This window comes from Borostomias antarcticus (assembly GCF_949987555.1).
Source record: "Borostomias antarcticus genome assembly, chromosome: 1".
Taxonomy (NCBI): domain Eukaryota; kingdom Metazoa; phylum Chordata; class Actinopteri; order Stomiiformes; family Stomiidae; genus Borostomias; species Borostomias antarcticus.
In genome coordinates this window covers 29411362-29478861 of record NC_140234.1, presented here as the reverse complement: position 1 = coordinate 29478861, position 67500 = coordinate 29411362, and the positions used below count along the sequence as shown (strand labels likewise).

The window sequence follows — 67500 nt, the reverse complement described above, 5'->3', positions numbered from 1 at the left end:
GGTGAGGTTGTTCCTTGATAGCTTACTCATCTTCAGGCTTGAGTTTCTCCCACTGAAGAAATGGGAGAGTAGGCTAAACTGATCCCAGACCAGCACCTCGTGCCCCCCCCCCAACACACACACAGTGAAGCATCGGGAGGTTGTGAATATAGCCTACTTTAGAACACTTTGTCATACAATATTCAAGATCAGTTTATATGGTTCCCACATACTAGCAATTGAGCTGGGGTAATGGCATATGTTGATGAAGACAACATAGGACAGGGTGCAGGACAGGACAGAAACCCCTTTTATCATATTATACCTGTGAATGAGCTAGCCATAGCTACTCGATTACTCGATTTAGTAAAATCAATGCAACATGAACATAAAATACTTACAATACATCTTACAATTAAAATAGCATATAATAATAAGATTAAAACGAGAAGGCCACCATGCAGCCAGTAGGCTATTAGCGGCTACACTATCCTCGTGAGGCGCGCGCGCTTCTATTGAGCGTTATTACTTCAACAGAACACCTGTTACAAATCAATCTGTGTCTCGTGCCTGCGCTCGTGCCCGCTCCCTCCCAGGTGCCAAGCAGAGTCGTCTTCCTCCTGGTTGGCAGTCAGCAGGGTGTTCGCCCGGACATGTACCTGCGCGGGGATTCCCCTCTTGGCACGAGGGCGTTCCCAATCTGCTCTGATGAGGGACTGGGGCGGGGGGGGGGCTGCTGTCATTTCCATCCGATTAGGCACCGCATTAGGCATTCGCAACAAAACCGCATAGCCTACCTCCCAGAGCGCGAGCCTCGCAGCTGAGGTGGGGGGACAATGGTCGCGCGGTCTGTCACATGTCTGTGAGGTTAAAGGACGAGACGAGGGGATTTCCATCTGGAGATGGGGGATGGGACTATACAAACAAGGCCACCAAATATCTCCATAAACCACATAGGCCTACATCTAGAACTTCTTCTTTAAAAAAAAATATCTTTACATGCTCTCTATCAGAGTAGGCTATATTTGAAGTCCATTCTAATCCATTATCAACAAACCGAGCTGGTTAAAATTACCCAGATTATAGGAGATTTGTCATAACTGGATTTCAGTGTTTGACTAAACATAGGCCTATTCTAATCCCAGATTTAAAATGTTCTCATGTTTTCCTGCTCATTTAATGTTTTGATGGTAGGTTGATCCACTCAAATGGGGTTTAACCACGAGTAAGTTATTGAAAATACATGCCACTTGTTTGTCAACAAATTTACTTACAAAGATCTTGAATTTCAGTGTTGCAAATGTTATTCCCATATAGGCATAGTCTACTGCAGTTGTAAATGGTGTGGTAATGCCGAAGATGAAGACGATTTATTAGTCACATTCGTTGTGCCATCAGTTACGGTCAATCTATGCCTCAATCAATCAATAAATCAATAGGCTCAATCAATAAATCAATAGGCTCAATCAATAAATCAATAGGCTCAATCAAGCAATCAATCAATATTGACAACACAATGTGCTTCACAACAAAATGGAAATAATAAGACAAGACATAAAAAATAAAACAGGCTACATAGCCTAAATAAAAAGTGAGCATAATGCAAACGAAACATGCACCAATGGCGGCAGCTGCCAGCAAGTTGCAGTAATTTGGGGTTCAGTGTCTCGCCTTAGTAAGAACACTTGGACATGTCGCCTGGAGTAGCCGGGAATCGAACCGCCGACCCTGCGATAATTGAACGACAGGCTCTTCCTCCTGCAGCTGCAGCCGCCCCTTGGTTAACATCGGAGCATCCGAGAGAGATACTAAGGTGTGTTTTAAGAGCTTAAGCCTAAATAAAATCAAGTTTCGTCCTGTTCAAACTCCCTGGCAGGCTGGCAGAGCATGGGGGCATAACAACTATAAGTGGGCCTTGGTATAGTTAAAAGGCCAGTAGCCTACCAGAGGACTCTACAGGGCACATACCAAAAGCATGTCTGACATAGCCTAGACTAGGCTATAATGCAGTGCACAGTCATTCAATTTAAAATCAATTCTCAAACAGGTAGTGTTGTGTATTTAGTTTGAATTATCCTTAAAATGTATTAGAATAAACTATATTCACTCTGTGTATGCCTCAGTGTGTAGCTAATGCTAAATGGTTCAACATGAGAGAAAGCAGGCCCGTGTATGGAAAACAGGCCTCGGCTGTCATAACTGTCTTGATAAGGCTAAAATCAATAGTAGGCCTAAACCTATGCTTAGAAAAAAAAACGAAGCTATCGGACGAAACCGCTTGGTACTTTAATAAGCTGAACCATAAATCTGAAAGCCACCTGTGACAACGGAAGATAACAGGGTATAAGATCTTGTTTGTGAAAGACACGCCGTCTGCAGAATTGACTCTGAGGCTGTGTATTTGCACTTGTGGAAATAAACAGCTTTTGTTGATTATATTATGGACTGCGTTTCTTTATTACGGAGTTTGATTGAATCGACAGTGTTCTATGCAGGGGAACACTAAAATAAGTCGACAGTAGCCCTAAAACTAAAAGTAGCCTAGTCGAGTGCAAAGACAACCTCACAGCTACTTGTCTATAACAGCCCTAACACCAGAGATTTGTTTACCAAAAAGCAGCTGCAACAGATGTGGCACCCGGACGCACAAGAAGGTGAATAGGTCGGGGCGAGAGGGGAGGTGTTTTGTTGGTTTCTGCAAAGTCTTGTGAAGAGAAGGGGTCCGTGCCCGGCACGGTGAGGCTACAGTAGCCGCTTGCATCAGCAGCAAGTCGAGACTTGTTGTCAAGCGCCTCGGAGAGGGCGTGGCGAAAGAGGAGCGATCGCAGGAGTGAAAGCAGAGAGGAGGCAGGCTCTACCACTATGAACCGACCACCGCTGGAGACAGCATACAGGACCACGGCTCCGTGACAACTTGTCGGATAAACATCGATTTCAATGGAATAAGACGCCGGCGAGTGTGTGAATGGGCAGATCGTTCAGAAGACAATCACACCGGGAAAAGTGGTAGATTAGGCCTATATGTCAGATAGCAATTTCGAGTGGACTTTCCTCATCATCCAAGCCACGAATCAAACAGCTTGTTGGACACGATTTCTGATGTCAACAAGCCACCTACACACAGTGCCCAGACTACGGACAGATACACATTAACCACGGATCATCAGACAAAACACGTCGTAAGTGTGAAATGTCATAACGTCAACTTTGTTTGCTAATGTTGGGGACTGGGGTCGCGATGGTGCAGAACTTGTCCGAACAGCTATGAATCAGCTGCTGGCTGGTAGCTAGCATCACCTCTTCGCTAGCGTGGGCTAGCCTAAAATAATTAACGTTAGGCTATTGCATAGCCTACATTTGAACTCCGCTGGCAGTGTCTATTAATTTACGATTTTAATAGAAAAAAATATGTCATTTTCAAAATATAATCGATCTAATAGTCGAACTCGTGGCATTGGGTATCAGCGTCCTAAACCCTAACCCTGACCCTAACCTGACCGGGACCTCGATCGTTCCTCGGGTGGCGTGATCAGCCCACCTGACCGGGACCTCGTTATCCTCAGGTGGGGTGAACCCCCCTAACCGGGACCTTGTTAGCCTCCGGTGGGGTGACAACCGGTCGTGTCTAGAAGGGGTAAGCTACACAGCTATACGTTCGGTGTAGAAGGACGGTAAATACTAGTTCCCATAAACGCAGAGGCCATTTAGGGTTAAGGTTAGGGTTAAGTTAAGGTTAGGCTTAAGGTTAGGTTTAGGGTTAAGTTTACAGGTTAGGTTTAGGGTTAAGGTTATGGTTAGGTTTCGGGTTAGGGTGAGGATCAGACCGGTATCTGCATCTATGGGAACTAGCCTTCTACACTGGCTGTAGCTTTACCCCATCTAGCCACAACCGTGAAAACCCCACCTTACCGGGACGTCCCGCTTGCAGTGTTCGATGTGTCGGTCAGGGTTGTGTGCCGATAGAACAGCAGGCAAGCTGACTTTTCTCCGCGGACAGCTGCCTGCACAGCGGGTGGGTGACACTTTTCACAGCTCAGAAGTTCAGACGTAGTTATGTAGAAATGCTATTTTCATCTCTCGTAATACCTCATAGTAGGCTAATCAGTTTATCTGCTGATCTGCCAGTCAGAAAGTCTCCACCACAAACTGTGCGCGAGACATGTCTCGTGCTGCAACTGAATTTGTTCCCCTGGGCAGTTTTTAGATTATGTTTTTTTTCCATGATGTTGACTGTGTTCGAAATCATCGTGTAATGTTTTATGTTTAGTTTGAGTCGGATTAGAATGATACGATCTTGTCTGTTGCAATAGGGAGATTTCATTTTCCTAGAGCAAACACTTTTTTTTTTTTTTAGCTTACATTCAGAATCTCATCACTCGCGTGAGGGGGTGACGCGCTACACATTACTTCACTTGTGTTTTACTACTGACAGGATTTGGCGCGCGCCTCGGTGTGAATGCGCGCGTGTCGTGCGTGCTTGTTTATAAACACAACCAGCCTCGTACTCACGAGGGCACCGATGCCTCCATCTAGTGGCGACATGAGGGATTATAGGTTGGTAGGTCAAGCAGTCGAGGAGACGGAGGGGGAAAAAACTATGTTTAGGAATGCAACCTTGTACTAATGTTTGGATATTTAATACAATATTTTTGACAAGTTATCTACAGATGCAGTTATGGGACTGCCCTATTGGCGATATATTGCTGATTCTTTTTATTATAGGTTTTATTGTCAGTGAATTAAAAGCAACAACAGCATGTAGTAGTAGTACTTTATCCCCAGGGGAGAAATTGCACAAAGAGAGTGTGCTGTATTTTCTCTCCCTGCGAGCCTGAATCGTCTGAACATCTTTCCCCCCCTGCCTCCCTCCTCTTCCTCCAGGCTGCCTCAGCTATGGCCCGGGCAGAGACGATGAGCGCACTGGACCGCCCCGGCCAGCGGGGGCGCCACCACGGCTGCCGTATGGAGGCTCCGCAGCCGTACGCCTGGCCCGGTAGCACCGGCACCGGCCAGCAGCAGCCCAGCACACCGCCCTGTGCCCAGAGAGAGGAGACAGCGCCGCCCCCTCCCGGTGCCCACCCACGGGACACCTCCATGGCGGAGAGCACAGGTGGGACGCAGATACCTCTCTGTCCCTTAACTGTAGAGAATGTGAAGTCGGTTTGACTGCAGTACTGTCAGGACCCTGAACAGCAGGGGTTATGGGGACAGTTATGAGGAAAATACTGGGAGCAGATAATGCCAGACTGGTGAGGTGGTCCAAGGAATCTAAAATGAAGGAAGAGACTTTACGTTTCACGTCGGCCATCAATGAAGTGAAAGGGTTCGCTATCAGATCATAATCCTGGATGGCAGAATCATGGGTAATTTGTTGCCTTGTTAACTAGCTAATGCTTGATTTCCCGAGATAGCTTGCGTAGTGGATATCAAATAGCTGTTGATGTAATAAATGGGCTCATTGGTCAGGATGTGATTTGGTGAGCTAGCTGGCAGCCCAAACAGACATCATACCGCTTAGCTAAATGTTTTCAGGGAAACCAATCTATAAATTGTTAGCTAGTTAACAAAACAAAAAAATTACAGATGATTCTGCCATCCGGGGTCATAACCTGCTAAAACGAGTAGTAAACGAGTAGATGACATCGACGAGACGAGCGCAACATAGCTGAACATAGCCTTTATCAAATCAAATCAAACTTTATTTGTATAGCGCATTTCATACACAGAGGCATAGGCACAGGGAAGAAAAAAAACAAAACAGTTTCACCCGGGGGCCAGAAAAGTAAGCTGTAAAAATTCTTCCCTGACCTCTCTCAACGAGACGATCGAGCAAGCTCCTGGAAAATGTTTGTCTATTGGCTAAGAACATTTACAGAGCAGTAAACATGGGCTAGATACTTCATAAGAGAGACATGACTAACAGGAGAGTGCACAAATAGTTACAGAGATGTTGCCTACATGGTACGACATTATGTGTTAGCTACCCCTGTAGTTTCTAATATGATATTTAAGTGAATCATATAGCAAAGCACAGTAAGCACTCAGCAGAACAGGCTCATAGAGAATGCCGTAGACCTGTAGACCTCCCGCCCTTGTGTGGTCATGTAGATGGGTGGGTCATTATTACATGTAGATGAGTGGGTCATTATAAGCGCGGTGACCGCCACGGGTCACAGAAAGGACTTGGCCAGTCAAACATCCGAATCACCAATGAGATCTGTGGCCGTGTGGTAGGGAGCCAATGAGATGAGAGGTGGACTTGAATGCATGATGATGCCAGCGGTTCTGACGGTGGCAGGTCGGGTCGGGTCGGGTGTCTGGGACCTCGGGCTGAGCGGTGGTAACGCAACCGGTAGACCTAGGCTATCCTCTCTCTCTCTCTCTCTCACACACACACACACACATACTCTCTCTATCCCTCTCTCTCTCTCTCTATCCCTCTCTCTCTCTCTCTCTCTATCCCTCTCTCTCTCTCTCTCTATCCCTCTCTCTCTATCTCTATCCCTCTCTCTCTCTCTCTCTCTCTTTTTCTCTCTCTCCCTCTCTATCCCTCTCTCTCTCTCTATCTCTATCCCTCTCTCTATCGCTATCCCTCTCTCTCTCTCTCTCTCTCTCTCTCTCTCCCTCAGCGAGTCAGGCTGTGTCTGGGCATGTTGAGACATGTCCCAGCTCTGTGGCTTCCTATAGAGAGCAGCCTGCCTGCCTGCCTGTCTGTCTTCTGCACTTCCTCCTCCAGCGCGGGTCTAGCAGCTCTCTGAGCCCGGGCCAGTCAACAGACCACTGACATCCCCATCCTGTTGTTGTCAACACCCTGGGCTTGGTCACACACACACACACACACACACACACACACACACACACACACACACACACACACACACACACACACACACACACACACACTCCCTTTTGTATCCTTCCGTTCTGAGCACCATTTCTGCTTCCTCTTTTATTCCTCCGGTCCCCCTCTCCGCTCTTTCTCACACCCTCCTCGGTGGGCTGGGGTCTCCTCGATCTCAGGTCCCTCCCACCCGGCCCGTCCAGCCTATCACAGCCCTGGCCCTCCATCTGCCCACCAATGGCTTGGCATCACCTCTGGGAGCCCCGTCTTATAGTTACCCTGGCAACAAGCCAGAGTTCCTTCTCTCTCTCTCTCTCTTTCTCTCTGTCTCTCTTTCTATCTCTCTCTCCCTCCCTCTCTTTCTTTCTGTCTCTCTCTCCCTCTCCCTCTCTCTCTCTCTCTCTCTGTCTCTCTCTCTGTCAAGTCTCCTGCATCTTAAGGATCAGCTTATCCAGGATAGTGACACCGTTGCCAGGGGCTCTCATTACCGTGGCAGCAACAGGGTCGTCCTTGACAACAGAGCCGGTCTGGAGGGTGATGGGCAGAGCCGTTAGTCAACCTCTGTGAAGTGGCTTCCTTCATAATACCTAGAATGCCTTTTCGTCGGTCAAACTCCATCTGTTGACTCCACCTTGGCTGTGTGATGCATGTATTACAGTTTATAGATTGATGTGAGTTGTACTGCTATCCGATTGGACCACCTCCAAATAATGATATGTTGATAATATATGTTGAGTAGTGATTGGATGATAGTTTGATATGAATGAGTCGTGATTGGTTGATATGTGCATATGAATGAGTAGTGATTGGTTGTTGCTCCGCATACCTGCATCTGGTTGTTTGAGGACAACCCCCCCCCCCCCCCCCCCCCCCTCTTGGTCTGTGCAGACAGGAAGTGAATCCCTCCAAAAACATCCCAGACACACACACACATACACACACAAACACACCTCTCCAGTCTTCTAAACTCACAAACACAATTATTCTAGACGTATTAAGCAGATTAAGAGATTAAATACAAACTTTGAAGGGAAATGTGGTCTGCATGGAGGAATCCTCCAGTTTGAAACATTCTATTGAAGATCTGTTTAGGAGGGTGGGAATGGAAGTGGGGATGCCTTTATTTTGGGGGGGGGGCATGTTTACCCCAGTAAACAATGGGGGTGTGTTGCTAGGCAGGCTACAGCTTAGCAGTCGTGTGTGTGTGTGTGTAGTGTGCAGACCAGACAGATATGCATGTCTCTAGACACCTTTAAGAGTCTTATTGACAGAGGTGAGGATAGGTGGATTGGGGGGGGGGGGGGGGCTTTGAGAGAGAACGTTTAAAGTATTGTTTACAGTATGCTTTTTCTCTGTATCAACTCTGTTAGCGTTCTCTGTATCAACTCTGTTAGCTTTCTCTGTTATCAACTCTGTTAGCTTTCTCTGTATCAACTCTGTTAGCTTTCTCTGTTATCAACTCTGTTAGCTTTCTCTGTATCAACTCTGTTAGCTCTCTCTGTTATCAACTCTGTTAGCTTTCTCTGTTATCAACTCTGTTAGCTTTCTCTGTATCAACTCTGTTAGCTTTCTCTGTTATCAACTGTTAGCTTTCTCTGTTATCAACTCTGTTAGCTTTCTCTGTTATCAACTCTGTTAGCTTTCTCTGTATCAACTGTTAGCTCTCTCTGTTATCAACTCTGTTAGCTTTCTCTGTTATCAACTCTGTTAGCTCTCTCTGTTATCAACTCTGTTAGCTTTCTCTGTTATAAACTCTGTTAGCTCTCTCTGTTATCAACTCTGTAAACTTTTTGGAATGAACCGTTATTTCTGTTCTGTCCAGCAGACTCGGACAGAGAGGACCAGCAGAGCCGGAGGAGGGGGGCCGCCCTGCCCGACCTGCTGACAGAGAGAGAGCCCCCTCTCCAGGCCTCGCAGAGCCACAGAGCCCCCGGCGGCGGCGGCCGAGAGGCTCCACAGGTGGAGGAAGAGGTGCTCAGAGTGGCCACTCAGCTCAGGATGATCGCAGACAACATGAACGCCACCATTCTGCGGAGAGCGGTAAGGGGCGGAGCCTGGTGTGGGAAGTATGCTTGTGGATGAGGTGTTGGGAGAAACCTAACCAGATGTGTTTGTGTGACTTGGTCATTTCCCGGGGCTGCGTGTGCAGGTGTTTTGAATTTGAAGTCAGAATGTGTGAGTGAACTATGCGTGTGTGTGTGTGTGTGGGGGGGGGGGTGAACATGAGTGTGTGAGCCAGTGGTGTCGAGGGATCAATATGATATCCATGAGCTGTGAGAGAGTGTTGTGACTGGAGTTGTGTTTCCAGCTGTGTGAACTTGCTCTCCCCCCTCCCTGCCTCTCCCTCCACCTCCCTCTCTCAGCCTGCCCTCTCTCTCTCTCTCTCGTCCCTCTCTCTCTCTCTCTCTCTCTCTTGTCCCTCTCTCTCTCCCCCCCCTCTCTCTCTCTCTCTCTCCCCCCCCCCCCTCTCTCTCTCTCCCTCTCTCTCGCTCTCTCTCCCTCTCTATCCTCTTCCTCCCCTCCTCTTTTCCTCTCTCTATACTCTCTCTCAATTTCAGTTCAATTTCAGTTTAAAGGGGCTTTATTGGTATGGGAAACATATTTATCATTGTTTCATTTCATTATACATTGCCAAAGCAAGTGTGAAATCTCTCTCTCCCTTCCCCCCTCCCTTCTCTGTACTGTATTGCGTGAGGGGAGTCTGGCAGTCAGTAAACACAAGCTAATCCCCCTCCCATCATCTGCCTGCCCCCGCCCTCACATACCCGCCTCCAAACTCCCCCAACCCCCCCCCCCCCCTCCTCCTCACTCCCCCAACCCCCCCGCCCTCACACACCCGCCTCCAAACTCCCCCAACCCCCCCCCCCTCCTCCTCACTCCCCCAACCCCCCGCCCTCACACACCCGCCTACAAACTCCTCCAACCCCCCCCCTCCTCCTCACTCCCCCAACCCCCCGCCCTCACACACCCGCCTACAAACTCCCCCAACCCCCCCTCCTCCTCACTCCCCCAACCCCCCGCCCTCACACACCCGCCTACAAACTCCCCCAACCCCCCCTCCTCCTCACTCCCCCAACCCCCCGCCCTCACACACCCGCCTACAAACTCCCCCAACCCCCCCTCCTCCTCACTCCCCCAACCCCCCCCCTCCTCACTCCCCCAACCCCCCCCCCCCCTCCTCACTCCCCCAACCCCCCCCTCCTCCTCACTCCCCCAACCCCCCCACCTCCAAACTCCCCCAACCCCCCCAACCCCTCCTCCTCACTCCCCCAACTCCCCCCACCCTGCCACAGACAAACACACATGACGTCATCTACTTCAGCCTTCACATGCACACAGCTACACAGGCACCCTCTGTCTTTCTCTCTCTCTTTCTCTGTCTCTCTCCCTCTCTCTCTCACTCACACATGCACACACACACACACACACGTTGGAGCAGGTTGGTGATCTGGTTTAACTTCCACCAACCCTTCCTGCCTGTGTGCATGTGTGTGCATGCGTGTGTGTGTGTGTGTGTGCAGGCGTGCATGTGTGCCCACACACACACACACACACACACACACACACACACCCTACAACTCAGATTGAGATCTTTATTTGTCACGTGTAAACATACAGTGTAGAATCAGAGTGAAATGTTGCTGCCCGTTCTGTAGTGTTCTCAATTACAGATAAGTTACACAATTTAGATTGTTTGATAAGGTACTGGTTTGGATGAATTATGTGCTACAAGTATGGAAATTAATTAATTAATAACGGGGGGCATGGTTTCTGTCTCTCTCTCCTTCTCTCTCTCCCTCTGCCCCCCCCTCTCTCTCTTTGCCTCTGTTTTTTAATTTATTGTGACCGTTGTTCTCGCTACAGTACTTCTCATTACTTCACACCTTGACAGACTCAAAGTCTGACACACCCATCTTTCCATCTGTCTCTCACCCTGTCTGTTTCTCCTTCCATCTCTCTGTCTGTCTCTCTCTGTCTGTCTCTCACCCTGTCTGTTTCTCCTTCCATCTCTCTGTCTGTCTCTCTCTGTCTGTCTCTCTGTCTGTCTGTCTCTCATCCTGTCTGTTTCTCCTTCCATCTCTCTGTATGTCTCTCTCTGTCCCTCATCCTGTCTGTCTCTCTGTCTGTCTCTCTCTGTCTCTCATCCTGTCTGTTTCTCCTTCCATCTCTCTCTCCTTCATTCACTCTACATCATTCAGAGTTGTAGGGTTATTTTTAGAGAGAGACACTGCAGCTGTTGATAGGTGAAGTGGTGTCTGTCTCTCTCTCTCTCTCTCTCGGTCTCTCTCTCTATATATATTTTTCTCTCACACGTGATGAACACATTCACCTGTTCAGCCAGACAGTTGTAAACGCCCAGGAGCTGAGTATCATCAGACAGAACAAATATAAGGTGTGCCAGCTGCTCATAAACCAGTGTGTCAGTGTAGGTAGAACCGCCAAGCAGAGGACAGGCCGTAGAACCGCCAAGCAGAGGACAGGATGTAGAACCGCCAAGCAGAGGACAGGATGTAGAACCGCCAAGCAGAGGACAGGATGTAGAACCGCCAAGCAGAGGACAGGCTGCTCATCACCCAGCCTCACTCCCAAAACAAATACTACATTAGATCCGCTGCTTTTGAACAGATTCCGTATTTTCAAGTTCATCATAAGCGTGATGTTATAAACCCTCATGCCAGTTGTAGATGTCGAACACTGTTTTCTAGCGTTAGTCTAGTCGCGTACGGACTGTGTGTGGTGTCTTTTAAAAACGCCTGTCATTTTGTCATCAAAATGTGCATCTATAGTCACTTTCATTACTGAGAGCATACCATGTGACGGATAAATCGGAGAGGTCACACGAACATAAAGAGTCAGTTGTGTCAAAGATGCACGTGTCTTTAGTTGTAGTTTTTGTGTGGCTGTACACTAAACCCCCACCCCCTCCCTCCACATGTTTCAGCAGGGTGCCCCCCTGTGGCAGGACTGGAGAGGTGTGTGTCGAGGACTGTTCACCTTCATTTCCGACACGCTCAGCGTTCTCTACAGACTCACATAGACGGGCATTGGCGGACCGCGGTCAGAGTGACTACGGTGGACAGACCGTGGTCCAGACTTGTGACAAGACTGTGAGAGACTGTGGTCAAGGTTTGGAGCTGGAGGTGCTGGCGCCCCCTGTAGGACGAGCTGGACGTTGCCCTGTGAAGTGGACCCAGATATTTTTTGTTTTGCTCCTTCTCCGTTTTTTCATTGGGTACATTTTTTTTTCTATATATGTTTAGGGACAGCTCCTGATGTAGAATTGTGTCCCAGGTGTGTGTATGTGTGTCCCAGTATGGACTGGCATATGTGTGTGTGTGTGTCTGGAGTGGTCCTATCCTAAACTGTGAAGTCCTGTCACCAGGAGAGGTCTAAGGGAACAGTGAGGGGCCAGTTCTCTGTGTTACATGGCTGCTGTGTTTGTGTCCTGAGGGAGATCATGGTGTAAGGAGACCTTCTGCTCCCCCAGCGGAACTCTGCCACATCAGGGAGGATAGGGGGACGAGATAAGAGGCCTTAGGGAGACTCCATGTCAATCACACTATACGGACTCTGAACCACAGTATAAGTTAGCGCAATGCTAATGACAAAGTTAGCGCCATGCTAACAACAAAGTTAGAGCTATGCTAATAACAAAGTTAGCATCATGCTAACTTTGTTTTACATGGGACCTGCTGGAACAAGCTACACAATCACCACTAGCACTTTTATGGGGGCTAGTTCACCCCAAACACAAATTAAGCCCTAGTCTCAGACTACAGACTATGCTAAATTTTGGGGCCATAATTTGAGACCTATAGTCCAAAACACGGGCCAGTGGTTGTGTAATATATTTTCTTATGTGATTCTTCCCTTCAAATCTAAATACATTTCCTGGTCACTGCTGTGCCTTCGTTATGGATCCCTTTGTTTGTCGCCTGCTGTCATCACGACAATCAGTGAATGATTGGTGTTTGTACGAGGCCCTATTGATCACACATACACACAGAAATAACACATACAGTCAGAATTAGGACAGGGTCCTGAGGCGTTGGTAAGGGGCTGTTATAACTGTCTCATAAATGTGTTATAGGCCCCTCTCGTATGGCCAGTGTTAATAGTTCATTGTATATATTTTTGTGTGATGATAAATGATAAGGAGGCTCATGATGAACTTGTGAGACTTATGATGAATTTCAAGTACTTATGATGCGAGTTCTACTGTTGTACAGTTTGTTTTGTCTTTGGACCAACAGTTTGGATGAATTTAAATCCAGTGGATTTGAGATGGTATTTCTGGATAAAAGGTGATTTTCGTGTTTTGATTAAGATGCTGATCAAATTGCCCCTTAATTGTACGATACGTGTATTGTAGTTTGGGAAACATTGAAGACTCATCAAGAGCATATATTTAGAAAGTAGCCACTCTTTGTAGCATTTTGATAATTAAGTTATTTTCTTTTTTGAATTCCTGATTAAAACAGGCTTTTTGAGTTTAAAATCTCTTTGATAGTTTTTTGATAACTGTTTTTTTTAGATTAAAATGCATCTGAAAGTCAAGATTTGAGATTAGGATCATGGAAATAGCGAACTGGACCAAAGCTCCTAAAGCATTAACTTCTCATTTCAAACATACAAGCTTTTAAGGAAGATAAAAGCCACCTGTTAAACCCCTTTAAATTCAAATTCTTCCAAAGCACTAAAAAGGGGAACAAAGTGTTTATAAGGTTCAACATGAGAAAGTGGTGCCACTTGTTGAGATATGTTTGGATGTCAAATAGGAGAAACTGGACTGTCACTGTGGAAGACAACAACATCTATGGTACTAATTAGAGAGCTCACAAACTAAGTAGAGTCTCTTATTCCTAAAACTACATGTATGTGACGTTCTGTGTGTAGCCATACTGTACCCGTCACATGATCTTAAACAATACTGCAATTTGATTACTTTGTTTACAGTACAGGGCTTTTTTTCTGTGATGTCCTTCTCTAAAAGAACCTGTGACAATTTCCTGTAACCACTGTCCCCGTCGCGGTGGACCATGGAGTGTTCCCAACACATGCTCTCCCCTTCCTGTGACAGCCTCATGACTTCCTGTGGCCACTCCTGTGACTTCCTGTGATTGGCTTGCTCCTGTGAGGGAGGGTTGGAAATGCTTCCCAGCTGCAAACATCTCTGTCTCCAGTCATGTGGCTCTCATGCAGTGTGCTGTACATGCGTGTGTAAATTTGCTGTTTTTTTTGCTGACTTTTTCTATTTTGAACTTTCTACATGCATTTTTGTACAGATTTTCCTTCTTTCTTTTTTTTACAATAAAGATAATGCATCTGTCCCTCGCGCCCTGTCGTGTTTAGCACATAACAGATTAGCAGATGACGGCCATGTGGTCAGAATAAAGAGTCCTCAGTTCACACATGTAGGCTACTGTGTGTCTAATCAGTCAGTAATCTCTGGCTGAGAGTGAGAGGTCATGTTGGAACAAGGCTGTTGGGTCTCATGTTTTTTGTGTGATCTAGAAGTAGTGAGGATGTGTTTGTCGCCACAAACAAGCAGAAGAAAGGCACCTACTTATAGAGAATGAGTAGTCATGAGGAGGCACACAACCACACACACACTGCAACAAACAGACAACATCTGGACAAGAAGTCCTCACCTGCACTGGGATACAAAGGAGCCAATCACATCACACCACGTCAGAAGTCACAAATCTAATTGGTGGATGAAACGGGTTTCGGATCTGTGCTGCTTTGTGGGGATCTGTGGAGATAAACTGACCAGAGAGTGTGTGTGTGTGCACATGTGATAAGAAAGAGAGTGTGTGTGTGTGGGTGTCTGCATTGAGAGTGTTGGGGGAGATAAGAGATGAGGATTAATTAAAAGGATGGTGTGGGATTAAAGCGTCAGATGTAATTAATCAGTTTTCCTAATCCGTGGAAAAGAGCAGTGAAACCTTCTGGAGTTGGACGCTGTAATCACTCATGGTTTCACTTGTTTTTTACCCATGATGCATTGTGTTTTTCCTTTTCCCTAGTCCTCTGCCGCCAGGCAAAACCCTAAGTTAGGCTGCCACCTAGAATGAAAACACTCTTCTTCTGATCTCTCTTTCTCCTCCCTCTCTCAAACAAATGCAGCGATATGTGCAAATCCTACAGAGAATGTGCGATCTCTCTCTGCGTGCTAGTTGATTGTTGTGTTGATTGAGCTTGTGAGGACAGTGATATCCTTTGAATACTGGATATTCATCACCCACTACTACTCTTCAGGGTTGGCATTGTAGCCATGGAGTAAAGCCTCTTCTCTGCCACCCCAAGGGGACCAGGACCGTAGGGACAGTGGGTAGTAAAGCCTCTTCTCTGCCCCTCCAGGGGGACCAGGACCGTAGAGGGACAGTGGGTAGTAAAGCCTCTTCTCTGCCACCCCAAGGGGACCAGGACCGTAGGGACAGTGGGTAGTAAAGCCTCTTCTCTGCCACCCCAAGGGGACCAGGACCGTAGGGACAGTGGGTAGTAAAGCCTCTTCTCTGCCACCCCAAGGGGACCAGGACCGTAGGGACAGTGGGTAGTAAAGCCTCTTCTCTGCCACCCCAAGGGGACCAGGACCGTAGGGACAGTGGGTAGTAAAGCCTCTTCTCTGCCACCCCAAGGGGACCAGGACCGTAGGGACAGTGGGTAGTAAAGCCTCTTCTCTGCCCCTCCAGGGGGACCAGGACCGTAGAGGGACAGTGGGAAGAGCGCCTGCTCCGCCTCATCTGTTCACAGCTGTTCTACACATTAACTGTGCCAGCAAGGAGGTTATACCAGGGGCAATAAATCCGTTTGTGTTTATCTTGGCTCGGCCAGTTGGGATGACGGGGTAGAGTACCGATCACAGACGAGGCCCGCTCCCAGATAAAAACCCGTCAGACCAGTTCTACAGGTTGACCCACCCGGGGGTTCCAGGGGCAGCGTGAGGAGCCGGTAGGAATGTGTTCAGTTCGTTTGCGGGAGGGAACACAGGTACTGGTGTTTACCTTACCTAAGGCGCCGGCTGGCTAGCAGCTACTGCACTCTCACCACACCGTGACATCACTCACACACGCCAATCAGAAGGGGTTCTACCGCTCGCGACAGCAGACTGCTGATCCGCCCAGGGCAACGGTGTGTCATCATAATCCACAGAGACTTGCTCAGCGTTTACGGTACGCTGTGATGTTGCGGATGGCGTCCTGTATCAGGTGTGTTGTGTGTGTGTATGTGTGTGCGCTTCCGTGATCACATTCTTCATCTTAACCAGGCTACTCACAGTCTCTACCAGAACATTAAAGGCATTTCATTCATCTTTTTAGTAACGATTATTCTTTTCGCTTTTTTTTTTTACTTATTTTTTATTATTACAAAACGTAAAAATCCCAGTGTGTGCTTGAAACATAATGGACACACCGACAACAGATAAGTCAAGAAATAGACATTCTGGAGGTTATCTAGCGTGAAAAAAACCCCTGACAAGTAGAAGACATAGCTTTAAACAAGACTGATTTAAACAAAATGGCAAAACGTAGTGGAACTTGAAACCTTAAATGGGTAGGGGGAAATAATTATGATTTTTTGAATGTTTTGTTGTGAGTGAGTGTGGTGGGTTATACTGTACAGTATCAAGTTGGTTGTGTGTGTGTGGGCCTGTGTGAGTGTGTGTGTGTGTGTGTGGGCGTGTATGTATGTGTGTGTGTGTGTGTACTGTCCCACGCAGACCTGACCTCCTCTGAGGACGGCTCATTTGGGGCCGAAGTAGTCGACCACCCCGCTGCCCCTCCGGCCGTCGAAGAAGAAGAAGTTCTTGTGCGGCGCGTCTCTCTGGGAGATGGCCTGCACACACACACACACAGGGAGGGGGAGTTAGGACCAGCAGAGAACAGGACAGACGGATGAACACGAACACGAACACGAACACACACACACACACACACACACACACACACACACACACACACACACACACACACACACAAACACAAACACACACACAAAATCCAAGGCCAGAGTAGATAAGCCTGATATTCCCTTGGGAGTTTTCAGTAACGCTCCCAAGGTACGGTATATGTGGTGTGGGTGTGGGTGTGTGTATGTGTGTGGGTGTGTATGTGTGTGGGTGAGTGTGGGTGTGTGTGTATGTGTGTGGGTGTGTATGTGTGTGGGTGAGTGTGGGTGTGTGTGTATGTGTGTGGGTGAGTGTGGGTGTGTGTGTATGTGTGTGGGTGAGTGTGGGTGTGTATGTGTGTGGGTGAGTGTGGGTGTGTGTGTATGTGTGTGGGTGTGTGTGTATGTGTGTGTGGTGTGCATGGGTTTCAGCCAGTTTCATCATGGTCGCCGTGGAGACATCCTGGCCTTGTGCCACTCCCACACAGGGACGAGGGTCTGGCCTTGACTCTAACTCCCATAACCCCCCTCTCTCCTCTACCTCCCATAACCCCCTTCTCCTATACCTCCCATAATCCCCTTCTCCTCTATAGCCTTATTTCCACTGTCGTGCAGAACCGTTCTGAGCACGCAGGGTAACCGTTCTGATGGTGTTTCCACATGGGACCGGTTGGGCCCAGAACCGTTCCCATGGCACGGTTGTCTAACCGTACTGAGTGAAGCAGAAACGTTTAGTAGAAATGTGAAGAGACAAAACAAACTACCATGGCAACCGACAATAACAACATTCTGTGGAACGCAACAGCCCGAGAGGTGGAAACAGACAGTGTAACCGTTCCCACGGGTCCGGAGCGGCGCGGTTTGAACACGGAATCGGTTCGGCACGACAGTGGAAATAAGGCTCATCTCCCATTACCCCCCTCTCTCCTCTACCTCCCATAACCCCCCTCTCTCCTCTACCTTCACGTCCAGTTTGAATCCACCTTAAAGTGAAATGCGATTGCTAAGCAGTTCAGCTCGCAAATTCAAAACACGCCTCATTGCTTTCCTCCCCTGACCCGGCCCAGTAATCCGTGATGAAACCCAGTTCACTTCAGGCCAAGCACTGAGGAGGTCAACTGGGACTGACCCTCCAAATCTGCTTTACTTCTCGACCAATACGCTTCCTGACCCGGCGGCGCCACCCGGCTCAGGAACACAGTGTCTAGCGGACACGGCCGCCGCGCGCGCTGGACTTGACCCAGAAACTGGCCGGGCGGCCAGCTGTCGAGCGCTCGGCCCCCGCTCCCTGGGCGGAGAGTCCAGCTGGCGGCGGCGCCCTCGGTTGCCCTCGCCGAGGCGTGGGGCGGAGTGCTGGTGGCGCCGGTGCAGCTCTGACAGAACCATGGAGACCTGGTGGTGTCTGGCTATGATGACAGCGCCACTATGGGGACCTGGCGATGGGTCTGTGACCGCGTAAACTCTGGAGTCTGTGACCACGTAGACTCTGGAGTCAGTCTCTAAACGCTGAGCTCAACAACATTCGGAGGCGGAGATCTCGAAAGCCCGGCACCACGATATTAATGATAGTGTAACTATGGAAACCTAGCGATGTGGCTATGGTAACGGAACTATGGAAACCTAGCGATGTGGCTATGGTAGCGTAACTATGGAAACTTAATGATGCGGCTGTGGTAACATTACCATGGAAACCTAGTGATGCGGCTATGGTAATGTAACCATGGAAACATAGCGATTTGACTATGGTAACGTGGAACCACGGCAACCTAGGGTTGTGGCAATGACGACCGTAGAGGGAGAGTAGGGTCAGGGTGCAGGTCGTAGGTCGGTTCCCCACGTGGAGTTAGTTAGTTCCGTTTCCTGGTCTCTAGTTCTGTTTCTGCAGAAGAATCCTGGTCTCTGTTGCAGATCTCTGCCTCTGGAAGTCTGCTGGTTTTGCTCCAGCACAGCCCCACCGACACACCTGGTAACGGGTAAGAAGTCTCACCTTGACGACCTCCTGGCCCAGGACTCCGCCCACCACGGCGCACACCGGGGCCATCTCAGAGAAGCAGTAGCTGGAGAGGAACAACGCAGCGGTCAAGAAACACGCGGAGGTTGTTTTCTTCCTGGAGGTTGTTTTTTTGGGCTGGAAATTTCACTGTGCATTAGTAGCCTAAAACAATTAATAAACACTCAATATATTGTGTGAAATGTATTATTTTCTTCTTAGATAAGTGGGCATATGAGTTAAGTTATGCGCGCAGATTCGAAGAAAAAGAAGCACCGGTTAGTTTAAGCCCTACTACAGCAGTGGATCAGAGGCAAACATGTACTGCATAGTGTGCAGTGTCACTGTCTCACATAGGCTAATAATAATAATAATAATGTAGGCTAGCCTATTATAATTGCTGTAGCATATTAACCATGATCTAATAATGAAATTACAACAATAATAGCGTACCAATAGCCTGCTTATGAATACAGGTTAATGATAGTGGGTTATATAGCCTATTCTAGGTATCTCCACAACCCGGTGATAACCTAGTCAATCCTCCAGTTCTATGCTACTGAAGACGCCACTCAGTCTGTTCGAGCGACTTTTTGTTGCCACTGAGGAGCCTTCCCAAGTCCAACCACCACCAGATCATGGAACGGAATCAACCGAACAGAGTCAAACCACCCTGAGCCTGCAGGCTGAACTGCAGCAAACAATCGATGCATGCATGAAAGGTCCCGAGCCAAAGGAGAAGTGTGGAAATTATCTAGCTGCAGAATATCCTGTCAAAGGAATATGCGCTCTTCTTCGAGGCAACACAAGTTGCCCCAAAAATCTGCAGCTGCTCTACGTGGCTCTTGGCACTATTCAGCCAACGTCTGTAGAAGCCGAGCGAGCCTTCTCAGTGTGCGGACAGTTCGTCACTAAGCTTAGAAACCGGCTGAGCGACCGCTCCATCAATGCTCTTTGCTTCCTCAAGTCCCACTTTATCAAACAGAGGAAAGTGAAATAGCCTAATCGAGATGGGATAGGAATTTGGTTCATTTAAATGTTTAGGCTTAGGCCTAGTGTAGCCTACAATGTAAGCGCAAGGGATTTTTCTTCTCCATATACTAAGCCTTGTGGTGGTTTACATAATTCACCTACGGTACTTGAGTGAGGTTAATTGGTTCCGCACGATCTCTTATCTTAGGCGGACTTCCGGATGTTTATCTCGCTCTGCGAGTTGTTAGACGGGTTAATGAAACGTTCTGTTGATGTCTCACAATAAAGTGAAGTTAGCTCCATTGTTCGACACTCCGCCTCCGACTCCAATTCTTCGGCACTACAGCCTACTTTTAAATTGCGAATTTGAGCTCTTTTTCATTTTCACATGTTGATTTTTATAAATAAAACGTTTAATGTGATACATTATTATACAATATCACTATTATGTTGCATTCATAGGCGATTTTACCCTCTGAGAGTAGGGGGGGTACATTTTGACGTGAGAAAAAAAACTAAACTGTTCTGCCGTCTCGTCCCATCTATTTACAAAGAATACCAGTTGTGAACAGTATGTTAATGAGAAATCCGTATGACAATTCAATATGCACAACGCATCAAACTTCATCTAGACACTACGAGCATGTCAATATGACTTTATGACCGAGCGCTAGGCCATACCCAACATCACAACATCAAACTGCAACTGCCTGCTGGTGCTAGCTTCCTCGCCGATGGTGATGTTGCTAGTGCTAGTGCTAGTGCTAGTGCTAGTGCTAGTGCTAGTGCTAGTGCTAGTGCTAGTGCTAGTGCTAGTGCTAGTGCTAGTGCTAGTGCTAGTGCTAGTGCTAGTGCTAGTGCTAGTGCTAGCTTTGATAGCCTCTGGAGCACTTCTGCATTCGATTGCACCTGCTGCGCTGTCATTTCGAGTGGTAGCTTCTTCATTAGCATTGCCAGATTTTATTTTATTTCATGAAGTGGTAAATTGTTTTTATAGCTCTTTTTGCCATTATGAGCAGGTTGGCTAGTTGTAGCTTGTTGAGCACTGAGCAGTACAGTCAGATCTCATTTTTTTCGAAGGACGAGTTGTGCCATTAGTGGATTATGAATATATATATATTTTTAAAGGTAGCCTAGTTTAAGTAATAAATACACTTTTAAAATTAATGATGATCTAACACAAACTGGTACAAACCACAATTATGTATTTAATAATTGTGTTAATTAGTAAAAAAAAAAGAAAAAGAAAAAGTGTTTTTTTTGTTTTGTTTTTTTAAAGAATCTGAGCAGAGTTGGGCTGTCCAATCAGGGGGGGCACTTGCCCCCCCTGCCCCCCCTATTAAATCGCCAATGGTTGCATTTATTTGTCTACATAGCATAAATCCAATTTTAAAAAGCACTTTTTTTTCTACGGGAAGAGGTCAGAAAATACCCGGGAATTAAAATTGGCTAAATTCGGGAAAATCTGAAGCACTAGTAGGGATGAAACAGTTACTGTCTGGCTTCACGGTAAACAATGGTAAAAAAAATCCTGGAGGTTAGTATCACCGTTTCAAAATTAATTATAATTAAAATCATGTTTGATTAGCACACTTTGAAACCACGGTAAATACTGTCCAAGTCAACGTGGATTCGTTGTTGTTTTGTGAGTATGATTTGTTGTTGATTTGTTGTTGTTTTGCGAGTATGATTTGTTGTTGATTTGTTGTTTTTTTGCGAGTATGATTTGTTGTTTTCGAGTCTGGCGGAAGGCAGAGCTGCAGGAGATTTTTCCACCTTCTTAGAGAATTAAGTCTGAACTTAACTTTCATGTGGAGACCTGAGAATGGATGGAAATGTCATGGTTTGTCTAACTTGCCAATAGCTTGTGTCAATAATGTAAACTGAAGCGTTCAGTGTAACCTACTCTTGTAAAACGCATGTTGCTCTGCTGCTGTAGTCTAGTTTGAGTTTCACTTTAGCTTTTGTATTGAAAGAAGAGGCACAATGGAGGAAAAAGTTGTTCAGCATATTTGAACAATACCGTGATAATAGGCCTACTGACAACCGTGGTGATTGCGGTTCGCTATAATGGTTACGTGACATCTTTCTCCCACCTGACGAAGTCGTGCGTCAGCAGCTCGCTGCTCAAGCCCATGGCCTCCAGGACGTCATCGCGGATCTGACGCAGGAGCTGGGAGTCCTCCTCGAACGTCTCCGGGCAGGGGTCGCGACCCTTGTCTGTGCGGAACTTCAGGAGTACTGTATGAAGAGGAGAAGGGGAGAGGAGGAGGAGGAGGAGAAGGGGAGAGGAGGAGAGGTTGAAACAGTTGCAGAACTCAGATCAGATCTGAACCGAATACTAACAGACAGCTCACCCTAATCCCTCACCCTAACCCGGGTCCGTACCCTTTTCCTACCCCTACCCTACCCCCGACCCCTGCCTCTATCTGGGCCCAGGTACACTCACGCACACACAGACACACACCAGTATTTGCCATGTCTCTTCTATGATGTTTTTAGCCCTTCTTACTCTGAAAATGTAATTTAATGTAACTTATTGCTTTATAAATGTTCTTAGCCGTTAGACAAACATACTCCAGGAGCTTGCTTGATCGTCTTGTTGAGAGGGGTCAGGGAAGAATTTTTACATCTCACTTTTCTGGCCCCCGGGTGATTACTGTTTTTTTGCTTCCCTCTGGAATATGTAGAGGTGGGACCTATGCCCACCTCCCTTGTTCTCTGTAAAGCGCATTGTGTAGCCTCTGTGTATGAAATGCGCTATACAAATAAAGCTTTGATTGATTGATTGATTGAGACAGAGCGGTATCAGTTTTCAGGGGCTGTGATTCCATCAGCAGCTCCGCTGTGTGTCTCTGCGAGCGCAGACGCTCTAACAGACAGTGATTTCCAAATCAACATGACTGTTTTGGTATGGAAAGAGATTTCTAGGTGCGTTTTCTTATCCTGGTCTAGAGGTGGGCCAGGCAGCAGAGGTGTGGGCGCAGCCTTGAGTACTTCATCACCAACCACATCTGCCAATACCAGGATGTGGTTTGGGGTATGAAAGTCGTGACATTATTAAAAAGAAGAACGAATGAACGAACGAACTAACACACACACACACACACACACTCTCTTTCACACGTTGTCTCTTGATCCCCTGGCACCTCTCCCCCTCACTTCCTCCCAGTCTGTCCATCAACCACTTCATAACGGCCCAGTCCACCCACTGCTGTTTCCACCAGCTAGACACACACACACACACTGACTCTCGCTTCACGCACGCACGCACACGCGCACACACACACAACACATGTGTACACACACACACACACACACACACACACACACACACACACACACACACACACACACACACACACACACACACACACACACACACACACACACACACACACACACACACATACACACACAAAGTTGAATCATCTCACATAGATATTCCTTCACCCACTCTGTCTGAATGATGCAAGTCTGCCAGCCAGGCAGGCATTCTAACAGCATGTTACTACGACAGGAAAATGATGTCTGGAACAATGATAACATCTGAACACACACACACAGACAGAAGCCCATAGTTAGGAATTAACTCAATCAAAGTAGAGGGAAACGTTGTGTGTGTGTGTCTCCTCTGTCTTGACAGTGTAAAAGGAAGAAGTTGTAACATAGGAAGTTCCCACTTCCTCCTTAGCAGCACTACACGCACACACACACACGCACACGCACACACACACACACACACACGCACACACACACACACTCACCCCTAATTATAGAAACAGCCTAATACTGAATGACACCTTGGAAACTAAACTAGAACAAAAACAACAACTGAAAGATCCTGTGTTGTTTCCACTCTGTCGTTGAGTGAGCAGCACCTCCACCAGTCATGGCGAGGGAGAGCAAGTGGGAGGGCGAGCTGATTGGCTGACGTGCTACTGTGTGGGCGGAGACCCGCTAGCCATCGCTGCCCATGGCTGGTCATGGATGGACGGCCTGTGATGGAAAGTGAGCCGCGGTCTGAGGGTCTGCAGACCAGGTGAGGAGCGACGCCGCCCATAAAAGGATCACGGGCGTAAACCAGCTCATGTGAGCGACGTCAGACGACAGACAGGTGGCGCTGTCTGTACCGTGCAAAAGGAAGTACTCCGTGGGAGTGCGCTTCAGACTGCTTTTGGCCTTCTCGGTCGTCCAATCAACTTCCAGCGCCTCCTTCAGGGGACAGAAGCTGGCCGTCTGTCATAGAAGGGGGTGGAGAGAGGGAGCAGGGGAGGGAGAGGAGGAGGGGAGGGAGAGAGAGGGAGGAGAGCGAGGAGGGGATGGAGAAAGAGGGAGGAGGGGAGAAACGGAGCATTGGAGGGAGAGGAGGAGGAGAGGAGGAGGGGAGGGAGAGAGAGGAGGAGGGGAGGGAGAGAGAGGAGGAGGGGAGGGAGAGAGAGGGGGAGGGGAGGGAGAGGGAGGAGGAGGGGAGGGAGGAGGAGGGGAAGGAGAGAGAGGAGGAGGGGAGGGAGAGAGAGAGAGGAGAGGACAGAAAGGGATGGAGAGAAGACAAAAGTAGTGTTGATTGTTGGCTCTGAATATCTCCCAGAGTGCACCCTTTCTTCCTTTTGTGAAAACAATTAGTAAACTAACATGACTCTCTGGGCATGAACCCCTACTAAGTTCATAGCACACACACGTAATAAACATTCCTCTAACGACTAGACAGGCTGGACATCTGTGACCGGAACCACCACCTTCTTGACCATGGCGGTCTCGTTGGGGTCCACCTTCGGTTTCTTGGCCTCAGGCCCGTCGTTGGACGCCTCTGCTGGCTTCACCACCTTGGGTTTCTCCCTGGAGGACGGACACAACCGCAACCATTAAAGCACAAACAGAAGCGCAGATAGACCAGACGGCCAGACTATAAACGGGCAGAGAGAGACACACGCACACGCACACACACACGCACACACACACACACACACACACACACACACACACGAGGGGTGGGAATCTCTCGGCACCTCACCATTTGATTTGATTCCGATTCAGAGGGCAACGATACAAGTACAAAACGATGATCAATTCTAAAACGAAAAGCCAAAGTGCTTCCGTACTGTACATTCGCTTTTAAAGCAGCAGGTGCCGGTCGGATTTCTTTCTCCTGCTCAGCCATCTTCACCAAAACACAAACGTAAACAAGACGCACGTGTTTCACGTCCGTTACGGAACTTACGTTTCACCAACTTTTTTTATTTATTTTTACATTTCACCATCAAGACGCAAGGAATTTACACTTAAAGCAGGGGCCTTTAAAAAAATTGATGATTGATGACAAAAACACACACACACACACATACACAAACACACACGCACACACACACAAACGTACTCCACGTAGTGATGCTCCTGGCCGAGGTCGGAGAACATGTAACCATGGTAACCAAACACGTCTCCACAGAAGACCTTGACGTTGCTCTGGGAGCAGAGCTGGTCGACGCGCACCATCAGGTCTCTGGAGCAGCCCGTCAGACACACCTGCGGAGGGGGGGTGGGAGGACGCCGTTAAGACTACAGCTCCCATGGTGCAACGGGAGAACTCTGAGAGAGGGCTGTAGGTGAACAGCCTGGATGCTTCAAATCCACACATGGCAGATTGATGATCTGTTCATGCCCCTCCCCTCAGGCAGGAGGCTGCGGTCCATCAGGACCATGACCGCACACCAGAGACAGCTTCTTCCCCACGACCATCAGCCTCTTCAACAAGGCTGGTGACCCCCTCGGACCCCCTCAGACCCCACCCCCCACAGACCCCACCACCGCTGAGAGACGGTCTAGACACTTGCACATGACCAGAATGTTCTTTACAGTACGCACCACACTCACACATCACGCCACACACACACACGCACGCACACACACGCACACACGCACGTACGCACGCACGCACACACACACACGCATGCACACGCACACACACACACTGCATACTCGCTGTATACACACCGACTGCACTACTGTTGTATATTGTTCTTCTCTCTGAGCTTATCCCTTTTTTTGCACTAGCATTTTGCACTGTCCTGTCTCGTCTTGCACCCTGTCCAATGTTGTCTCCATGTTAGGACCATGGGGACACAGCAGCCTGTCTTGATACAACAGTGAAGTCCCCCCCCCCCCCCCATATCCAAGAAAGACACCAGCACACAGTACCTCCCCAGCACAGAAAAGTACCCACATTGGGCCTGATACCACACCCACCTGCTCCAACAGCAGAGCTACCGCTGACATCCCCGGCGTTCAATCTAGCAAGCAAAACATGTTGTTTACCAACAACGATGCCAATTGCCAATGTTGTTTTCAGGGTGGGAGCCCAGAACTACTGGCTGGTAATAAACAGACCATTGGGCTGGGTCCACCTTATCCTGCTGGCCAAACCCAGCACACCCCACACCGGGAGGCTGATTAGACTGTTGTGCATCCTCGGTATGACTGGTTACACTCGCACATGGTCCGAGAGTGTGTGTGTGTGTGTGTGTGTGTGTGTGGGTGGCCCTGCCTGGCTTCCTGGTACGCAGAGTACGATCCCTCAGTTAGTTAGTGGGCGGTGCTGACATCCTCCAAATTCACTACATACATCGCCTATCAGAGGGCGATTTTTTAAGACCTTTCTGCGTGGGTGACTATGGGTGTTGTTTTGCCAGTTCAGTCGAGTGCGACCGGTCTCTCCGGTTCTGATGGAAAAATGGGATCCATGTTCTCCTTTCAGCCACAACACTCTCCTTAAAGCAGGTCTCTCTCAAGCGCTTTGGATAAACGCGCTATATGAGTGCAGTCAGGGGTGAAAATTAACTTTTTGGCTCACGGTGAGTCACCTGCCAAGGGGATTGTAAATGGAAAAAATCTACTGGCCAATATTTTATTTTTTCAGATAGCCTTCCCAAATCTAGTTGCCAATTGGAAATTTGACCTGCATTTGGCTGGTGGCAGGTGTTCATTTTCAGCCCTGAGTGCAGTCCATGTACCATTTACACCAAAAGCAGGGAGGGAAAAACAACAATAACAATAGCGAGAAGCAGTGAATCATCTCAGAGAATCATCCCAGAGCATCATCCCAGAGCATCATCCCAGCCGTCTAAGACCAACATGACCATGGCTGGTTTTCCTGTGTTTCTCTGTCCGTTCAGCAGGAGGACAGCTGACAGACACCGGGGGGGGGGGGGGGGGGGGAGTGTGTGTGTGGGGGGGTTTGGGGTGAGGTGCTACAGCATCCTTCACAGACACCAGGACTCTGCAGCGATGCTGTCGGGGAGGCCGGGTCATTAGAGGGGGTTGGCAGTCGGGCTTCTCTGGAGCTACTGGGAGTGCCACGCCTGAGGGCACAAGGGGCTTAACAGTCTGACCATGCTGTGTGTGTGTGTGTGTGTGTGTGTGTGTGTGTGTGCGTGTGCGCATACATGACAGAGTGAATGAGGGAGAAAAGATAACAAGCTACAATACAACGCCAGTGAAGTTGGATGAGTTGTTGGTGAGTCCCTCCGGCTACAAAACAACGTGTTCTCTCTGTCTGCCTTTCCGCATTCCCTCTCTCTATCAAAGCACCTCAAACAACCCGGTCCCTCCCTCTGAAGAACAGCTCCCAGATCAGCCAGACCAACCAATTAATATCTGTCAGACATCACACAGAATTCCACACAACCGCCCTTCAACCATCTCCCAGTGCTGTATCCGTGGAAACGGATTAAAGTGGTTCTAGCTACCCACATACAGCAGAGCCCCCCCCCCTCCTGAACCCCAGATAGAACTCCCCATGGGACGGTTCCACTGGTTCTCTGTCGCAGTCAGCTCTTTCGTACTGCCGAGCCGAGGAATGTTTTCAAACGCGCGCCGTCACCTGACGAGGCTTCGACGGATCAGACAGTCTGGAGCTGAACTACACAGAGCGGCTATCTTTCCCGCTACACAGGGAGACGATGCCGGAGGCTCTTTCGTCTGACCAATCAGCAACTGTCAGTTTCCCAGCGCTGTCGGTGTAAGGGTTGGATAATAAAAATAAAATAATTTCCCTTTGGGGTAAATAAAGTTCAAATCTATCTATTTGACAGAGATATTGCCTGTAAAGCACATTATATTGTGTGTAACCAATTAGAATGTAATAGATGGACAAAAAAACAAATTGAATTTCTGGGAGGCTAAACCCTACAGCTAAAATGCTTGGGATAAACAGACAACAAAATCAATGTAAAACAGGTGCACTGGCGTAGTGCCTTTGATCACCTACGCAGACATCCGCTGGCAGGATGCTTAAATGCACAGCATGATGTACAGGCGCCATCTAGTGGACACTCAGGGTAGCTCAATAAACCATTGGCACAATTACAGTACCTCTGCTCCAAGGGTCTTTAATCACCACACAACAAGTGACATACACAAGTACACACGTGAGCAGGGACACAGCGCACAACACACACACACACGCAACTTATTATTACAACATGTTACATATTCTACCCTGTAGATTCTCCACATATTTCTTCCTGCAGAGTCAGACTGTTCTACTCACCGCGTCAAACTGCAGGAAGAAGTCGTCTGGTTTGGTCTCGACCCGGTCCGTGTCCGCCCTCACCTCCACCATGGGGTTGAGGTACTGGGCGCGCTCCAGCGACGCCTGGGCCCGGTTCTGGCCCTTGGCCGTCACCGGGATCAGGAACTGGGCCCGGCTCGACTCCTCAGTCACCTGGGAGGAACGAGGAGGACGGGGGATGGTCCGGAGGGGAGGGGCTGGATTAGAAAGTTCTGGATGCGAACATGCACAATACGAAAAACATGCAGAAAGAACAGATCGCACACTGACACACACACAGACCTATGCCCACCTCCCTTGTTCTCTGTAAAGCGCATTGTGTTACCTCTGTGTATGAAATGTGCTATACAAATAAAGCTTTGATTGATTGATTGATTGATTGATTGAAAGAACCGATCGCTAGCGCTGTCTGTCCCTGACGAAGGCAGACAGGAGCACTTGGCTTGGTCCCCGGGCGCGGCTCATGGACTCTGCCTACGTGTGCTCCTGGCTGCACGATGGGATGGGTTAAGCACGGAGAACATGTCATCAGTGGCAGCCTACTGCATGTGTGTGTGTGTGTGTTCATGACGTCACCCATTGCACGCGTGTGTTGGAGTGTCAAGTCGTATGGCAAATAAAGCCTCAGTCTTCTTCTTCTGAATGGCTGGGCTGAACTTTTATGATTGATTGATTTGTATTTATTTTTAAGACAGGGACAAGGTACAATAGACATTAACACTATAAAATAGGGAGAGATGCACTGTACAAGGTTATAGTCAAACAGCTAATTTCCACCCGCAGTCCCTGGGCAAATAAATATACAGTCTTAAAAATAGTGGGGAAAATAGTATAGGAGAGTTACATACATAGAAGGAATACAAAAAGTTAGAAGACAAGCCTCTGACAGCTCAGCTTTGTCCTATAACAATACTTGTAACCTGGATACATTTCTACAACCTCCATCACACCCGTCACTGCCCCCAGGGCCTAGTAATGGGTGGAGGGGGTAGGAGGGGTGTGACAGCAGCACCGCAGGCCGTACCTGTTCATGGTCCAGCATGGTCAGCCCCTTCACTCCGGCCAGAATGAGGTTCTTGGCCACCTCAGCCCCCAAGCCACCCATTCCCACTAGGAGAACTCGAGACCCCCGCAGCCTGGAAGACATGGTACATGGATGGTAATTGGTCTGCACTTATATAGTGCTTTTATCCAAAGCGCTTTACAATAGCCTCTCATTCACACACACACATCAATGGCGGCCAGCTTCGACATGTGGACAAGAGGAGCTGGGATTCGAACCGTCGACCCTACGATCATTAGATGACTAGCTCTACCTCCTGAGCCACAACCGCCCCATAGGCACAGGACACAGTATTAGACAGTACTAGAGATTAATTAGCTCAGGAGTACAGGGACAAAATGTAATATGGATAACGTTTCAGTGAGTGTCCTTGTGCTCCCATCTACATACTCATCCAATATTGACATTGGACGAACTTTTGTATTGAATGGTAGCTGGCTAGCTAATCAGTGACTCTAATATGTCAAAAGACTCGTACAGCTATCTATCAATGGGATAGATTGAAGTAGCTCCAACAGCAAGCCGTCTAGCTAGCTTTCTTCCTCACCAGAAACAATGCAAGCTGATAGCTAGCAAGCTAATGTCGGTTAGCTACAGTATGTTAATGTTAACGTTACCTACCTCTTTTGTGCATCCAGACCCCACAGTCGGATCTGCCGGTCATATTGAGCCGCTTCCTCCTCGCTGATGATCGCGTCCTCCTTCTCAATCATGTCTATCATCTCAGATCTATTTAGCAGTAGAGATACAACGCTTCTCAGATGTTAATATGTAAGTTATATTGAGGTAGTTATTTCCCCTTTCAAACCGTTTCAAACACGGTGGGAGTCCCGCTGAGACGCAAAGGGCGCTCGGTGATGACGTTGCCAACACGATCAACGAGAACTGGAGATCTGTGATCAGATTATCCGTCCCTAAAAACATCAGGCGGATAAATAAATATAATACAGGGGTAAAATGTCAATTCGAAGTTGTATGGGTCACTAAAGAATCTAGAGAGTGAGGAACATGATCACTGATAATTATTTCTCAAAAACGTATATGTGCTGGGCTTGTAGCCTCTCTTTGTGTCACTACTGACATGCATACTCAATACATATGTGTTGGTTTCACTCAGTCTACTTTGACAATCGACGACTTCAGTTGACCAAGTAACTTCGGTAAATTCCGTGAAAAACGGAGGACCGAACAGCGCACGTTATGTGTGCTGACGTAATCATCGGAAAAGTCCGCCCCTTCCAAGTAGTCTTTGGAGAAGACGGCCAGCCATTTTAGTGAATGAGCTGTCATTTCACAGCGCAACTGTAGGACGGAGAACCTCAGGACTCATATTCAACATATTTCTCTTACAACTGTTAGTTGGGAATTGACTACTATGAACTGAAACTCTTCCTAAAACCAAATAACCAGTAGATCCAAGTGAAGTGACGCATAAGCCAGTAGAATCCAGTGTCGAGTTGTAATTTTTTGCACCTCAATGTGTAGCTAGAGGAAATGGCTGTGGAAAGCATGACTGTCCATCCAAACTCCCCAACAACAACCAACCACGAACACAACAGCCTTCTCACTGATGAAAGGTCGAGTAATTCTACAATCATATTTCTACCAAACTATTTATTTGTCCTGTGCTTTTTAGATATAAGCACAGGGGTTCTTTTTCCTTTTTTCTTTCAAAGGGATTAAAGTCGACTTTTTCTGGGGAACAAGTACAGAGGTAACGAACGCCATGTTGAACCGATGCTCAACGCAAAGTGGAAAGTCAAACATGAACCTGGAATAATATTATAACAGCGATTTGTCCACGAAGAAAAGTGACCATAAGGTCTAACTGTTCCAGCAAAGTTGCACCATCTAAAGAAGAGGCTATGAAGTGCTTGCTAGCTAATTGTCCACCACTGTCTACTATTCACCAGCTAATCATTAATTTCATTAATATAAATGAAAACCTCTGAATGCCAATTAACAGCAGATGTTGTAAACTGTAATTTCCCCAGCTAGCCGAGAAAAAGGACAATCAGCTAGCAAGCTAATCTTAGCCAACTAGCTAGGCTACTTCTTGGCTAGCCGTGCCCGCCTATTCATTATCTTCGACAAATTATTCAATTTTCCCACCGAGTAATCGACTTATAGGTATATTCAAGTCTGGGTAACTATTACACAGAAAATAGCCTGCTTAATTGCCCGTGAGACATCGTGAAAGTTATATTTTATTAGGACCCAGCTAACTAGCAAGCTAGCTAGGGAAGTTAGCTAACATTAGCTAGCTACGCAGTAAACAATTTTTTAGTCATGGTGGGGTGGGGGAGGTGACTGCTAGCTAGCTAACTCGCCTAGTCTAGTTTACTCAGCTAGTTTGCCGAGCAATCTCGACAAATTCTGCGTCATTAGCTAACACTGTTGTAGACTTGGTAACCGCCCATAGTTTTAATCTCTTTGAAACTTTTATTACATTTTCTCTCCCTCAATGGACTAACATGCAACAACGGGGGGAGGGGGTTCTTGAACTTGACAGGGTCCATATTTGGAGACTTGTGCACACTACTATGTACCTACCTAATGCATTTTCCTTATTGAATGCATAATCGTTTATTATTTTTGTCAACTGCCTTGTGTCTTCATAATTGTGTTAACCCCTCTCCTCCCCCTAGCAGGACAGATGAGTCAGCCATCTTAGGTTGTTGTCCCAAACGCCCACCAAGTCCCAGAACTCTGTTGAACGTTTGCAAAGCATTCCAGAAGTAAAAAGTGAAGTCAAACACAAATGCCCCACTTCTATCTAACTCCCTGCCTGCCATGTATGTCTGCTGCTACCCCCTATATCCAGTTAACCTCACTTCACAAACACCCATTAGTAGGGGTCTATATCCCAATAGCTGGGAAATGGTAACACCATTGAGTGCCAAAATATGATGAGAGCATCTTACTGTAAGTACTGCACATATTTTTGATGTCGGCCCATGTTTTTTAGGACTTCATCTTAATAGAACATTGCCTATTTGTTATCCTTCTGAAAGCATTTGAGATCAGCGCTGTAAATACGTAATTATGCATGAGTTATATTAATATAAGGTATTTGATTCTACAGTTGAGTGAAATTGTTGAATGAAGTGAGCTCTCACATCCCCTAACTACTGGAGCGTTGATTGGGTGTGTCCAGTCAGTGCATGAGGAAATCAAGCTGAACACTGTTGAACGTGTAGGGGTACTGTGTTGTCTGTAGGAGACGTCATCAGAGCCCACTGTACCGAGTAGCCTACCGTGCTATCAATTTTATTATATAAGCTGTAGGCCTATTTGCCAGCAGTTGTGTGGGATTGTTAGTACAATACAATAGATAATACTTTAACAAGTGAAAGGTGAACAACAAGTGAATTCATAAATTCCCTAACTTTGTTGACAAAGTAGGCCTACATCACATTACTTTAAGCTGGTGTGTGCGACATTCACCACGACTCCTCCAAGCTCGGTAAACATGTCTGGAGACGGCTAGGCTCGTGGCCCCAGAGACGCCTCTCTGATGCACAGTATGGCTGGAATCTGGCCTGTGGAAAATCTTCAGGGGCCCTGTATCATGTCCTCAGTCCAGCCAGGGTTCATATGAACCGAATCATCCATGATCGGATGGGATAAGTAGATGAGGATGATACTGCTAGACAACGGTTCTTACAGTTACTTCCCAGTTTGGGAACTTTAAAATGTGTAGCCGAGTACTGGAATGAGGAACTGATTAGTACTGATAAGTTACTGTAAGGACAGGTGATTACAAGCATTTTAATGTACCTGTACCCATACTTGTTACACGTGGCAAATCAACTTTCTATTCTAATGTGGCAGGGTGGTAGGAGGGAAGAAGAGCAGCAGTCAGCTGCAGCGTCAGTACACGCTTTAGTTTTCACAGCTTATTCCCACTCCCCCACGCTCTGTCTGCCTGCCCGCCCGTCTGTCTGTCTATCTGCCCCCCCGTCTGTCTGTCTGTCTCTGCCCCTCCCGCCCGTCTATCTGTCTGTCTGCCCGCCTGTCTGTCTGTCTGCCCACCTGTCCGTCTGTCTGTCTGCCCCCCCGTCTGTCTCTGCCCGCCCGTCTGTCTGTCTGTCTGCCCGTCCGTCTGTCTGCCCGTCTGTCTGTCCGTCTGTCTGTCTGCCCGTCTGTCTGCCCGCCCGCCCGTCTGTCCGGCCATAGAAGCCCACTCCTCTCACCATGAAAGGCCTTCTTGTGTGTGGTGAAGGACCTGTGTATGTGTGTGTGTGTGTGTGTGTGTGAGTGAGTGTGTGTGTGTGTTTGTGTGGTGAAAGACCTGTGTGTGTGTGTGTGTGTGTGTGGTGAAAGACCTGTGTGTGCGTCTGCCGTGGTCCTGGTGGGGCTAGATATTGCAGGTTAGCGTAGTTGTACTACTGTACTGTTTTGTGGGCTAGCGTAGTTGTACTACTGTACTGTTTTGTGGCGCACACAGGCTGTGAAAGAGCAGTATTCTACAGTGTGCCTGTTGTCTCTGGCCATCTGTGCTGAATAGCCCATAGTAAGGATCAGTTTGCATGGTCTCCGAGTCACCTACTGTTATCTAGCGAACTGGTGGTTTTGTCGGGCTTGGATAAGCAGTTTATTTCTGTCAAAGGAAGCCAGGCCTTGTTTGCTTGCAGAGGATGTGGTTTGGTGTGCACCAAGTGAGTTAGAGGTTGTTTGTTTAGCTAGTATGTGCCAGTAATGGCCGCATGTCTTCCAAGAAACACTTCATGCCCATAGTTCTATTAGGCTCTCTTGTTTTGATTGACTCTGACCCTGGATCTCAGTACTGCTTATTAATGTGGGTCTTACCAAACCCTCACAGTGTGTGCCTTTCTCCCTCAGTTGGTCTCTCTCCTCCCTTCTATCTATTGCTCTCTCTCTCCTCTGCTCGCTTTCTCCTTCTACCTCTGTTACATAGAACCCCCCCCTGCCTCTGAAACCCCTGTCCCAGCCCCTCAACTATCTGTTACTGGTCACTTGTACAGCTGAGTAGCAGGGGAGCGTCCATTGACCTGGTCCCCTGTTGAAACAGCAGAGTATCGGCCCAACCAGCCTCCCTGGAGGTCACCCAGAGATCCAGCCAGTCATGTAATATCATCTTACACAATCTACAAACAACTCACAGCAACCCACTGCCCTAGGCTGTTATATCACACATCCGGGTGATGTCCAGTGTGTTGGAAGTTGGCGGAGTTAAGGGTTTTTTGGTTGAGTAATGGTGGTTAATGTTTAACCCCGTGCTTAAGAATATGTACAAACCCAGCTGTGTTTCAGACGGGGTCAAAGGGGTGCACCCAGCTGAGCTGACCCCGAGGTGTCACAACGTCACAAAATCACTCCACTCTATAAAATTCTAGGCCTGGTAAAGTATGTCCCTGTGAGACACCATAGGGAGGGGGTTCTCTGAAATAGAAATGATCCCACTTTAACTGCCGGTGTCAGCCACCTGAACCATGACTCATTCAATCCTCTCGACTGCTCCCCAGGAAAAGTGCTCTGATTATCTTTAATGATTTCCAATCTTAACGTTTCTCAATGCAATAAAGCTGTCCAAGGAGCCTGGGGTGGAGAGCTACAGCCCGTGTTTATATATAATGTGGATGGGGTCAATGTACTGATGTGTTGTTGTGCGGATGTCGTGTTGGTCTGTCTGCAGGCGCGAGGAGGGCGAGCTGGAGGAGGGCGAGCTGGAGGACGATGGGGGGGAGGTAGAGGAGGAGGAGCCCAGCGCAGGAGGAGCAGCAGCAGTAGCAGCTGCAGCAGGAGGAGGAGGAGAGGAGGAGGGTGGCGCGGCCCCGGGCGGGGGAGGAGACGAGCCGCCGGCCCCGGAGAAACGGCGGCGGAGCAGGGAGCGCCACGCCAGCGCGTCGGACGACGACAAGGCCCACCGCCGCAAGAGGAAGAGGAAGAAAGAGCGGGAGCGCGAGAAGGAGAAGAGGAGGGCCAAGAAGAGACGCAAATCCAAACACAAAGTCAGCGTTTGTGCTCGCTCTACAACTCAGACTGGAGATGCCCTGTCATTCCTCTCTTGAGATGTCCTTGTGATAAATGGCTCACTCTCCCTCTCTCTGTGTTCCAGCGCCATGCGTCGTCCAGTGACGACCACTCCGACTTCAGTGATGACTCAGACTACAGCCCTAGTGAGAAGAGGAAGTACAGGGAGTACAGCCCTCAGTACCCTCCCTCGGTAAGCCCCCCTGTGGAAGAGCCCCCCTGTGGATTCGCCTTGCAACATATTTACCCCCTAGTGTATTTGCTACCACACTTTGTCTATTTGTTATAGTGGAATGTGAGTGAATATGCTGCTTATTTATGCTGTCATTATACCCCTGTGATGAGACCAAACTAATTTACAACCATGGGTTGGACAATAAAGTTGTTTCATATGGCCTTCAAACATTACTGTCAACGTCCAGTCTTTCAGTCATTTCTGAAATGGCAAATGTTTGCTACACTACTGTCCTTGTGGAAAATTAACTATTTTTCACTTCAACCCCAGTCTCATAGTGGCTACCCGCCCCCCCCCACCTCGGGTCACGGGGGGCCCATGCCCAAAAAGGGTGGCGGCAGCTACATGAAGATGGAGAAGCAAGGGGGCTACGGGGGGTACGACGACTACGAAGAGGACAACTTCGAAGCAGAGGAGGACGAGGACATGGTCGATGAAGACTACGACGACTTCGCCAAGGAGCTCAACCAGTACCGCAAGGCCAAGGAGGGCGGGGGTGGGGGCGGAGGGGAGCGAGCCAACAACCGCGGGGGCCGAGGTAGCAAAACAGGGGCCAGAGGTGATTGGACGGCCCTTACTAGTCTTGTTACCGGGCGGAGGTGGAGGGGCTGCTGATTCAAAGTGCTGACCGTCTTGTCCCTGCTTCTCTCTTCTCCGTAGGGGGCAAAGGTCGCATGAAGAACCAGAGAGGGCGTGGCCGAGGCGGTATGAGAGGGGGGAGAGGTGGGAGAGGTCGAGGGAGAGGAGGAGGAGGAGGAAGAGGAGGAGGAGGAGGAGGAGGAGGAGGAGGAGGAGGGAAGATGGGAGGAGAGAATGATGATGGAGAAGGGATGTACGGAGGAGACGACATGGAGGTGAGTTATAGACACAACCACAAACCTCCTACCACACAGACTACTACTAGAGTTATAGACACAACCACAAACCTCCTACCACACAGACTACTACTAGAGTTATAGACACAACCACAAACCTCCTACCACACAGACTACTACTAGAGTTATAGACACAGCCACAGACCTCCAACCACGCATCTATGAAGCACGTCTATACACTCTGTCACTCTTTTGAAACATAGTGTCAGTATTAAACTCATCTCACTACGTGTGATCCCACCTTTTCTTCTACCCATTAGTGTTACTGGTTAAATGTCGCCAATCTGGTTTGCTAATGGTGTGTTACAGCATTACGGAGATGACGATTATGACAACATGGGAGATGATGACTATGACGACTACAAAGACGTCAACCAGTTCAGGAAGGTCAAAGACAGAGGACGAGGTGAGCTGACTGATGAGTGAGGTCGACCAGGAGCTGGCCTCCTCCCTGCCCCCGGCCTCTCCCGTAGCTCAACATACAAACAAGTGCCTTTCTTGTTCAGTTGGGGCTGCTGTACCTCGGGAGGAAGACCGGGTCGTCTAATGATCGTAGGGTCGGCGGTTCGAATCCCGGCTCCTCCTGATGTCGAAGTGTCCTTGGGAAAGATACTGAACCCCAAATTGCTCCCAGTGAGCAGGCTAGCGCCTTAGGTGGCAGCTGCCGCCATTGGTGTGTGAATGGGTGTGAATGGGTGAATTCATTGTTAAGAGCTTTGGATAAAAGCGCTATATAAGTGCAGTCCATTTACCATTTACCAGTTGTACCTGCTGCTCAGTGATTACTAACCCTCTATCTTTCTCCTCTACTCTCTCCATTCCCCTCTTTTCTCCTCTCCCTCTCTTCCACCTCCACCTCTCTCTTCCCTGCTCCCTCAGGTGGTAAAGGCGGTCGAGGGCGGGGCCGAGGGAAGGGTGGGCGTGGCATGAACCGGGGCAGGGGTCGAAATCGGGGGCGTGGCCGAGGAGGAGACCAGGGTCACGATGAGGACAACAATGGAGACATGGAGATGGGGGTGAGCAGAGCAGCAGAGAACAGCCCTACCACGCTGGTCTAGGATCAGACCTCGCACCTCAGATCCTCACTTAACAGCCCTACATGCTGGTCTAGGATCAGACCTCGCACCTCAGATCCTCACTTAACAGCCCTACATGCTGGTCTAGGATCAGACCTCGCACCTCAGATCCTCACTTAACAGCCCTACATGCTGGTCAAGGATTAGACCTCGCAGCTCAGATCCTTACTTAAGAGTCCTACATGCTGGTCTAGGATCAGACCTCGCACCTCAGATCCTCACTTAACAGCCCTACATGCTGGTCTAGGATCGCGGTCTAGGAATGAGGGAAACCTGTTCAGTGGTTTTATTTTACCAGTAAATTCCGCTAGATGGCAAGATAAGAGACTTGTTTACAAACGAATGGGCAGAGCCATATAAGGCACGGGGGGGCGGAGCAAGAGCACAGGGCGCTATTGACGGCACAGGCAGAAACGCAGGAATAACAACAGCCAGGCCACCTGGTAGGGATGAGTCATCGAGTCAGGTAGGGATGAGTCATCGAGTCAGGTAGGGATGAGTCATTGAAGTAGGACGCTATTAGGACGCTATGGCTCAGTGAAACAATCTGATATCGGGTGGTTTTAATTAGTTTTGACAATATAAATAAATTCAATGATTACAGTTTTCAACTGTCGGAGAGAACAACAGCACAAGTGATAACAACTGACCTCTGACCCGCAGATTCACCCTGGTCCTAACCTAGAAAACCCACTTCTAACTGACCTCCAACCAGCAGATTCACCCTGGTCCTAACCTAGAAAACCCACTTCTAACTGACCTCCAACCAGCAGATTCACCCTGGTCCTAACCTAGAAAACCCACTTCTAACTGACCTCCAACCAGCAGATTCACCCTGGTCCTAACCTAGAAAACCCACTTCTAACTGCAGTGTAGCTGGATACTTTATTGACTAGAAGCCTCAACATTCATCCAGTGTGTTGGTAGGGGGTTTGGCACAACCCAGAGATAACGGCCTGCTGCTTATCTTATCTGCTGTGAGCCTGGTAGGTCTGTCTGACCTGTCTGTCTGACCTGTCTGTCTGACCTGTCTGTCTGACCTGTCTGTTTGTCTGTCTGTCTGTCTGACCTGTCTGTCTGTCTGACTGACCTGTCTGTCTGTTTGTCTATCTATCTGACCTGTCTGTCCTGTCTGACCTGTCTGTCTGTCTATCTGACCTGTCTGTCCTGTCCTGTCTGTCTGTCTGTCTGTCTGTCTGACCTGTCTGTCTGTCTGTCTGTCTGTCTCACGCCGCCTGTCTCTGTCGGTCTGTCTGCTGTGCAGGATGGAGGAGGAGGAGGAGGACCCAGGAGGAACGACCATGACAAGCACCAGGACAAGAAGGGAAAGGCCATCTGCAAGTACTACATTGAGGGCCGCTGCACCTGGGTAAGTACACCGACACGACGACAACCCCTGCACCCAGATGGGAGAGACTTCCTGTATGTGCCCTAGACTTCACTGGTCTCTCTCTCTCGTTTTGATCTTTCCAGGGGGATCACTGCAACTTCAGCCATGACATTGAGCTGCCCAAGAAGAAAGAGCTTTGCAAGTTCTACATCACTGGCTTCTGCGCGCGGGCTGAGAACTGCCCCTACATGCATGATATCCTTTGATGCTCCGCTGTCACCTCTACGGCGTCTCACAGGGACATACTGTGCCAGACACTGAGATGTGTCTTCAGCTAACGCTACAGCTAACGCGTAAAGAAGCCTCAGGTTGTAGGCTATATAGACTTAGTGTTGTGCTCCTCCTAAGATAACTCAGTCGTATGTCTAGAGACCCTGTGTTGGTTCCTTGACTGGTGGTACGTGATTTCCCCTGCAAGCTCTTCCACACCACGGGGAACTGCGTCAACGGAGACGAGTGCATGTTCTCTCACGAGGCGCTCACTGACGACACACAGGAGCTTCTCAACAAGGTGAGGCCTCCTGTCTCTCTCTCTCTCTCTATCCCTCTCTCTCTCTCTCTCTATCCCTCTCTCTCTCCCTCTCTATCTCTATCCCTCTCTCTCTCTCTCTATCCCTCTCTCTCTATCCCTCTCTCTCTCTCTCTCTCTCTCCCTCTCTATCCCTCTCTATCCCCCCCTCTCCCTCTCTATCCCTCTCTCTCTTTCTCTCGATGTCTCTTTTCTCCATGCTTTTCTCCCATACTGTACTTTGTGTCTCACCGTTAAGCAGTTACAGCTCTCTTATCTTCTCTCTTTCTCTATCCCCCTCTTTGTCTTTCTTCCTCTTCCTCTCTCTCTCTCTCTCTCTTCCTCTCTGCAGATGCTGGCGGAGGACGCCGAGGCGGGAGCGGAGGACGAGAAGGAGGTGGAAGAGCTGAAGAAGCAGGGGATCAACCCCCTCCCCAAGCCCCCTCCCGGGGTGGGGCTCCTCCCCACCCCTCCGAGACCGGGCCCACCTGACAACTCCGGCCCCGGGGACTTCGGGCCCTCCGGGGGAGACTTTGGCCCCCCGGGACCCCTCCAGGGTGGCCCCATGCCCCCCAACGGCCCCCCGGGCCCAGGCCCCATCTCCAGTCCCGGACCCTGCCCCGGTCCCCCTCCGCCCTGCCAGGATGGCGGTGGACCGTACCAGGGGCCCCCGAACCTTAACGGCCCCCCGCCCCCCATGGGCCCCCCACCTCCTTGTGGGGGCGGCGGAGGGAAGAAGATCCCCTCCCTGTTTGAGATCAAGGTGCAGCCCACCGGACAGCTGGCTCAGAAGCTGGCCGTCAGGTAAGCCTGGGAGATATTCTGTGTGTGTGCGTGTGTGTGTGTGTGTGTTTGTATTAATGTGTGTGTGTGGAATGTAGGAAATTTCTGTGTGTAGATTGTAGGAATATGATAACTCCAGATGGACATCGTCTATAGACCCTTTCAAATTAATCTTCGGTCTCTAGAGCAACGACTTGGTCCAAGTAAACTTCCGGTGTGTCAGCTGATGCAGCAAACAAACCAAAAAATCGGCAATAATAGTCAAGCGCTAGCAAGTCGCATAGCAAAATGTCCAAATTAACTTCGAGACCTTGTTGTTTGGTGGTAGGATTTACATATCTTGACTGTTCGGCCTTTGGAAGGCTCAAGAAATAGCTGCTTGTCGTTTTTAACATTAGCTAGCTAGTTAGTTACCTCCGCTAACGTTCGCTAACTGGTTGTCGTCACAGCAGACCGGATGTTGGGGCAGACCAAAGTGGTGTTACTGTTTGGAATGTGAATGTTCCATGAAAGGGTCTGTAGTAGAACTGTAAGGGTTGCTCTCAGACTGGGCTTGCTGACCTCCAGACTCTCTGTCCCTCCCCAGGAGTCAAACCCCAGGCTCCACCCAGGCTCAGGCCGGCGCCCCCGGACCCCAGGGGGCCCCCGGTGGCCCCCCACCCCGCTTCCCCGGGCCCCCACCTCCAGGGCACCCTGGCATGATGTCCCCTGACATGCAGAACATGGGGCCGGGCATGAACCAGTGCCCCCCGCCCATGGGCCCCGGACCCCCCATGATGCCAGGCTTCGGCCAAGGTGACGGGCCGCCCCTCGGGGGCATGATGCCGCCCGGACCTGGCGGCCCCGGGGGGAACTTCTTTGACAGCTTCTTCAACCAGCAGCAGGGCATGAAGATGGAGGGGGTGCTGGAGGAAGGTGAGCAACGGAACAAGACGTAATCAGCACAGATGAACAGAATAGAGAATAGAATAGATCACAGAATAGAGAATAGAATAGAAAAGAGTGTATCATATAGGCAAGGTGTCCAATTGTGTTGTCAGGATCTGGTTTAAATGGTTGAATTGGATAGCAGATGAACTATAGCCGACTGAATGACTCATCCACTTCCTGTTCCCGTCTCAGGCGATGACTTCCAGGGCTTCGGAGGGATGGATGACAAGCGGGCCGGGGGGAACTTCAGCGACCCGTCGTCCGGCTCCATGGGCGGGCCCGATGGTCCAGCCAACGGCGGCTCAGCCAATCAGCAGCCAGGGATGGGCGTGCCCGACTTCCTGCCCCCGGCCCAGAGGGTTCTGTTCATGAGGATCCAGCAGAAGCAGCAGGAGGAGGAGGAGAGACGCAGGCTGGCCGAGGGGGCCGGGGAGAGAGACACGGAAGGTACCAGACTCACACACACACACACTCACACACACATATACACACACACACATATGTACACACACAAACACATATACATACTATACACGCATATACACACACATATACACACACACACATGCATATACAGTAGGACCCCACTTATCCGAACCCAACGGGACCGAAGATCGTTCGTATCTCTGAAATGTCTGGATGACTGAAACTTATGTTAAAATGCACCAAATTCAATAAGTGGTATACTTGTTTCATATACTCATAATAGACCAATAAATACCCTTAATTACTTGTGAAAATGCATCAAAATTGCAATCAAATACCCAACTAAACTCATATAGCCTAGCCTATAATAGACCTACAGTAGCCTATAATAAAATAACCGAATTTCCACTTGAGTGCGTGCTTTGATCAAATACAGTACTTTATTCTCAAATGAGGCCTATACGCTGCATCGATAGGCTACTGTATTCGCAGAACAAAATGGTATAGCCTAAAAACAACCCAACATTAGAACAATTAGAGCAAATGATAATAAATAAATAAATAAATGAAATGACAGACAAGTTGTCGTGTCTTAGGCTATTGTAGCCTAAAAGAAAGTCTCTAAAACAACCGATGTAGGCTAACGTGGCCTCGGCTGTAGGCTATTATTTAACAAATACAGTAGGCCTAGTAGGCTTATCTACATGCTTAGAACACATCTGTGTTCCTGAAGTCCATTAACTGGGAACGAAAAATGACTCGATGCTGCTTCAGGTTGCTGACGCGCTTTCTGGCTACCAAGGAATGCAGCTCTCGCGCAGCAGACTCGTTTGCGTTTTGCGCTCGTCATTAGAAGAAATGAAACGTGACAGTAGGCTACAGCCTACAGGCAACATGTAGGTCTACATACAGTTCTGTTTTTATTCACAGTAGGATACAATACTGTAATGAAAATCCCACCAGTAACCAGATAGCAGGCTAAAACAAAAAAAAAGTTTTTTAAGCCTGTCCGGTAGACCGGGAGGTTCGGATCTCTGAAGTTCGGATGAGTGGGGTCCTACTGTACATGCACGCACACATACACACACATACACGCACACACACAGACACATACATACACACACACACACATACATATACACGCACACACACACACACACACACACAAATATACACACACACAAACACACACACACATGAACATACTGGGTTAACAGAAAAGACTGCAAAAACATACAGATACCGGCTCAATAGATATTTTTTCAGGTCCATGCCAAGCGTGACAACAGAAGCACTTCTCAAAGTCCAGCACACACACCAGAGGAACTTGGCCGACCACCTCATGCATAAATTCTACACAGACAAAAACAAACTCTCCTCAGCCTCATAGTGTAAACACTGCCAATGCAAACGCAGAAAGACTGTGCTGCATAGATACAGACGACATATAAACACACCCAGAGAAGTATGCTTAGTGAACACTTGTTTACTTAGCAAGTGTAGAACGGTTGGAAGTTTTACACACCGTGTATCTCATGTGTACTGAGGCTTTGACTGACAGCCCCCAACCGCGTGGTTCCAGTTATTCCTCGCTCTCTTGGAGAAGAACCAGGCCTGTTCTCTCTCTCTCTCTCTCTCTCTCTCTCTCTATCCCCCCCCCTCTCTCTCTCTCTCTCTCTCTCTCTCTATCTCTCTCTCTATCCCTCTCTGTCTCTGGAGAAGAACCAGGCCTATTCTCTCTCTCTCTCTCTCTCTCTCTCTCTCTATCCCTCTCTCTCTCTCTCTCTCTCTCTCTTTCTCTATCTCTCTCTATCCCTCTCTCTCGATCTCTATCCCTCTCTCTCTCTCTCTCTATCCCTCTCTCTCTCATCTCTCCCTCTCTCTCTATCTCTATCCCTCTCTCTCTCTCTCTCGCTATCTCTCTCTATCCCTCTCTCTCTCTATCTCTATCCCTCTCTCTCTCTCTCTCTCTCTATCTCTCTCTATCCCCCTCTCTCTCTATCTCTCTATCCCCCTCTCTCTCTATCTCTCTCTATCCCTCTCTCTCTCTATCTCTATCCCTCTCTCTCTCTCTCTCTATCCCTCTCTCTCTATCTCTATCCCTCTCTCTCTGGAGAAGAACCAGGCCTGTTCTCTCTCTATCTCTCTCTATCCCTCTCTCTCTATCTCTATCCCTCTCTCTCTCTGGAGAAGAACCAGGCCTGTTCTCTCTATCTCTCTCTATCCCTCTATCTCTATCCCTCTCTCTCTCTGGAGAGGAACCAGGCCTGTTCTCTCTCTATCTCTCTCTATCCCTCTATCTCTATCCCTCTCTCTCTCTGGAGAGGAACCAGGCCTGTTCTCTCTCTATCTCTCTCTATCCCTCTATCTCTATCCCTCTCTCTCTCTGGAGAAGAACCAGGCCTGTTCTCTCTATCTCTCTCTATCCCTCTATCTCTATCCCTCTCTCTCTCTGGAGAGGAACCAGGCCTGTTCTCTCTCTATCTCTCTCTATCCCTCTATCTCTATCCCTCTCTCTCTCTGGAGAGGAACCAGGCCTGTTCTCTCTCGATCTCTCTCTATCCCTCTCTCTCTATCCCTCTCTCTCTCTGGAGAGGAACCAGGCCTGTTCTCTCTCTATCTCTCTCTATCCCTCTCTCTCTATCCCTCTCTCTCTCTGGAGAAGAACCAGGCCTGTTCTCTCTATCTCTCTCTATCCCTCTATCTCTATCCCTCTCTCTCTCTCTGGAGAGGAACCAGGCCTGTTCTCTCTCTATCTCTCTCTATCCCTCTCTCTCTATCCCTCTCTCTCTCTGGAGAAGAACCAGGCCTGTTCTCTCTCTATCTCTCTCTATCCCTCTCTCTCTATCCCTCTCTCTCTCTGGAGAGGAACCAGGCCTGTTCTCTCTCTATCTCTCTCTATCCCTCTATCTCTATCCCTCTCTCTCTCTGGAGAGGAACCAGGCCTGTTCTCTCTCTATCCCTCTATCTCTATCCCTCTCTCTCTCTGGAGAGGAACCAGGCCTGTTCTCTCTCTATCCCTCTATCTCTATCCCTCTCTCTCTCTGGAGAGGAACCAGGCCTGTTCTCTCTCTATCTCTATCCCTCTCTCTCTCTGGAGAGGAACCAGGCCTGTTCTCTCTCTATCCCTCTCTCTCTCTGGAGAGGAACCAGGCCTGTTCAGAGACATTCTGTACCGGCCAAAGACTCATATCGTTAGGGACAGTTTCCTGGACGTGGATTTAGTCCAGGCTTTAGTCAGCTGGATATTGTCCGCAGTGTTTCCCCTAGGGTTTTTTTGTAGCTAGCTTACATTACTTATGTAGTTATGTTAAACTCCATTGACTTATGCTAAAAATGTTAGCAATCTAAAAGTCAGTTTTTTGGGGTCTTTCAGGAGGGTTGGGGTGTCCCGTTGGGGGGGGGGGAGGCCGCCCCTCCAAGGCAATGGTAGGGGAAACGCTGGTCCACTTGAAAAGGCAGGAAGCTGTCCCTTTATGTTTTTAACACAGCAGTGTTCTCTCATGTCCAGGGGGAACTGGATCTGTAGGGTCTCTGACTTCTATGGTTGTGTGTGTGTGTGTGTGTGTGTGTGTGTGTTTGTGTGTGTTTGTGTGTTTGTTTGTATGTATGTATGTATGTATGTATGTATGTATGTATGTACATACGTACTTACGTACGTACTTCCTGGTTCTGGTCCAGGAAATGTGGACCATGAGGGCTGACCCTAGCGGTGACCTCGATGTTGAGTAAACATCCTCTAGGCCCCAGTTGCATTATCCTCTCTCCCTGTAATCCTCTCTCCCTGCTCCGTACGTCTTGTCAGTCCTGCACTCTCCCAGTGCAGTGACACGCCACCGCCAGGGGGCGCTGTTGCTGTGTGAGTTATGATGTTGGGAGAGTTGTTCTCAGAACTTTGGGTGTTGTCAGTTGGAGCAAACAGGAGAAAGCATTTCTAAAACAGATATAGTTAGCGGTCTTTGTATTTGTCCTCTGTCTTGCGCTGGTTGGAACATGACAATAAAGTGACTGTTTAGGAAGCTGCATGGCTGTTTTTTTCATTTTTTTCTGCACTTTTCATTGATCACTTTCTTTCTCTGCTTTTTTTTCTCCGTTGTATTTTTTTATCTCCTCTCTCTCACTCCCACCCACCCTCCCTCTCCCTCCCCTCCCTTTCTCTCACTCTCTTTATCCACCTCTCTCTCTCTCTCTCAGGAGACTCGGCTAACTGGTACTCCAGCGACGACGAGGACGGCGGCGGCAGCGTCTCCTCCATCCTGAAGACGCTGCGCCAGCAGAGCCAGGGCCCCGCCAAGGCCGAGGGCCCCCCCAGCGACCCCCGCCTCCAGAAGGGCTCCCCGGCCCCCCACCACCCCCCCGCCCGACCGGCCGACCCCCGTCTGGCCAGGGACCCCCGGCTCGCCCGCTCCTCCGACCCCTCCCAGTCCTCCTCCTCCTCCGAACCCCCCAGCAACCCCGCGGTCGCCCCCACGGACCCCCGCCTGGCTCGCCTGGCCACCGCCGCGCCGCCGGTCGTCCCGAAAGCCGAGCCGCCGCTGGTCTACAAGCCCCCGCCGCTCACGGCGCCGCCCGCCGCCGAGGAGGAGGAGACGGAGAGGGTGCTGAGGGACAAGCCGGTGCCCATCCCCCTGGACCCTCTGATGGGCATGGCCCTGAGGGACCCGCGCTGCCAGCTGCAGCAGTTCAGCCACATCAAGAAGGACATCGTGCTCCACCTGCCACCCTACGCCAAGACCGTGACCTGGAGCCCCGAGGACCTCCTCCCCCTGCCCGCGCCCAAGCAGGACCTCCTCCCCCTCCCGCCCGGCATCCCCCCTGTCGTCTCCGCCCTTGACCCCCGCCTCTCCCGCCCCCAGCAGCACCACCTCCCGCCCGTACCGCCGGCGCCGCCGCCGCTCTCCTCGGAACCCCCCGCGCTGGCGGCCGCGCCCCCCCCTCCCCCCTCCTCCTCCTCCTCCTCCTCCTCCTCTTCTTCCTCCTCTTCGCTGCCCGACTTCGAACTGCTGTCTCGAATTCTCAAGACGGTCAACTCGAGCCCCTCCCCTCCGCTCGTCCCCGCGCCTCCTCCCCCAGCGCTGCTGGGGCTGCCCCCCTCCCTCCCCGCCGACAAGCCGCTGGACCCCCGCATGGCCCGCAAGGCCCCCGCGGACCCCCGCCTCCAGCCCCAGAAGTCCGCCCTGAAGCAGCCGTCGGAGAGCCCCGCCCCCCCTTCTCTCCCCCCTCACCCCGCCCCCGTCGCGGCAACGCCCGGCGCCTCGGCCTCCCCCCCACCCGCCGCCGTCGCCGCCACAACCATCGCCCCCTACGACCCGCGGCTGCTGTCAGCGGGCGGGGCCGGGCGCGGCGTGGGGGCGGGGCTAACGGCGGGCAGCAGCGTGCTGAGCAGCATCAGCCTGTACGACCCCCGGACTAGCAAACCGGCGAGCCCCAGCGGTGGCGGCGGCGGTGGGGGAGGCACCCCCCCCGGCGAGCCCAAGCCCGCGGAGCCGCCGGCGGCCAAGCCCAAGTCCAAGGAGCCGCTATTTGTCCGGAAGTCGGCCCTGGACCAGCCGGAGCACGAGAAGAGCGGCGAGCAGCCCACCGACCGCTACAACAGCTACAACAGGCCACGCCCCAAACCTGCGCCCTCGCCTTCCTCCGCCGCCCAGGGGGGCGCCGCCGCCGGGGCCACCTCGGCCGGGCAGGGCCCACCGGGCGGGGGGGCGGCGTCCGAGCAGGCGGCGCCTGCCGGTGTCCACAACCTCCCGGTGTCCACGCTGTTCACCCTGGTGAAGCAGGCAGGCAAGCCCAGCGGCTCGGGGAGCCCCTTCGGAGGGAACAGCCCCGCCCAGCAGGACGCCGCCGCCAGCGAGCAGGACAAAGCCTCTCTCAAGGACGTTTTCAAGGGCTTCGACCCTACGGCCTCGCCCTTCTGCCAGTGACCCCCCCCCTCCACCCTTGTCCTTTAACCCCTGACCCCCGTCCAGCTGGCTGACCGGTTTTAGATTGACACTGAACTCATCGGTGAGGAAGAGGAGGGAGGCACTGAGGTGCAAATGCCAGACCGCTAGCGAAGACTTTGTGACCCCAGCGGTTGGGTCAGGCACGTGCGCGGTCGGGTCAGGCACGTGCGCGGTCGGGTAAGGCACGTGCGCGGTCGGGTAAGGCACGTGCGCGGTCGGGTAAGGCACGTGCGCGTGGCGCCCCCAGGCCGGTCTGGTGGACACACCCTACCGCAGTGCGGCCGATCAGATTTGATCACAGACTCCAGGGAAGGAGGGGGGGAGGGGGTGGGGGTGAAATTCTCTATTTTAAAAACAAAGCAAGATGTATAAATAAATGTATTCTCTTTACAAGAGTTCATCCCTGCTTGAAAACAACACAACTATAAGAACGGACAACTGGGAGGACAGGTAAAATGTATAAAGTGGTCTGTACTTGGTCAATGATCAGTCTGTTCTCTCTCTCTCTCTCTCTCTCTCTCTCTCTCCTATGCATATGTGTATAAATCTCCTCTCTCAATCTCGCCCCTCTCTATCACCCCTGTCCCCCCTGCCCACTTCTCTTGTTAATCATTGGTTCTTCCAATCGTCCAATCAAAAGACTGGGATAGATGGAACCCATGCACTGCCACGCCCCTCTGTCTGCAAGAGTTATTGAGATATATTAACACCATATAGTTTCAAGTTCAATTTTCAAACTCACTATTTCCGTGGTTTGATTTGAAGTCCTGTTTTGTTTTTAGTTTTTTTTTCTCCACTGTATAATTTCCCATGTTTGTCTGCTGTCAGCTGCCGTCACTAGTTTCCAATCACACCCTATGCCTGACTCAACTGTACTACGGACGGTTTCCTTGCATCTGTCTCTCACGTGTGAAATATGATCATTTTAATTTATTTTTTTATACTTATATATATATATAAGATACCTGCCTCCCCTTACCTTTTGTGACATGACAGTTTAATCATTTTATATTCTAGATGAATGTTATTTCCTTGCCTGACAGGCAGTCTGTGACCGTGGACTGAGGAGAAAGACACTTGACGATGCTTTGTTTTTTGTTTTTGTTGAAAAATTCAAACTAATAAAATCCACTCTCTCTGAGGTGACCTGAATCAACACAAACATCCAGTTTATTTTATGGTTTCCTTGTTTGTTGTTTTGGCGCACAAAAAGAAGAAGATTGCTTTCATAAATTAGTCTGGTTTTGACGAGGTTGTGAAAGTGTTTAATAAAGACGAGGCGAGGTCAACCATCCCTGCTCCTCCCCTTGTTCTGAATACTCCTAGCCCCCTTCGTCTTTCTGAGGGGGGGCATTTTCAAACGACTGCAGCCTTTATGAAGCACATTATTTCCTCTGAATTATAACACTGTATGGAGACACGCCTCCAGATGATGTGCTGTTCAGAGTAAAATTAAAACCAGGACACTTACTAAAGCAGGAGGTGAAGAGGCTGTAGTATACACATGAACATGGCTCTAGTATACATGAACATGGCTCTAGTACACATGGACATGGCTCTAGTACACATGAACATGGCTCTGGTATACACATGAACATGGCTCTAGTATACACATGAACATGGCTCTAGTATACACATGAACATGGCTCTAGTATACACATGAACATGGCTCTAGTATACACATGAACATGGCTCTAGTATACATGAACATGGCTCTAGTATACACATGAACATGGCTCTAGTATACATGAACATGGCTCTAGTATACACATGAACATGGCTCTAGTACACATGAACATGGCTCTGGTATACACATGAACATGGCTCTAGTATACACATGAACATGGCTCTAGTATACATGAACATTGCTCTAGTATACACATGTACATGGCTCTGGTATACACATGAATGTCTTCTGTGGTGGTTAGGTTGTAGTATACACATGAATGTTGTCTTCTGTGGTGGTCAGGTTATAGTATACACATGAATGTCTTCTGTGGTGGTTAGTTTGGGAGGCGGGGCAGGTGGGTGGGAGGTGTGTAGGAGGTCATGAACCCGTCATCCTGGGGTTTGTTTGCTGCTAACCATGATCCCTGTGTGACTCACTTCCTGTTACACTCCCATCCTGGTAACACTGGCTCCAGGAAGACTAGTCATTCATCACAGATAATACGGATCTCTCTCTCTCTCTCACACACACACACACACACACACACACACACACACACACACACACACACACACACACACACACCTATTCCCTTCCTCTCCCAAGTATTGAATTGGCAGTAGTTATTTCCAGGAATCCAATATGTAGTGTAGTTGTGTGTATGTGTGCGTCTACTTGTTTAGCTATACTTGTGGGGACCAAATGTCCCCACAAGTATAGTTAAACTAGACAATGTTGACTGACTTTAATTAATTAATTAACTTTTACTACATTGACCTCAATTTTAGGGTCAAAGGTTAGGTTTTAGGGCTTGGATTACAATTATGGTTAGGGTTAGGGTTCCATGCTGTCTCTGTCACATATCCAATCAAGCTCACCATTGCTGTTGTGTATCGCCCACCAGACCCTCTTGGTGAGTTCCTGGAAGAGCTTGATACACTAGTTTCGCACTTCCCTGATGATGGGTCCGCACTTATCCTTCTCAGCGACTTCAACATCCAGAGTGAGAAATTGGAACCTCTTCTCTCTTTCCTCTCCTTCGATCTTCACCTATCTTCTACTCCTCTCCATCCCCTCTTCCCCTGTAACTCCTCCTCCTACCCACATGGTCACCGCCCGTAGCCATCTCCGCTCGCTCTCCCCCACTGACCTTTCCTTTGCCTCACCTCTGCCCTCCCCGCCCCTGAATCGTTCTCTCTCCTACCCTCTGATACTGCCACTGATCTTCTCCTCTCTACTCTTTCCTCTTCCCTGGACAATCTCTGTACCCTGACCTCCAGGCCTGCACGGCCAACTACACCTGCCCCTTGGCTGTCGGACTCAGTGCGTACTGATAGACGGAGCCTGAGGATAGCTGAGCGTAAATGGAGGAAAGGCAAGCTCCCAGAGGACCTTCTTAATTTCTTTACGCATTCTCCTCTCTCTGCTGCTAAAGCTGCTTTCTTCCGCTCTAAAATCCTAACCTATGCTTCCAATCCTAAAAAACTCTGAAACCTTCTCTTCACTACTCCAGCCCCCACCTCCTACTCCCAACTCCTCCCTTCTCCCTGATGATTTCGCCAACTTCTTTGACAAGAGAGTTAACGTTATCAGATCCTCTTTCCCCACCCCCGGTCAACGCTCCGTGCACCAACCTCACCACCCCACCCTCTCTTCCCACTCACCCCCCCCCCCCCCCTTCACATCCCACCTTATCTCACTTTTCTCCCCTCTCCTCCAATGAGGTCCTCAACCTTCTAACCGCCTTCCAACGTCCATTTAACCGCCCCACCACATGTTCCCTAGACCCTGTTCCCTCGACTCTCCTTCAGTCTGTTGCACCCGAACTCCTTCCCTTCCAAACCCACCTCATCAAGGCATCTCTTGTTTCAGGATGCTTTCCCTCCGCTGTCACGGAGTCACTCCATGCCGCAAGAGCGAACTCTCCTAGACCTGTCAGCAGCATTTGATACAGTAGACCACCAGATCCTCCTCTCCACCCTCGAGGAGAAAGGCGTCACTGGCTCTGCACACTCAGTTTGCATCCTACCTGACGGCCGCTCCTACCAGGTGACATGGAGAGGGTCGATGTCGGAACCGCGTAGTCTGACTACAGGGTTCCACAAGGGTCTGGTCTGGGTCCTTTCCTTTTTTCCCTCTACCCTACCTCTCTGGGCTCTGTCATTCGCTCACATGGCTTCTCCTCACTGCTATGCCGATGACACCCAACTGGTCCTGTCATTTCCCCCTTCTGATACACAAGTGGAGACACGCATAGCTGGGTGCTTGGCTGACATCTCGGAGTGGATGATGACACATCACCTCAAGCTCAATCTGGACAAGACTGAGCTGCTGTTTCTCCCGGGGAAGGGCTGCCCTCACCGGGGCCTGGCCATCACCATTGAAGACAGTGGTGACGCCGACTCGGGCTGCGAGGAATCTGGGTTGACCCTAGATGACCAACTGTCGTTCTCCGCACATATCACATCCATCACACGCTCCTGCAGATTCATGCTCTACAACATCAGGAGGATTCGCCCTTTCCTCACTGATGAAACGGCACAGGTGCTCTTCCAGGCCCTGATCATCTCCTGCCTGGACTACTGCAACTCCCTCCTCGCAGGGGCCCCGGCGTCAGCCATTAAACCCCTGGAACTTGTCTAGAAAGCTGCTGCTCGCCTGGTGTTCAACCACCCCAAGTTCTCCCACACAACTTCCCTTCTCCGTTCCCTACACTGGCTCCCTGTAGCGGCTCACATCCAGTTGAAAACTCTGGCGCTAGCCTACAGGGCAATGAGAGGAACAGCCCCCTCTGACCTCCAGGCCATGGTCAAACCCTACACCCCCTCCCGATCGCTATGCTCTCCTACCTCGGGGCGACTGGTTGCCCCGTCACTCCGAGGCTCCTGCGGTCGATCGACACGGTCACAGCTCTTCTCTGTCCTGGCCTCGCAGTGGTGGAACGAACTGCCCACTGACATCAGGACAGCAAAGTTGCTGCCCATCTTTCGTCGCAGGCTCAAAACTCATCTCTCCAAGAAGTACTACAACGATCTCCCCTCTTAAGAACCTATTGTATTTTAGATTACTATTCTTGCACTTTGCCTTCAGCACTAGATTATGCTCTTAGTCACTTGTTTTACAAAGGAGATGCAGTTGTGAGTTCTGGCAAGTAGTAGTACATTGGCTTTTCCTACGTTAAATGCAAATATTGTTAGTCGCTTTGGATAAAAGCGTCTGCTAAATGACTGGATTGTAATTTAATGTAATGGTTATATTTAGGTTTAGGGGTCAAATGTTATATTTAGGGTTAGGTTTAGGGTTTAGGGTTAGTTTTAGGTTTAGGAGGGTTTTGGGGATTTATGTTTAGGGTTAAGGTTAGGGTTAGATTAGGTGGTTAAATTTAGGGTGAGGCGTAAATGGTGATGGGTTAGGGTTTAGGGCTAGGGTTAAGTTTAGCCTCTATTTATTACACCCACCTATATAAACAAGTGTGTGTGTGTGTGTGTGTGTCTTTGTTTGCAGCCTCAGCTACAGATATTTAGGTCACTGATTCCACACCGTATTGGGACATTTCTGAGCAATACCCAGCTCTTTTTTTGGGGGGGGGGGGGGGTTGGACTGATCACACACCAGCTCATAGACTACTTATCCACCACACTCAATCACACGCACAAACACACACACACAGACCTTATCTCTCTCTGTTTCTCTCTCTCGTACACACACACACTAAATCCTTATGAAATCCTTCTACATGGGGTGTTTGTTTTGGTTTTCATATTTAGGCCGCAGCCTCTGACGTTCAGAGCTACAATTTCAGTGGTGCCACGCCTAAACCCTTCCCATACTTTGTTGATGTTAACTTTTATAACCTTGCAATGTTGCAATGTTTATGTGATTTCAAGAGAAAGTCTGGGAGTGAATCTGAGCAATGGCAAAATACCTTTCTGGCCAAAAGGCCAAAATAGTTTGTTTATAATAGTTGTGGTGTTGCTGGAATTTAAAAGAAAATGGTATTCCATGAGATGATGTCACTTCAGTATATAGCATTAGGCAGACTATGGTAAATGGACTGCACTTATATAACGCTTTTATCCAAAATGCTTTACAATGGCCTCTCATTCACGGCAGCTGCCATGCAAAGTGCTAGCCTGCTCATTGGGAGCAATTTGGGTCTTACCTAAGGACACTTCGACATGTGGACAGGAGCTGGGATTCGAACCGCCGACCCTTCGATCATTGGACGACCCGCTCTACTTCCTGAGCTACAGCCGCCCATTTCATGTCTTTCAATGAAGAAAGATGTGGTGGGAGAGAGTGCATCTTTTATTGCTAATCTTCTTACGCCTGTGGTCTGTAGCGGTACCTGTCCTGTAGCAGGGGTATATTTAGAAGGCCTGATCTTCTTAAAGGTTGAAATAGGTCAGGATTTGAATGCCCAGAGCACCTGCAGTACTGCTACGAGACTGCAGGGGGCCGCTCACCTGTGTGGCGTTTAGAATCACTCTGCAGCGGTCTCAAACACACCCACCCTTTCTTTCTCTCTTCAATGTCATCAGAGCAGTGGGGTATCTCTGACCTGACCTGACTGCGCCCTGTACTGTTGACATCTCTCTCCTCTGTGTACGTCTCTCAGTGCCTGATATGTGCTACGAGAGGCTCCGATGTGACAACATAACAGCCGCCATCATCATGTTGTGACTTCGACTGTCCACAACGGCGTCACGTTGTCTTTGTTTTAGCCAGATAATGTGCTCCGCACACCAGATACAGCACGTCTGCATCTGTGAGGAAAATGAGAGGTATCTGACACTGACCTTCACAGTAGCACCTCATGTCCGGTATCACTGTGCCACGTGTCTCTGGATGGCCGTTATCTGTGTGTCTGACCTCAGTCTGGTGGAATCTATCTGGAGGAGGTGTGAGGGATGCAGAGCTCTATATGGTCGTCCATCCGGGTGCTTTGCTTGCTGTCAGTGCTGGGTAACGTTCTCTAGGCCTGGGCTGGGGTGAGGGTAACCCAAACCCGTGGGGTACACACCAGTGACTGCACCCTGTTCAATCGGTCACACACACACATCTCTACTCAGGGGCGGGGATCCCCCCCCCCAAATATTTGAGATCAGTAAAATTGTCCCCCCCAATATTTAGATTGGGGTAGTGGCATTCAAATGACCATACAGCCGCGTAGGAAGATGTCCCCCCCAAAAAAATACTCTTGCAAAATTTCAATGTAAATGTCCGCCCCCCCAAAGTTGGATATAGATCCCCGCCACTGTCTCTACTGGCTCATATCTCATATCTGCGACAGTAAAACAGCCCAAGCCCGGGCCTGCTTTGGGTCAACTTATAGAAAACGGACTGCTCCTGACACACGCTTAAGCACATGGGGACAAATGTGCTCTCTCAGGGTGGGGTGGAGGGAGGGGGTGCTGGCTGTGTGCATGTGAACAATGTAACCCTAGGAAGTGTCACGCGCCCAACGTCTGGGACTGTCACGTTTGCATTTCCCATGCAGCCCTGCAGTTCCAGCTTGAACATCACACAGAAACACACACACACACACACACACACACCACCCCCTACCCCCCATATCCTGTCCACTCTGGAGAAATTCCTCCCAACGCTGGGCCGTTTCCTGGGAAGACTCCGTTCCCTCTCCGACGCGTTCTCCCGCTCGTCTTCCTCCGGCAACGCTAGCGAACCCTCCTCCTCGCTGTCACGGACAGTTGAGAGATTTCAAAACAATGCTCTGACTTCCTGTGGAACAAACAGTCGTGTGACGCCCAGAGACCTCCACCTCTCCACCAGAACGACCGTCTTCCTTTCTGCTCGGCGCTGCATGTCTGCTGCTTTGATGCATCACAATAGACTGGTTATGCAATGATCTATTACTGCTGGATGAGTGGTCTGTGATTGGTTGATTGGTCTAATCAATGCCTGATCAAAAGTGATCACGTCAGGACACCTGAGTGGGCCGATGGGAGCTACAGTGCAACTGACAGGTGGAAGGGGATTTAGGAAATTACAATAGCCCCTCGCCTACACACACACACACACGCGCACACACACACACACACATACACTGTGGAGGACAAAAACAACTTGGAGTCTATCTACAGAACTACGGGAAAGGAAATCAACCAAAAGTTGCCTGGAGTAGCCTCCACACACACACACACACACACACACACACACACACACACACTGCTCCAAAAACAAGTTTCTCTGCCAGCGGAGAATGGCATGAGAACGTGGAGCCAGAGTCCCTCAGGGTTCCCACTGTGTGAAGCGGCCTGGCCCATCGGCCCTCTGGGAAGCGGTCTGTGTCAATGAGGCGCGAGCCGTGTGTATTTCTCCCACTGCTCAGCCATGACGCTTCCCCAGCCTCCCTACGCCTATCACATCAAGCCTGGTTAAATCTCTTCCCCCGTTGTGTGTGTGTGTGTGCGTGTGTGTGTGTGCGCGTGCGTGCGTGTCTTTGAACCCAGCCGAACGTTCCGGATTACCCAATGTTCCCAACTTCCCCACTTCCACTCAGTGATAAGTGAGCAGCTCTCCGCCCAGTCTTTGCCAGTGCAGTTTTTAGTCTCCTGGCTTCCTCTCTTTCTCTGTTGTTGTCTATTTCTGTGTGTTTGTTCTAGCGTGCCCTTCACAGTGACCCGGGGCCCCTCCCCGGTGTGTGTGTGTGTGTGTGTGGGGGGGGGGGGGGGGGGGGGGACTGGAGGATTATGGGAAAGGGAGGAAACCAGAATGACGGATACTTGGTCCCTGGTGGGGGAGAGTGTGTGAGAGAGAGAGAGAGAGAGAGAGAGAGGGAGGGAGAGAGTGAGGGAGAGGGAGGGAGGGAGAGGGAGGGATAAAGAGAGAGAGGGAGAGAGAGAGAGAGAGAGGGAGAGAGGGAGGGAGAGAGAGAGAGAGAGAGAGAGAGAGAGGGAGGGAGAGAGAGAGAGAGAGAGGGAGAGAGGGAGGGAGAGAGAGAGAGAGAGAGAGAGAGAGAGTGAGGGAGAGGGAGGGAGGGAGAGGGAGGGATAAAGAGAGAGAGGGAGAGAGAGAGAGAGAGAGGGAGGGAGAGAGAGAGAGAGAGAGAGAGAGAGAGGGAGGGAGAGAGTAACCAGATTCTGTTTCAATAGTGTATCTGGAATTCAGTGTGTGTGTATACTGTATCTGTTTATTGTGTGTGTGTGTGTGTGTGTGTGTGTGTGTGTGTGTGTGTGTGTTTGAATGTGTGATAGTCTTGAGAGAGTTTGTGTGTGTGTGTGTGTGTGTGTGTGTAGCTGTACAGTATTGTGCAGAGGAAAGATAATTTAATGTCTTCCTCCTCCTCCTCTCTCTCTGCTATATTCATCCCTCCTCCCCTCTGTTGCATCACTCCTTGTTATGTCTTTAACAGGCTGCAGACGCACTGAGAAAACGCTCCTGGAAAAAGTGACAAACAGTTCACTCCGTCAAACACTTTGCTCTCCCTTTGTTTCATTTTTTATTACTTCCTCCTATTTGAACACCAACCCACAGACAAGCGAACTCTCTGTCTTCAGCTTTCACAGGGTTTATATCTGACTGGAAAAAAAAAGCACAGGCACATTTGAAGTCTTCTAAGGTCCCTCACCTTCTAAGGTCCCACCGGACGAAGACCCACCTTGGGTCGAAACGTTGTTTTTTGTCCTCTAGCAATAAATATACCTTGAAGCAGCTGTTTTGCATTCCCCTCAAATGACATGAACAGTGACGTTCTACAGAGGGTATCACAGTAGTAAGCGAACAGGCGCTGACACACACTATCTGTTAGTGGAGGTGCTGACTAGCAAAACAAAAACTGTATTAAATCACTAATGAAGATAAGGAACCATTCGTAGCTCCTTCTCCAGCTGCCCCGAACTCTTTTCAAACTGGTTCCTTATGTAATTTATGGGAGCAAGTAGAGGGTGTGACTCATCCAGCTATTCCCACTCACCCATGACCGTCAGCGCCAGAGGTGGGTCACAACAGCTGGCCTCATGATCAGACTGGACCGGACCTGCGGTCGGACGCGCTGCGTGACTGGACGCCTGGTTTACTCACAGCTCTGAGCTGGCAGACTCCTCTGAGTAAAAGCTCAGCAACCCCCAAACCCCCCCCCAGCCTCGCTTTCTCTCTCTCCCCTGTTCCCTCGCTCCCTCTCTTTCTCTCTATCCCCATTACCTCTCTCTCCCTCTCCCTCTCCCCTCCTCTGTTCTCTCTCTCCTACCCTCTCGTATCATCCTTTCCGAGGGGGCCCCTCGTTCTGGGCTCACTTCCCCCCCTGGACCGAGGCTGTAATCACGGCCGTCTAATGGAAACCACATGCACGCTCGTGCACCCCAGGATTCCCAGGATTCCAGCCTATGAGATCACTCGCTTGCCCGCTCATTCACTCGGCTGTTCAGCTCTCTGAGTCCTCTCCCCTTCCCTCTGCTCACTGGCCCTGGCGCTGATGGAGGATCATAAGAGGGCTGTTGTCTGTGACGTCCGCAAGCGCATAGATTCACCCACTCTGACCGCGTTGCGATACTCAATGTGCTCAGATCAACAATAGAGTCATTGATAAATCTGCCATAATGGCCATCTAAGAATGTCCTGTGTGAATGCTGGTGTGTGTGTGTGTGTGACACTAAACTGCCATAAGCTAAAGCCACTAATAGAGCTAATATTGAGTCCTGGGGTTTCAGGCGAATCAGCCCCCCCCCCTCCCACCCCTCCATCCATCTCTTTCCAAACCGCCTCCGTTACATTGTCCGGGAGGCAGAGAGTTCAGGTGCAGTGTGATGTGTGTGTGTGTGTGTGTGTGTGTGTCCAGGCCAACCCAGCCCCGTCCAGGCCAGGTCCGAGGGGAGAGGCCCCAGCTGGTGAACCCACACAGGCCAACAGCTCTGCTGGATGTGACCCCCTGATAACCCCTGCTGCTCCACAGCTGCTAGGAACACAGACAGGCGTGTAGACAGACAGATAGACTGACAGACTGACAGACTGACGGAACAGGCAGGCAGGCAGACAGACAGGCGCACAGACAGACAGGCGTATAGACAGACAGGCGTATAGACAGACAGACAGGTGTATAGACAGACAGACAGGTGTATAGACAGACAGGCAGACAGACAGACAGACAGACAGACAGGCAGACAGACAGACAGACAGACAGACAGACAGACAGACAGACAGACAGACAGACAGACAGACAGACAGACAGACAGACAGGCTAGCTCCGCCTCACCCCGCCAGCAGCAGATCCCCACTTACCCTCCCCAGACATAGTCCCCAAGCAGCCTTGGTCCTGGTCCTGCCTGATAAAGTGTGTGTGCATGTGTGTGTGTGTGTGTGTGTGTGCGTGTGTAAAAAAGGATGGGGGTACATAGGCCCCACAATTTTCCAAGAGGCCCCCTTTTCCCTGTACAGTATTTGTTCCCCATTACTTAACTGCTTTCATAACTCTCTCCCTGTGTGTGTGTGTGTGTGTGTGTGTGTGTGTGTGTGTGTGTGTGTGTGTGTGTGTGTGTGTGTGTGTGTGTGTGTGTTTGAGTGAGTACTCTCTCTGATCTAATCACATCTGTCCTCACAGGATTGAACTGAGCCTTGTGTCTGCTCTGGTCTTGTTTACAGATTCTCTCAACACTTCAAAGGATAATTGTGTATGTGCCTGTGTGTGTGCTTGTGTGTGTGTGTGTGTGTGTGTGTTTAGGAGCTTGTGAAAAATCCCATTGGCAGCTCCTCTGGTGTAACTTTTATGAGCATTTAAACCACAAGACCATAAAAATTAAATGAACTTTTTTGTAAGATTGTTTGGTTGTTCTGCTTGAACGCATTTTAACTGTATGGAGACAATTCACTGGAAATAGTTCTCGCAGAACTGGCGCCCTGTATGCGTAACAAATGTTTTTAATCTACCTCGCATGCATGCAACCCGCGAAGACAGCAAAATCAGTCCCCCTGGGAATGCCAACTGACTCCGGAGAAGCGAACGTTTGCGTTTTTCCCGTCTCATTATACATGCGTAATTACGCACAGCGTGCGTCCCAGGTGAGCCACTATGACCTGATTCCTGACTTTATGGGGCAGCAGCGTGGAAGTATTGTTAGGGCAGCAGAGATTGTAATTTCAGGCCCACTTAAGTATCTAATTCGATTTACCTGTTAACTGGAAAAAAGTGCTGATTGAGGGTAAAAATGTAATGTTGTAGCTTCCAGTTAACAATGTAGCACCTCAGTGACTAGAGATAAAACATAGGCCTATATCTCTGGAAATAAAGGGGATATCTGACTATATAAACAAACCAAACATAGCATACCTTTGTATTGAAAATTATACACAGGATTTATTATTCCTTGGTGACCTTCTTGCAGGGTCATTACAGCATCACATTAAAGAGCTTCATCACCAGGGTGCAAAGCAGTTTGCTCGCGGGTGCTCTGAACACTCAACTACAGATCTTTCCTCTCACAGAATGTAAAATGTATAATTCCTGAATATTTTCAGTATATATTGTGCTCCTTATGAAGAGTTCACTAGTACTGCGTTCATGAGCGCGCGCATCAGTGTCCCCTTTCACTTTCTTCCCATCCAGCCCTCACGCCCCCCCCCCGCCACCCCCGTCTCCGCCCCGGCGGACGCTCCCTCCCGTCTCCACCCCGGCGGACTGCGCAGTTCCGCGACTTAGAAACAGTTCTCAGTAAGAGGTTTACCTGCTCTAATGCTAACGAGACGTCTTAACTGGACAGACAGCTTGGCGACTCTTTCCATGGGGAAAATATATGGCGGACTTTAATTGAGGCAAGTATTTATTTAATCACAATTCTGTATGTTGTTTTTACAGAATGAAAAGTGGTATTTCGTTGTTGTCTAAATCGACATAGTCTAATTGATTGATGACCTATAGCTTATGTGACTAGCATCTACACCCGTCACTCTGTCAACACCAACTATTAATTTCCAACGTTGGCGAAATAAATAGTAGGATATATTCCGCGTTTATGTTTATGAGTTTGGATTCTTCAACAAAATGTAAATTTCCTCAGCACTCGCAGTGCGTATTCCTAATTTAGGGGTAGGCTATTGCCACAACAGTTCATAGTGTGCGATCTAAATTATAAAAGGGATAAGAGGGCCTATTAAGAAGATTACATGGAGGGGTTATAACTGTGTTCGTGCAGTTTAGTCCCTCTGTGCCACTCTCTGTTGTAGCCTAATAAAAAGGTGCTGATATGCTTAACTGGTTCCTCAAATAGCTTTCTCAAAGAGCTTCTCATATGCCTTTTATACGATACGAAAAAACAGTTGGCCATACATTGTAGAGTAGGAAACGGCATCGGTCCGTGGAATGGGCTAGTTTTCATTGTATCAGAGGTAGCCTACCAAACAGTTAACCGGTGGGATGTGCGGGAATGGGGTGATCTCAGAGAGTAGACTAGGCTATTACATAACGAACCTGTGTCGGTACACAACCCCGGGAGCAAATGGACTCGGGCTAGGCAGTGACTCAAGGTCACAAGAAGGAGCTAGGGACCTTATCACGACAAGAAACCGGAGCCCAGTCTCTCCGCAATCTAATTTAAAACTCCCAGAAATCCGTTATTTCACAAACCAGATGGAAAATGCGTTACACTCGCTGCGCACGCACGCATATGCTATACTACATGTTGATGGGGTTTACGGCATGATTTCATCAACCCGGGACCCTGAAATGATTAAATTTACGTCTGAACTGACGTAGCCTGCGGCCTGTGTACAGACTCAAGCCGTGGTCCTACACTAACAAGGCAGTATGATGGTTTTGTTGACAGGCTAATCTTTGGAGTGGCCGCCGCCAAAAAAACGTCCAACAACTGCTTATTTTCTCAACAGGACAGGACAGTATTGCACCACGCCAGATCCCCATAGAACGGGACCACAAAACAGATTTTGGGCGTTGGGTGGGCCTACTTTTACTGTATAAACAGACGGAACACCATCAGAGAGACTCTGACAAACAAAGCAAAAAATACATTTGTTACAATAGGCCTAACCGCCTGTTGCGCACATTAGCCATGCGTGACGCAGGAGCCCGTATCCTGACGAGAGGAGAGGAAAGAGGAGCCATGCTGGCTGGCTGGTTGACAGGACACGACACATCAGGGGAATTTCACTGCTCCCTAATACACACCTCGGTCGAATAGAGAGACGGGACGGCGCGACACCTTTTGATAGTACATTGAGCAAACGGAGACCATAAGCGACAAAGGGAAACTAGAAACAGATGTTTGACTGCACACGCAACTAAGCCCTGCATAGCATCAGCAATTTCTTGAATTCCTCAGACGACATTATGCGTGTCCCTTCTAGAAGAAAAAAACAGATCAGTAAAGTTCAGCGAAATGTAAAATATAATGAATAAACACTATGTACCCATCCTATAATACTGAATCCTATAATGTTGTCTGAACTTGTCTAAGAGTGTGTGTGTATGTGTGTGTGCGCGCGCGTGCGCCTGTGTGTGTGTCCTCTGTGTGGTGGGATAAGTGAGTGATCATTGGGAGCAACCAGGGGCCCGGAGCCCTCATAACAAACATCAGGACAGGATCGGGACATATTGTCATGAAAAGACTGTCTGAGCATTACCATCACTGGTCCAGAGTTTTATAGATCCACTATTATACTCCTTTTAAGTTAATATATGTCTCTGGGTTCCCCAAAACATGTCTTTGAATATTTTTGCTCAAAATACCACTCAGATGCCTCTATACTCATCAGTGTCAGTCCTGTTCTCGACAGGCCGTTGCTGTGTCTGTAGCTTTAATGAATTGTAAAAAAAATAATATATTATTAATTAATTAATTTAAATGAACTGCTGCTCCCCACGCCCCAGTTTTGAACTGGTTGTGTCTTTCCTACTGGGGTGAGCAATGAGCAAAGTTCTTATCATCTGAAGGCCACTTTAGCTTCGACACAATGCTAGCGGGTCCGGCATTGCAAGAAGAAAATGATGCACCTTCGCAAAAGGTAACTGTCATGCTGTGGTGAGAGGTGCTCAGGTGTGTGGTGGGGAGGGGGGGGGGTAATAATTCTAATGACCCCCCCAGTATGACATAGAATGTGGAGGCAAATCTGAATGGCTCGTTGAATCAGACATTTTCAGAATTTGGCTGACCACAAAAAACTGACTGGGTTGTCTTATTTCTGAAAGAGTTTATTTTTCATAATAGGGGAACTTTAAGTTAGCCTGAAAGAAAGAGAGATGGAGAGAAATAGAGAGAGACTGTCCTTGTGTGTGTGTGTGTGTGTGTGTGTGTGTGTGTGTGTGTGTGTGTGTGTGTGTGTGTGTGTGTGTGTGTGTGTGTGAGAGAGAGATAGAGAGAGAGAAAAGCTGGGACAGTTCAAGGGGGGAGACAGTGGCACAGACAGTTCCAGTCTCTCTGTAAAGGGATGTTGGTGATAATACCATTGTGATAGTTGTATCTTATGATAGCTGTATCTTATATGAAGGCAGTGATAATGCCATTGTGATAGCTGTATCTTATCTGAAGGCAGAACCACTCTGGAGCCAGGCTCATCTGATCTCACAACCCACAAACTACCTCTTGGAGGACATCAAACGTTTTCTAAGTCCATCCCCCCTTATCACCCAACAGCTCCTCAGTCCATTAACACTGAAAGGATCACCACTGACACCCCCTCACACCTCGGGGGCGTGACTGGAGACCCTCTGAAGCAGCTTCACATGTGAAGACCACGCGTCAAACTCCACATTACAGCTATAGATGCCGCGAGTGGTGTGGGTTCATGCGTAAACACATGCTTAAATGGGACAAAGATGGCGATCGGTATTTAGAGGGATTCGTTATGGCAGAAAGCGCCTCTGTAACCATGGCTATGTATGTGTGCGCAAATGAGGTTCACCCCCGTCTCCATCGTTTAAATTCCTGCACTTAATAGACCCTTTTCCCAGCAGCCATTTTGACGTGTCAATTAATTCAACGTCAATAATGAATTAAGGTCCTGTTCTATTTAGTGTGTCACAGCCAGTCCAGTGAGCCGGAACGCACAATACCGGCTGCTGGCTCACCTAAATCCTAAAGGGAACTGGGCCATAATTAATGTTATTAATTACACCTGTGTTTACCTTGCAACAACGTCAAAATGGTTGCTGGGAAAAGGGTCTAATGAATGTGTGTAATTTGTTTTGAGTACAGCATTATGTAAATGTAACATTATACAGTCTTGAAGGCGATCTCTCTTTCAGTATAATGCATCTCTTCAGCTTGAGCTTGCCCTGAGGCTCAGGCCTAACACCAGTCTCCCCTCCTAACCTGAGCCCAGGGCCTAGGGGCATCCTCACCTTCCCCTGCCCTCATAACTCACCCTGTCTTCCCCAGGAGAACACACACACACACACACACAGGAGAGGGAGACGCACACAACCACCTCAGCCGCAAACAACTTCCTAAACTGTGTTTAACAAACAAAAAAAAGGTCTAAGTAGCACTTAAAGAGTGGCGTTCTTTGGAATGCATGACGAATCCCAGAAAAACATAATGATTCAGAGGGTGACTCACTGCATGAACCCCTACACACACACAAACACACACACACACACACACACACACACACACACACACACACACACACACACACATACTCACTCAAACCTTAAATCAGCACACATCTCCTTCTGCTAGGGCAAACCAGGAAGGCATTTCTGGGCGGTTTCGAGCAGACATGCAGTCCCCTCAGCAAACACTCAGATTCCTCAAGTGTTTTCCCTTCGCATTTCTGTCCTCCGACTCACTTGCTCTCGGGTTGTAAATCTCTCTCTCTCTTCCCTCTCTCTCTTTCTCTCTCTTCCCTCTCTCTCTTTCTCTCTTTCTGCTGCTTCACAGACCTCCAACACTGGCGTTCTGATGTCACATTCCAGAAGCTTCTGAGCCGAGGCCCGGTCGTAGACCCCAGAAGCAGAGCAGACGCTGAGGCAGCCAGAGGACTTCACCAGCAGAGGACAAGAGCCAATGCAGAGAGAGAGAGAGAGAGAGAGAGAGACCAGAGAGGAGAGTCTTTCAGGCAGGACAGAGGAGTCTGTGTATGGGGATATGGTCACTCAGTGAGAGGGCGTTGATCTCAGGTCAAGGCTGTCTCCTCTGGTGTCCTCTTCATAGACTTCATAGTCTCATAGGCTGCTGTCTCTACTCACTACAGCCCAGGGAAGCTGGCGTTACTGGACTCTGAAGGACTTTGGATAAATGATCTTCCCTGATTGGCTCATCACTGAGAGGTGTCGCCAATTCGATGCCTGAACTGCAGGAACGTTCCTTCTACTCTTCTTAAAAAAACAACAACATAAAAAACGGACTCATCGCCGAGGAGACAACCGCCTCACGCTCGGAATTCTGGGAAACAGGATGCCGGCCAAGACGCCCATGTACCTAAAGACTACAACTCCCAAGCGTGGTAAGAAGCTGAAGCTGCGTGACGTCCTGTCGGGCGACATGATCAGCCCCCCGCTGGGTGACGTGCGCCACAGCGCCCACGTGGGGCCGGAGGGCGAGGGCGACATGTTCGGAGACGTGGGCTTCCTGCAGGGGAAGATGGACATGCTGCCCGCGCAGGGCCGCTCGCACAGCATGGAGATGCACCTGGACGAGGCCTACTCGGGGGTCAAGGGTCATCATCAGCACCACTCCTCCTACAACAACAACCACCGCCACAACCTCCACGGCCCCTCTGGTGGCCTGCTCAAGACCACCATCTCCATGCCCGTCTTCCTCGCTCACGAACAGGCCCCGCCCAAGCCGCCGCGCCTCCACTTGGACGACTCGGCCCCCGCCAGCCCCGCGCAGCCCGCCCCTCCCCAGCAGAACAGCCACGCCCATCATCACAACAACGGCCATGACCACAACAACGGCCACGGCGACATCCACCGTGCCCAGCAGCAGCAGAGTCGCTCCGGCGGGGCCCCGGAGCGGTACGTCGACCCCTGCCACGACCTCTCCTACGCGGCCTCCTTCCGCCACCTGGTCCCCTCCTCGGGCTCCTTCTCCGAGGCCTCCTCCGAGGACTCCATGTCGGAGAGCTGCGGGCCCCTGGACCCCCGCAGGGGCCTGAGCCTGGACTCGGACGCGGGCCTGAGCAACGAGGACCTGCGCAGCGAGAGGAGCGAGTCGCCGTCCGTGACGGGGGCGTCGCCCCAGGGCCGGCTCTCCCCGGGCGTGTCCCGGTCCGAGTCCATGGCAGGGCTGGATCTGGACCTGGGCCCCTCCATCCTGGACGACGTGCTGGGGATCATGGACCGCTACAAGACCGTGGACGACCGCTGCGAGTTGTGAAACTCGGGGGGAGATGGGAGGAGGAGCGGAGGGGTGTAGAAGCCCTTATACAGAGAGGTGCCTGGGACACTCATGTGACTGAACCCATTTGGAGCTGCTGAACTAAATGGGCGAATAAATAAAACAGCAGTTTTTCCACCAAGTCTTTGGGAATGGGAGCAGGACAACCACATGTCTCTCTCAAAGCTTGACTACTTTATTAGTAGACTACTACTACTACTTACTTACACATACACAAACTTTCTGAATGCATAGGCATAACCATGGCCTGCTCAGTACACTAGAGATGAACCAAAAAATAAGCCACAAAATGTTTATACTTCTTCAGAGTTGTTTTTTCATATGAATACAATGATGTTCTTATTCTTCAAAGTGCATATTTTGTGTGCAGGCCTGTTACATCTGATTGCAGCATTTTGCAGTATCCTTGCCAGATAAACATGATCAAAACTGGACTCTGCGTTAGTAGGCAATATGCTCCCATCTAGTGGTTATTATACGAATTAGATTATTCTGCAAAGTACAGGTATCACCAAACTTTTCAAACGAATAAAGTGCATTAGGTCAAAGAAGTGTGAGAAATGTACAACTTTGTAGTAACGTAGTTGGATGACTAATATCCAACGCCCTCCTTTAACAGTTGTACATGGACATGATACTGAATCTTCGCTTTCTTTTGTTTCATCATATCACAGTATCTTTATGCCATGTAGGCTATATCTCTGTAAATGTATGGAACACATATTGACCTGTGAATAAAAAAAATCATTGTGTTGATTTGGTATTTTCTTGAATGCGAGGTTATGGGACACAGCTAGATAACTATAGTCTATTTTTTACACATTTTTTTCTCGAACTTCAGGACGCTATATAATGGGGTTCGTTCGGACCGATGCTCTAAACCGCTCTGTATTTGCCTAGTACGGTCTGATGAACGGAATGGTAAGTGGTGCAGGTGATTGGACAAAGTGGCAACGTCATGATCCTACAGCCAATCAGGCGAAAAGAAGGCGGGTTCTTAACGTGGACATGTGGATGTACCAAACGAATACAGCAACATCGAGCTACAACTATTGTATAAACTATATTTTATGCATTGTCACCGTATATTCAGTAAAGTATTGGGCCTCGAAAGGGAAATAGACCACCGACGCAACAACTCATACGAAAATGAAGTAAGTGTGTGTTTAATGAAATAAAAAGCAAATGCAGTGCAAATTTAGCGACTATCTTAGCTTTAGCTAACGTTAGCTGTCTAGCTATGCTAGTTGTCATACTATTCATTTTGGAGTATATAGCTGTCATCATAATATTCACATTGTCATATGATTCATAGTAGCGTTAGCTACTTACTAGCTTTATTTGCAGTAGCTATGCTATGCTCGCTTTTAATGATGCTTATCCTTAAAAGCTATCAACACAAATCGTTTCTTGTTTGGTGTGCTGTCCACTAACAGTACAGCCACCGTTCTTTAGCTAAGTTTTGCATTGCTGTCATTCAGCTGCCTACCAGTAGTTCTACTAACTTATAGATAGCTGTAAGTTAGCAATTCCTAACGTTATCTCCCAGTGAGAGTTTATTAATATTTTTAAACCCCTGATAACAGGCTGAACATCGAAGGACTGCTGGTGTATTTCCCATACGATTACATCTATCCTGAGCAGTACTCGTACATGCTGGAGCTCAAAAGGACTCTGGATGCGAAGGTGAACAGATTAGACCCCCTGATCGAGGCTATCTTATCTTAAGTAGCTAGGTAGCTCCATCATACATTTTACATTTTATTTTAGTAATTTGAACCCTAAGTGACTTACAGTAACATTTGTAGTACGCTGAATTCCCAGCAGTCACAGTGCTAGAGAGATCTTTGCATGGACTACAAGTTGTTAACTCCACACTACTAGTAGGTTGTTAACTGAAGCTGTTTCTCCAAAGGGCCATGGTGTTCTGGAGATGCCTTCAGGAACTGGGAAGACCGTCTCTCTGCTCTCTCTGATCGTGGCCTACCAGCGAGTGAGTAGCAGAGAAGCCCAATCCTGTTCTATTACATCTGAAGGTGTGGTGGTGGTAGTCGAGACGA

General features: G+C 49.2%; 4 protein-coding genes across 4 annotated transcripts in view; 3 read left to right on the top strand and 1 right to left on the bottom strand.

The window, feature by feature from the left end:
- Positions 1–16222: 16222 nt before the first annotated feature.
- sae1 (SUMO1 activating enzyme subunit 1) lies at positions 16223–30132 on the bottom strand. Its single transcript, XM_084438830.1, has 9 exons — positions 29924–30132; positions 29264–29375; positions 28219–28392; positions 25051–25196; positions 24413–24512; positions 23807–23912; positions 21770–21914; positions 18699–18768; positions 16223–16660 (listed from the first exon to the last, which is right to left on the bottom strand). The coding sequence occupies exons 1-9, from the start codon at positions 30022–30024 to the stop codon at positions 16568–16570; spliced, it is 1047 nt and encodes a 348-aa protein (XP_084294956.1). The 5' UTR covers positions 30025–30132; the 3' UTR covers positions 16223–16567.
- Positions 30133–30653: 521 nt separating this feature from the next.
- On the top strand, positions 30654–48538 carry zc3h4 (zinc finger CCCH-type containing 4). Its single transcript, XM_084446357.1, has 14 exons — positions 30654–30879; positions 34962–35277; positions 35385–35492; positions 35805–36093; positions 36195–36388; positions 36722–36815; positions 37289–37425; positions 38750–38854; positions 38959–39070; positions 39277–39386; positions 39736–40187; positions 40753–41081; positions 41289–41543; positions 45717–48538. The coding sequence occupies exons 1-14, from the start codon at positions 30797–30799 to the stop codon at positions 47441–47443; spliced, it is 4311 nt and encodes a 1436-aa protein (XP_084302483.1). The 5' UTR covers positions 30654–30796; the 3' UTR covers positions 47444–48538.
- A 15472-nt stretch (positions 48539–64010) lies between these two features.
- LOC311315299 (cdc42 effector protein 3) lies at positions 64011–66099 on the top strand. The gene has a single exon (XM_084445937.1). The coding sequence runs from the start codon at positions 64496–64498 to the stop codon at positions 65417–65419; it is 924 nt and encodes a 307-aa protein (XP_084302063.1). The 5' UTR covers positions 64011–64495; the 3' UTR covers positions 65420–66099.
- A 373-nt stretch (positions 66100–66472) lies between these two features.
- Positions 66473–67500, top strand: part of ercc2 (excision repair cross-complementation group 2) — a 13383-nt gene continuing 12355 nt past the window's right edge. The window contains exons 1-3 of the mRNA XM_084438580.1: positions 66473–66594; positions 67027–67126; positions 67356–67433. Of these exons, the coding sequence (XP_084294706.1) occupies positions 66590–66594; positions 67027–67126; positions 67356–67433 (183 nt within the window). The 5' untranslated portion in view covers positions 66473–66589. The remainder of the gene's footprint in view (positions 66595–67026; positions 67127–67355; positions 67434–67500) is intronic.

What these genes read in the sequence shown, in the direction of transcription:
- LOC311315299 (XM_084445937.1), top strand. Translation starts at nt 64,496, where the DNA reads ATGCCGGCCAAGACGCCCATGTACCTAAAGACTACAACTCCCAAGCGT.
- sae1 (XM_084438830.1), bottom strand. Translation starts at nt 30,024, where the DNA reads ATGATAGACATGATTGAGAAGGAGGACGCGATCATCAGCGAGGAGGAA. An exon ending in TCTTCCTGCAGTTTGACGCG is followed by an intron (nt 25,197 to 28,218) that starts GTGAGTAGAACA and finishes CCCCCTCCGCAG; the next exon opens with GTGTGTCTGACGGGCTGCTC. An exon ending in GGAGTACTTCCTTTTGCACG is followed by an intron (nt 21,915 to 23,806) that starts GTACAGACAGCG and finishes CTCTTCATACAG; the next exon opens with TACTCCTGAAGTTCCGCACA.
- zc3h4 (XM_084446357.1), top strand. Translation starts at nt 30,797, where the DNA reads ATGGCTGTGGAAAGCATGACTGTCCATCCAAACTCCCCAACAACAACC. An exon ending in GCCCTCAGTACCCTCCCTCG is followed by an intron (nt 35,493 to 35,804) that starts GTAAGCCCCCCT and finishes CTTCAACCCCAG; the next exon opens with TCTCATAGTGGCTACCCGCC. An exon ending in GCTCAGAAGCTGGCCGTCAG is followed by an intron (nt 40,188 to 40,752) that starts GTAAGCCTGGGA and finishes GTCCCTCCCCAG; the next exon opens with GAGTCAAACCCCAGGCTCCA.